Here is a 72,089-nt window from a genome sequence, read left to right as displayed (position 1 = left end):
TCCCTTTTGAGATCAGTTTTTCTCATTTGGAAATCAGTGACGAAAGCATTTAAGGAAGGAGAGGGAGACCAGTTAAAGCAGAATGGTAGGTGTCTCATGCTGGCCCTCCACGGTCCACAAGGTGAATCACAAGACACTGAAGGCCTTCTAGGACTAGTTCTAATGTGAAAAGTGAGAATTCTACTTTTATTATGATTTGTTGAGGCTCCAGCATCCTCATCTGCTTAGCACACACTTGGCTCCTGAGATGGGGAAAGAATGAAAAGGGATGAGTGGTGTAGGAGATTTCCCCTCCCAAATGGGAAGGTCTGAATAGCAGGACGTGGTGAGCACTCTCCCTACAGCCAGAAAACGCTCAGGAGCATTCTCCGGGCTCCTTCACACATGCCCAAATGCCATGAACAACTGACGTGGTCCTGTAATGAAGGGACACTGCTCAGCGGCTGTGTGTGTGTGATTCCCCGTCCAGACTGGCATACTCCCTACAGAGAGCTCCCCACCATTCCTTTGGTCTGCACTTGGATACCTGGGAGTGCAGGTCACTGGCTCTGCTGGATACCTTCTGTTTGCTCCTAAAAATCTACTTCTCACCCTTTCTCAACTGTGCCCCAAGAGGCTGACCTTCACGGGTCTTCCAGTTGAATTCAGCCCAGCAGAGGCTCCAGAAGGAAACTGAAGGTGCAAGGAGAATGAGGCTTGGGTAGCTGTGTCCATCACGCCTGCCTGCTGGGTTGCAGACACTCTGAAAAGTCCCGTCATGGTAACCATCTAACCTCTGCTTGTTCAGGCCTAAAGTGGTGATGACCCACTTCTGCTAGCCTAGGGCACTGCATCGTCTCTGTTCCTTTACCTAAGCCTTGGCTACCCCTGCGTGAATGTCCTCTCTTTGTTAAAGTCTTCTCTGTTACCCGGTCTGACTGAGTCATAGACTTTCTGCCATGAGCCTGATTTGTCCTCAAACCAGGAATGATCTACTAATCTTTTGTCTACCTACCCGAATCCTACCTATCCTCTATAGCTCAGCTCACATTTTAGTTCAAATCTCACCTCACACTTGTGGATTCTACATTGGCACCTCCTATCTGAGGTTCTTCTGACTTGACATCTACAGCTCACAGCCTGTTCTCTGTTTCAGCTTCTTTTCCAGTCCTCTGCTTCAGCCTCAGTGTCACTGTACAGTCGAGAACATACTTTGTGTGTATCCTTACAACTGAGCACTATGTAATGATGCTGAGCGTCAGGCACTCAATACAAGTCCTTCTTGGACTGTGGCAGTTGCTGCCTCCCTCGAAGGTGACATGAGTGCTTGTGCACCTGAAATCTTACCAGCATGCCACAGGACTATAGGTATAGTAAGAGGAACTAGGGAACTAATTTGACCCATTCTCTGCATTGTGGTGATGAGAAAATTGAGGTTTAGAGAGGTGACCTAGTAGCCCTACATCTCATAGTCAGAGGGCAGCAAAGCCGGGGCCCAAAGCAAGAATTTTTTTATATCATTCTTCGCCACCCGGATACTAGTTTTAGTGTCTTTGTGTCTTATCAGCAAAAAACTCACATCTTCATATCTGGATCCTCAGTATATTCCTGCCTTTTCAAAGACAGCATATATTTGTTCCCCGACTGAAATACAATTTTCCTGAGCCCCCCAGGGCTATTCCCTATTCATGCATTACCCCTGCACCTACCACTTTAAAAATTTACCATCCAGACAAAGACTGGAGTCTCCTCTTCTGTGCATATCTGGCAAGGGGAGAATAGAGCCCATTAGCTCTTTACTTCAATGTTCTCAGATAAATCCAAGCTAACACAGAGAGTATTCTGGCCATTGTCTGCAGCTTCACTCACAGCTACATGCTGAATTAGGAAAGGGCTCAATACTCTCTGACCCACCAGGAGCGCCTGGCATACACACAGACAACTGCACGGGGCCAGGAGTCCTTACTCTGCTGTGAAATTCAGCTTCTTTAGAGGTTAAAACACTGGAGTTCTGAATATTCAGACCAAATTCAGACTCACTGTACAGGTGCACAGTGGAAGAGCTGACCTCCTCTCAAGTCTCTGACTGCCACATGCTAGGGTCCCTGGATATGCACTTGTGAATTTATTCCCTTCTCTGATGGAGAATGAGAGGCATGTGCATTAGTCACCTGAAGGTTAACCAGACACAAATGTTAAGATTAGCACTTTATTACACCATTCAGTCTAGTCACACAAGTCAACCTGAGGACAGCAGAGAACATGAACGTGGGGCAGCGCTGTGGCCCATGACATGACCCAGATTGTTGCAGCGTGGGTTGCAGACAATGAGTGCGCCCCCCCCTTCCTATGTTAGCTACATCATTTAGTGCAACACTTTTATTACATTAAAGGAGGCACCACATAAAAATGTCAGCAGCGTGCAGTTGACTCATGGAATTGAGAACGGTGCATTAGCTGCCGATTTAAATTAATTTTGCTTCTTGAACCATGAAAAATAGTTCTTTGAACAAGAATTCATGATAAATACACATGTGTAAAAGGCTTCTAATCATAATTATTTTAAATACATAAAACGGTTTAAGACTCTCAGCCTCATTAATTTCTTATGGTATAAAAGACCAAAAATAAACAGTAAATGAGAGAAGTATAAGTCATAATTTAAATGTATTATGCATGGTCATTTGGCTCATTAAATGAAAATATTCTTTGTAAACTCTTGGCTATGGAATATTTCTCCATTAGCCAAAGATGAGGAGCAATGTTACAATTTTCTCATTGAGAACCAATGTAAAATGGTATTTAGATCTTAAAAAGAGTTATCACCTACAATTAGAATTAGAATTAGAATAGAATTAGTAGAATTAGAATAATGTAATCATTTTCTAATACCTGGACTTCCCTTTTCACAGCATTTAACTCTTGTTTTCTCTGCAGAGTCCCAAAGAGCAGGGGTCACATTGTCAAGACATGGCACATAGTAAGGTCTTAGTCAATGAGGAAAAGGCCTTAGGTCCCTTGGGGCAAAGCACAGATGAGCCATTGCCATGTGTACACATGTATACACTTGCCACGTACACACCTGATCCTTCCTCCTAAAGACTTGGCCTCCCCTTTCACAGGTCTGAGAACTACCTCATGTCCAGACACTGGTAAGGGATTGAGACATTTTTTGTGAGATTGCTCTTAGCCTCCTTGATTTCTTTTCACTGTATAGATTGAAAGAGTCCTTTGCTGAGATAATCTGGCTATATTCTAGTAACCATCTGGACAGTTCTACGTGAATCACATCCCCCTAACCATTACTACAACCTTGGAACCTACAATGTGGAATGGACAGCTGGAGACCCAGGGAAGAGCTGATGCTTAAGTTCAAGTCTGAAAGTGGTTTCCTGGTCAAATTCCTTCTTCTTTAAGGAAGGCCAGTTATTTTCTATGAAAACCTTCAAATGACTGGGTGAGACCCACCTACCTTACAGGGCACACTCTGATTTACTTAAAGTTTACTGATTTATTTATTTTTGTTATGAATATTTCTTTAATTTAAATTTTTGTTAGTTAATATACAATGCAATACTGGTTTCAGGAGTAGAATTCAGTGATTCATCACTTACAAGTTTACCAATTTAAATGTTAATTTCATGCTTTAAATACTTTCACAGAAATATCTAGAATAATGTTTGACAAAATATCTGGATAATGTGATCTAGCCACATAGACACAAGAAATTAAATATCATGCCTATATGATGGTGATTTCTGAGGAGAACAGTGTTCCAAAGCAGATCCAATAATTACTTAACAGAGTTTAGAAAAGGGGCTGGCTTGGGATTTCAATGGTAGTGAGGGGGTGGGGCCAAGGTGAAGGTTCCCACAATCAGGGGTTTGCATGGTTTGAACCTCCCTTCAGCACCAAGGGTGGTAGCACCTTAGCTTCCTTAACACAAATGTCTAGATGTGGGGTGCAAGGGGAAGAAATGGGTGAAGTTTAAACTATGTCAGCAGTACACATCAGAGAACAGAGTCAGACTTACAAAAGGGAATGTAGATTTTGCTCAATTCAATGGATAAGAAAGTATAACAAAAGAGGTAGCAAACTAAGAGGAAGAAATACAAACCAAAGCAGGCTTAAATCCTACTGGATTATAACTGCAAACACCTGCCCCTTAAAGAGGGCGTCCACTGGCAGCTGCCACTGCACACAGTGCAAACTAACCCAGGGTATCATGACCAGCCGATGGATCGTAGCCAGCCAGTTCCTTTCCAGGTCCAATGAGGACAGGCCCTATGTTCCTCACACATCAGTGATTCTTGTTCTTTCCATACTGAAAGCATTTTTGAAGAAGCAACAACTCAAAAGCCAGTATGTTTCTAGGTGGGGAAGAAGAAAAACTTGGTAATGTAGTAGAAAGGTACAAAAATAGAAAAAATCTCCACCCTGTGAGATTACCCAAAAAAAATTTAATCTTTAACTTTTCCAAGAACCATTTTGTACTTGACATTATTTAAGGTAAAATATCAGTGTTGAACTCCAGTGGCCTCCATTCCAAGTGTCTGAGGGCACCTGAGAGCACTTGAGGCCCCTTTAAGCCATTACAGGACTTTAATTCAGCCTTCCAGGGAGCCAGGAGGGTGGTGAGCTCAACAAGCCTATAAATTAAGTCATGAGCCTTATTTTCCCAGCAAAGCAAGTTCAGAATGTACCATATAATTCTCCAGGCTTGACATACCTCCATTAAAGGGGATGCCCACTGAGTGTGGGATTACAAAAAGAAATTACAGATTTTCTAATAAATGCTTCAATCTGCCAAGAAAATCTGGTTCTCAGGATATTTTTTTCCTTTGCGGCTGAAAATAAACATGTTCATTGCTTTATAGTTTCCTGAAATGATGACATTCTAGTGTAATTGCAAATTCTTGTGACAGGCAAACAACTCCTACTGACTGCAGTGATCTATGAAGCACATTCATAATGGCTCAGGGTAGCCTCTATCAGTAGACGCCAGTATCAAGTAATCATCCCAAGGACTTTTTTGCTAAGAAGCACTTGCTCATGTATTTTCCCATCAGATTACAACGGAAACCTCTGCTCAGTCTTAAACAGCACCTCTCCAAGTTCATGAGCACAAAGACTTGAGATACTACTACTGTCCTGACTATTTAAGAGAAAGCCTAACTGAAATATCCACTACTATAGTCAGATCATAGTTACAGGGAGAGTGACGGTTTTTTGTAGGTTGGCTACATCATCTGAGCCAAAGACTTCATCAATGTTCACTCACGTAAAACTTCAAGACTAGAACTATGAAGCTGAAGTGAAACATATTCTAGAGAAGCTATTTGGTATGCCAGAGAATCTAAGCTTCCCAGTTTACTGGACAATTATGTAAGTGTTCTTGTCAATTACCTAGGGCTAATATCACTGCTTCATGTGGAAGATCCGCCCATCACCCACATTCACACTCCCAATTCTAGTCTATAGGTCTCTCTTGGACCAAAGAGATGCTGGAGTCTTCGGGCTCTACTGCATGCCTGCAGCACCTTCATGATACAATTCCTCTCCTCTCTGAGCAGGCTCAGTCCTTCCCCAGCCAGGTTACACTGCAAATCACCAAGCTGTTGGTCTGGCAGCTTGTAGGCAGGCAGTGCATATTCTAAGTGAGGCGCATGCTGGCCTGCAAAAAAGACTGCCTCACGGTCAAGGAAGAAGGAAATGCCAGCCTCCCATAGGAAGGAGTGGACTGTTTCCGCAGGCCTCAAGAGTTCAGATGAAGCTGGGGATTCAAGGTTTTTGACTGTGTCACCCCACAGGTCTCCATTCCAGATCTCAGGGTCCCATTCTTTCCCAGCCAGGGCCCTAATCTCAACACATCAAAACTCTCAGGGCTAAGAAATAAATAGTGCCCTTACCAGTGAAATCCAGATTCTGATTCTTAGTCTTTTCTGCCCTTCTATGATAGAAGCTGACAGCATCCTTATATGCTAGCAAGTAGGCCCACTTGGTGAGTGATTACCTTTTAAACTTGTCTTGTTCCAGTGTATCAATGGCTCCCAGCAACAGCAATCTGATTCCAAAATCCTTATAATTACTACTCTTAAATTCTACTGGTGCCCTCCAGTCTATGCATACCCTTTCCCTGCTCACCACCAGGTAAAGTTTATGAACTGCCTCAGAGCCATACACCAGGGGGCTCCCGGAACTCCATCTAATACTAGCAATGGGGGTCCTCACTGTCTACCAGTGGCACACGATTCAGCTCTAAAACCTCTGCTATAGATTGTGTTCCTTGGGAAATAAGCTCTGAGACCCTGGGACTTGCATGCTAGAAGTTTACGGAGGAACAGCATCAGAAACACTACCTGTCAGGGGTAAAGGCAGTAGGACTAGGCAGAGGGAGTTTAAATAATGCAATTGCATTAGAGGCCTCAGCCCATCCACCGGGGGGCGGGCAAGGGGTCAGAGCTGGGAAGTACCCTCAGAGTTGCCCCAGTTGCAGCAAGGATGCTAAGGCTTTGTAGCACATGTCAGCCAGTAGTTGTGGAGGCTCTTTCCAAGGAGGAAACATGACTGGGGCAAGGCAATTCTCCTTGTCTGGGGACAATTCCTGGGGAGAAACTCATCCGTGAGCTGTCAGCAACCAACTGTCCGAGCATCTGGGAACTGAGAGTTTCTAGAAAGGGAGATCTGAGTGGCTCAGCATCCACTTAGCCATGGGAGAAGGGGTTGTAGCCAGAGAACAGTTAGAACACACAGAACCCTTGCCCAGTTAACTAGAATCGATGGAGAAGTTTGATATTCATTTGAACAAAAATATTAAAATTATTCAAGGCTATTCATCTGAAACTCAAAAAATTAGGATTTCCCAACTATATAACGACATGGCAAGGTTGCTCACCACTGTTTGCTCTTCCCATGTTCTCTGACTTAACTGTTCTGCTTCATTCACTGTTTGAACATATTCTCATGTGGTTTCACAGATCTCAAATGTAAATGATCTGAATTATTATGTATCATCAGATATTTTTCATTGTATAAGGGTCTCTGAATCCTTACAGATTCTTAAGTTGTAGTGCTTTTCACTCATAACCTAAATATTATTTCAAATACATTTTTATAAAGTTTTACTTATTACTGAATTATTGCCAATAATAAGTAAAACTTTATAAAAATGTAATTTGATAGGATTTAGTCACCAACAGAACAATAATGTTGCCCTAAACAATTTTTGTGTTACACCCCTGATGGCAAGGTTGTGCAATGACCACAGATGTGCATATTGTCTCAGTTCTCTGGGACAACAATAGGCTGCCTCCAGCCTTATTTATAGCATATAATTGGGGGTGGGGGGTAGCTCCAGAACTTTAAAAGAGGATGTCACTTAGCCCATGTCCCAGTTGCCACATCACTTGATTAAAGTTTAGAATTTTTTTGGCTCTTAAGTTTTTACATATATTCCCACTTAGCCCTAAAGACCTTTAAACTCCTGGAATCTCACTTCATATTTTTATTTGTAACATCATTATTACAGACACTAAAATGACATCTAGCTAGATTCTGTGTATCACAAGACCATCTGGGTCCACAGTCATAATTTCTACGATGATCCTTCCTATGATACCAATTTAATATACATTTGCCATATTTTAAGGTACATATTTTCTCACACTTTAATGTCTCTGAAATCGGGGTATGTCATCAAATTGCTGTCAGCCAGCTGTAAGTCCTGAAACATTATCATTGTTTGCACACTGTATTAGTTTTCTATTGCTGCTGTAACATACTGCCACAAACTCAGTGCTTTACAGCAATACAAATTTATTACAGTTCTGGGCTTCAGAGTCTGAAAGAGGTCTCTTTGTTAAAATTAAGGTGTTAGCAGGACTGTATTCCTTGTGAAGGACCTGGAAAAATCATTTCCTTGTCTCTGCCAGTTTCTAGAGGCTGCCTTCTTTCCTTGGCTCATGGTCCTCTTCCTCTACCTTCAAAGTAGGTCAGGTTCTTCTCACACTGCATCACTCTGGCATCCTGTTCTGCTTCCTCATCACTTGCAGATCCTCGTAATTAGATTGGGTCCATAAGGATAATTAAGGATAATCTCCATATTTTAAAGATCGACTGACTAAGAACCTTAATTCTATCTTCAATGTTAATTACCTTTGGCCATGTAACCTATTCACAGGTTCCAGGGATTAGATGCAGATACCTTTGGTGGCCATCACTCTGCCTACCACATATGCATGTATCAAAACTTACAGAACTGGAGTCAAAGGTTTGGAAGAAGATCCCAGATAGAATAGTGAAGCATTCTTTTAAAATACACTGCTTTTCTAAAGTCACAGGGGATATTTTGTGGGGGGGAAAATGTGAATATCAATGACTATGTTTTGAAGGTGACTCAGAAATGTCAGACTCTGCCTAGGAAGAACTTTGGGGAAAATTTCATCTAACTTATTTCATTTATGCATTCCATTCCATCTATGAACAAGAATAATGTATAATTAAAAATCTGTATCTAAGGAAATCAGAAGTACTTGGTGACTCTATCAGACAAAATAACATTCCTTTCATAGGAGTCCCAGAAGAAGAAGAAGAAAGAAAAGGGAGCAGAAAATTTACTTGAAGAAGTTAATAGCTGAAAACTTCCCTAATCTGCAGAAGGAAACAGACATCTAGATCCAGAAGGCACAGAGAAGTGCCATCAAAATCAACAAAAGACCCACATCAAGACATACTGTAATTAAATTTGCAAAATACAGTGATAAAAAAAAGTCTTAAAAGCAGCAAGATAAAAGAAGTCAGTAACTTACTAAGGAAAACCTGTAAGGCTAGCAGGAGATTTTTCAACAGGAATTTTGCAAACAAGAAGGAAGTAACATGATATATTCAAAGTGCCACAGCCAAGAATACTCTATCCAGCAAGGCTATCATTCAGAAATAGAAGAAGAGATAAAGAGTTTCTCAAACAAAAACCAAAAGTTCATGACCACTAAATCATCCCTGCTATATGCAGAAGAGGTTATAAACAAACCAAATGGTAACTATATATCAAAAGCCACTAATTAACATGCAAAAAATAAAGAGAAAGAAATCTAAATATATCACTAAAGAAAATCAGCAAAATATAAAAGAGAGAAAGACAAGAAAGAAGCAGAGAAAAGCTCCAGAAACAACCAAAAGTAATAAGATGGCAATAAATGCATACCTATCAATAATTACTTTAAATGTCAATGCATTGAATGTTCCAATCAAAAGACACAGGGTGTCAGAATGGATGGAAGAAAAAAAAGACTCATCTATATGCTGCCTACCAGAGACTCATTTTAGACCTAAAGACACCTGCAGATTGAAAATGAGGGGATGGAGAAACATTTATCATGCAAATGAATGTCCAATGAAAGCCAGGAGGCTCCTGGGTGGCTCAGTCAGTTGAGCATTATACTTCAGCTCAGGTCATGATCTCGCAGTTTGTGGGTTCAAGCCCCACATCAGGCTCTGTGCTGAAAACTCAGAGCCTGGATCCTGCTTTGGATTCTGTGTGTCTTTCTCTCTCTCTGCCCCTCCCCGACTCATTCTGTCTCTTTCTCTCTCTCTCTCTCTCTCTCTCTCTCTCTCTCAAAAACTGTATGAACATTAAAAAAAACACTATTAAAAAGAAAGCCAGAGTAGCAATACTTCTACCAGACAAACTAGATTTTAAAACAAAGACTGTAGCAAGAGACAAAGAAGGGCACTATATAATAATAAAGGTGACAATATAATAAGAAAATATAACAATTATAAATATTTATGCAGCCACCATAGGAGCACCTAAATACATAAAACAGTTAATAGTAAACATAAAGGAATTAATCCACAATAATACAACAATATAAGGGACTTTAACACCCCACTTACATTAATGGACAGATCACTGAAACAGAAAATCAACAAGGAAACAATGGCTTTGAATGACACACTGGACTAGATGGACATAACATATATATTGAGAACATTCCATCCTGAAACAAAAGAATACACATTCTTTACAAATGCATATGAAACATTCTCCAAAACAGATATTAGGCCATGAAATAGGTATTAACAGATTTAAGAAGATCAAAGTCATACCATGCACCTTTTCTGACTATAACACTATGAAAACAGAAGTCAATCACAAGAAAAAACCTGGGAAGACCACAAATAAATGGAGATTAAATAACATTCTGTTAAGCATAGCAATGAATGGGGGTCAACCAGGAAATCAAAAAATACATGGAGACAAGTGAAAATGAAAACACAACAGTCTAAACCCTTTGGGATGCAGCAAAAGTGGTTCTAAGAGGGAAGTATATAGCAATACAGGCCTATATCAAAAACCAATCTCAAATAAACAACCTAATCTTACACCTAAAGGAGCTAGAAAAAGAAAGATAAACAAAGCTTAAAGCCACCAGAAGGAAGGAAATTATAAACATTAGAGCAGAAATATATGATAAAGAAACTAAAAAAAAAAAAAACAATAGGCAGGTCAATAAAGTTAGGAGCTGGTTCTCTGAAAAAAATTAATAAAATTGATAAACCTCTAGCCAGACTTATCAAAAAGAAAACAGAAAGGACCCAAATAAAATCACAAATGAAAGAGGAGAAATCACAATCAATACCACAGAAATATAAACAATTATAAGAGAATATTATGAAAAGCCATATTGCCAACAAATTGGACAATCTAGAAGAAATACATAAATGCCTAGAAACATATAAATTATCAAAAGTGAAACAGGAAGATATTGAATCAGCAATCAAAAATCTCTCAACAAACAAAGGTCTAGAACCAGATGCTTCACAGGGGAATTCTACCAAACATTAAAAAATTAATAGCAAAAAATAGAAAAGGAAGTAAAACTTCCAAATCCATTCTATCAGGCCACCATAACCCTGATATGAAAACCAGACAGAGATACCACCAGTAAAGAGACCTACAGGCCAATATCCCTGATAAACATAGGTGCAAAAATTCTCAGTAAAACACTAGCAAACAAAATCCAACAAAACATTAAAAAAATCATTCACCACAATCAAGTAGGATTTATTCCTAGTTTGCAAAGGTGATTCAATATTTGCAAATTAATCAATGTGACACATCACTCTAATAAAAGAAAGAAGGACCATATAGTCATTTCAGTAGACGCAGAAAAAGCGTTTGGCAAAGTAACATCCATTCATGATAAAAAAATAAAAAATAAAAAACCTCAACAAAGTAGGTTTAGAGGTAACACAATAAAGGCCAAATACGAAAAACCCACAGCTAATACCTTACTAAATGAGGGAAAACCTGATAGCTTTCTTTCTAGAGAATGGAACAATACAAGGATGTTACCACTTTTATTCAACATAGTATTGGAAGTCCTAGCCACAGCAATCAGACAACAAAAAAAAAGACATCCAAATCAGCAAGGAAAAAGTAAAATTTTCACTATCTGCAGATGACATGATACTGTATATAGAAAACTTGAAATAATCCACAAAAAACTGCTAGAATTGATAAATGAATTCAGTAAAGTCACATGATAACAAAATCAACATACAGAAATGTATTGTATTTTTATCCACCAATAATAAAACAGCAGATAGAGAAATTAAGACCACAGTCTCATATACAAAAGCAATATTGCACCAAAAACAAGAAGATACCCAGGAATAAACCTAATCAAAGAGGTGAATGACCTGTACTCTAAAAGTGGTGAAAGAAATTGAAGATGACACTGCTGGGAGCCATTTCTGAAGTAAGGTGGATTTGTAAGGTCTCCCACCATCAGATGGCGACTGGTATCTTCACCTACTCAACCCCTACTCAATTTCTGCTTGAGCACCAACCCCCAAGGCACCTGACTGATATCAGGAGTGACTTGCCTTCTTATGCTAAAAATATGTGAACTGTACCTTATGAAAAAACTTATTATAGGAGATTCTTCTTTTGTGATTATAGGAACAAATGTTACATTTCCTGAGAAACCTGTTTTACTTCTCCTCAAGAAAACAGGCTGTTGACCCCTGCTCACAAAGAACCAACTCTTGCCTTTTCTATGCTAAAAACATTTCCTTGTATGCTAAAGATACCTTTCTGCCCCATGTGATAAACATTTAGTCACCTACGTCAATCACTATTGATAAAGATTATGAATAGGCTTTCTACCAATCTATATTCTAGGAAATTTTTACATACCAAAGAATTTGTCATCAGAAATCATTGTCTAAGGCAATTGCCACTTCTGTTTTGTACCTCATATATTTTTCAATAAATAAAGCTGACTCTCTGGTCAGTGCAGAGATTCCTGCCTGGGAAGCAGAAAGAAGCCGAGGCTTTCTTGCTCCCTTTCACCGACACCGTCCATCCCTCAGGGAGCCCTGGACCTGCTGGAGCTGGACTCCGGCATGACACAAAGAAAGTGTAAGACATTCCATGCTGATGGATTGAAAGAACAAATATTGTTAAAATGTCTATACTACCCAAAGTAATCTATACATTTATTTTTTTAATATATATTTTTTAATGTTTTGTTTTTATTTTTGAGAGAGAGAGACAGACAGCATGACAGACAGCAGGGGAGGGTCAGAGAGAGATGGAGACATAGAATCAGAAGCAGGCTCCAGGCTCTGAGCTAGCTGCCAGCACAGAGCCTGATGTGGGGTTCCAACCCACAAACTGTGAGATCATGACCTGAGCTGAAGCCAGATGCTCAACCAACTGAGCCACCCAGGTGCCCCAGTAATCTACACATTTAATGCAATCTCTATCAAAATACCAACAGCAAATAATCCTCAAATGTGTATAGAACCATGAAAGACCCTGAATAGCCAAAGCAATCTTGAAAAAGAAAAACAAAGCTGTAGGCACCACAATTCCAGACTTTAAGTTATATTACAAAGCTGTAGTAATCAAAACAGTATGGTACTGGCACAAAAATAGACACATAGATCAATGAAACAAAATAGAAAATGCAGAAATGAACCCACATTTACATGGTCAATTAACCTTTGAGAAGCAGGAAAGAATATCCAATGGGAAAAAGAACATTTCTTCAACAAATGTTGGGAAAACTGGACAGAAATACACAAAAGAATGAACTGGACCACTTTCTTTAATAAATTAAAAATGAATTGAAGACCTAAATGTGAGACCTCAAACCATAAAAATCCTAGAAGAGAACACAGGCAGCAATTTTTTTTTAGGTGGTAACTTTTTTTACATCAGCCATAGCAACTTCTTTCTAGATGGGTCTCCTGTGGCAAGGAAAACAAAATAAAAAATAAACTATTGTGATGCATCAAAATAAAAAGTTTCTGCACTGCAAAGGAAATGATCAGCAAAACTGAAAGGCAACCACAGAATGGGAGAAGCTATTTGCACATGACATATGTAATAGATGATTAGTATCCAAAATATGTAAAGAACTTAAAAAGCTCAACACCCGAAAAACAAATAATTCAATTAAAAAATAAACAGAAGACAGGAATAGACATTTTTCAAAATAAAACACAGAAGGCCATCAGATATATCAAAAGATGTTCAACCTCACTGATCATCAGGGGAATGCAAATAAAAACTATAATCAGATCACCTTACACATGTCAGCACAGCAAAAAACAACAATAGAAACAATGGGTTTTGGCAAAGATGTGAAGAAAGGGGAACCCTCTTGCACCGTTGGTGGAAATGCAACTGGTGCAGCCATTCTGGAAAACAGTGTGGAGGTTCCTCAACAAAGTTAAAAATAGAGCTACCCTATGATCTGACAATTGTACTCCTAGGTATTCAAAGGGATGTATGCACTCCATATGTTTATTGCAGCATTATCTACAGTAGCCAAATTATGGAAACAGCCCAGTATCCATCAACCAATGAATGGATAAAGATGTGGAATATTACTCGACCATAAAAAGAAGGAAATCTTGACTTATGCAAATCTTGCCATTTGCAACAACATAGATAGAGCTAGAGAGTATTATGCTAAGTGAAATAAGTGAGTCAGAGGAAGACAAATACCATATGATTTCACTCATATGTGGAATTTAAGAAACAAAACAAATGAGCAAAGGAAGAAAGAGAGACAAAGAGGCAAACCAAGAAAAGACTCTTATCCACAGAGAACAAACTGTGGTTATGAGAAGAGAGGTGGATGGGGTGATGGGTAAAAAAAGGAGATGGGGATTAAGGAGTGCACTTGCTGTGATGGGCACTGGTGATGTATGGAAGTGCTGAGTCACTATATTGTACACCTGAAACTAATATTATAGTGTATGTTAACGAATGGGAATTTAAATAAAAACTTAAAATTAAAAAAATAAAAAGTAAAGAAACCCAAAAGCAATCTTATTATATAAGTAGAAAACAAAAATTCTAAGTGTTAAGAAGTATTGAGTCATTGAGTTATATAACTGGCAATTTTTTTCTTCAATAGTACAAAAAATAATGGTATGACCTAGATTCAATGGCATCTTAGATTGAATAAAACACATCCACAGCCAATTTAAATATTTTCATAATGAAATAAAAGCATAAATCATGAATATATATGAACACATTTATATTTTCCCAAAGACATAATTTTGTGTTGTATGCCTGTGGTTATAGTGTCATTACCACTAAATGTAACATTAGAATTGTAAGCATTGCGTTTTTTATTTCTTATAAAGGAATTTGATTTCTCCATTAAAGAATAGGAGCCAAAACATTATGAAAAGGTAACATGAACACAAGTTTGCATATAAGGTGCAGAAACACAAGAGCCTTTAAGATGCTAGAAGAAGGAGAATGTAAACACGGTCTTGTAAAAGACAGAAGTTCATTTTTCTCTCACATAATAGTGTTAACGTGAGAGGTCATGGCAGGGATGCGGCGGTTGCCACGTGACTATTCAAGGACAAGCTTCGGTCCAGCTTGTAGCTCCGCCTCCCCGAGGATGGCTCCGCCCTCGGCAAGAAGAAGGGGCTGGGACAGCTGTATTCTAGCTGAAGGGAAGGAAAAGACACAAATTCAAGATTTTTTTTTTCCCTGAGAGAAAGAAAGAGAGAGAGTCTGAGCAGGGGAGATGAGGAGAGAAGAGAGGGAAAGAGAGAATCCCAAGCAGGCTCCAGGCCCAGTGCAGAGCCCCAACTTAGGGCTCAACCTCACTACCACGATCATGACCTGAGCCAAAATTAAGAGTCAGACGCTTAACCAACTGAGCCACCCAGGCATCCCAGGAGTTTTTTTTAAAGTAGGAATTTTAACAGGGCATACTCTATGATCACAATATAATAAAACCAAAAGTAAATAATAAAAAAGTGATCCAAATCATCTTAACAATTTAGAAATCTAAAAATACTCTCTCAAACAAGCCTCAAATAAGCCTTAAATAAACTTACCTCAAAAGTAAAGTAAAAAGAGAAATTTGATACCGTTTAGGTAATAAACCTACGAAAGCAAGATCTTTGCAGGGGAAAATTTAAGACTTTAAATTATTTGTTTTTACAGGAAAAAAAGCCTAAAAAATAAAGAGGTGTTCCCTCTAAAAATATTAGGAAAATAATCACAAAATAAACCCAGAGAAACTAGGAAACAAAATAGTACACACAACAGAAACACATTCTAAAAGTTCATTCTTTGAAAAGATATAAAATGTGATTTTTTAAAAAAAAACAGACTAGGGGCGCCTGGTTGGCTCAGTCAGTTGAGCGTCCGACTTCAGCTCAGGTCATGATCTCACAGTTCGTGGGTTCGAGTCCTGCATCGGGCTCTGTGCTGAGCGCTAGCTCAGAGCCTGGAGCCTGCTTCCGATTCTGTGTGTCCCTCTCTCTCTGCCCCTCCCCTGCTCATTATCTGTCTGTCTCTCAAAAATAAATAAATGTTAAAAGAAAAAAATTTTTAAACAGACTCAAAAACTTGATTAAAGATAAAAAGAATGATAACTAAAACATGCAAAAAGATACATAATAACCACAGAAATAAAAGAGCTTAACAATCATGAGAATACTATATATAACTTCATAGAAAACAAGTATGAAAATCTAAAGGAAATGGATGATTTCTTAACTGATTATAAATCATCAAATCAAACTAAGAAGTAAAAACTTGAATATGGTAATTACCACAGAAGAAGGCTATCACTTTTATGAATATAATTTATTGTCAAATTGGCTTACATACATCACCCGGTGCTCATCCCAAGTGCCCTCCTCAGTGCCCATCCCCCTCTCCCCCCACCCCCACACCCCCAGCCACCCTGTTTGTTCTCTGTACTTGAGTCTCTTGTGGTTTGCCTCCCTCCCTCTGTTTGTAACTATTAGAAAACCATCATTTTGAAAGAGTTACCAAGGCAATATGGCTTTATCCACTATTTAAACAATTATAGTTATGAACTTATTTAGTGTAGAAAATAGAAAAAAGGTGAAAAGCTGTCAAATTTATTTCATAAGAAGTACAATCTTAATATAAAAACCCAGTAATGATGGTAATACAAGGCAGGAGACAACACACATCAATTTTACTGAATATAGGAAAAATTCTAAATAAAACAATAGCAAAAATAAAATCAACTTGCCAAAGGACAAGTATAGTACAACCAAGGATGGTTTATTCAAGGACTGCAGGAAACCTATCAAGAGAATCCCTTGCATCTACACAGTAAAGAAGAAAAATCATTAAAAACATTAATTAGTATCAAAATGTTATTTGATAAAATTCAGCAGTCCTCTCCAATCATCAACACTAAGAATAACAGCAACAGAAGAAAACACCTTAACAATGCAGAGTGTTTATACAAACTCAAGAGCATACGGGCGCCTGGGTAGCTCAGTTGGCTAACCATCTGACCAGCTCAGGTCAGGATCACACAGTTCACAGGTTTGAGCCCCAGGTTGAGCTCTGTGCTGACTTGTGAGAGCCTAGAGTCTGCTTCGGATTCTGTCTCCCCCTCTTTCTGCCCCACCCCCACTTGTGCTCTCTCTCTCTCTCTCTCTCTCTCTCTCTCTCAAAAATAAATTTAAACCACATATTATTCTAAACAGTAAAACACTGGAATCACCTCAATTATAATTAGGAACTTCGCAAATATGCTCATTATTATTTGCTACTGTCTTGGTGGTTTTTAAATAAAATAAATAGGGGCACCTGGGTGGCTTAGTCGCTTAAGCGTCTGACTTTGGCTCGGGTCATGATCTCAGTTTGTGGGTTCGAGCCCCACATTGGGCTCTGTGCTGACAGTTCAGAGCCTGGAGCCTGCTTCGGATTCTGTGTCTTCCTCTCTCTCTGACCCTCCCTTGCTAATGCTGTCACTGTCTCTCTCTCTCAAAAATAAATAAAACATTTTTAAAAAATAAATAAATAAATAAATAAAATAGCTGGCCTAAAAACGGGAAAAGATGTAAAACTATTTATTTTCTGTTGGTATTATGAGTGCATAGCCAGGGAGCCTATGAGAATGCAAGTTAAAAAAAATATTCAGAATTAACAAAACTGGCAAGATAGCTGAATGTAAATATCTAAATATCAATATCTCTTCTTCAGTTAGGTATCTAGAAATGAAAATATATTATATTTACAGTAGTAACATTGAAACACATAGAGTAAATTTTCCAAGAAAAATATATGACATGTATGAAGGAAAAATAATGCCACTTAAAGATATCAAATAAGGTCTGGCTAGTGGAAGGACATACCAGGTTCTTGGGAAAGACAGCTTCATTAAAATGTCAATTACATCTGGTAATGTCATTCAATTAGAATTTCATAGGGTTTGTTTTGGGGAGTTGGGAGAGGGATTAGACAATTTTGTTTTAATATATTTTTGAAGGGCTACGAAAAATATTTTAAACTTGTGGATAGCATAAAACACCTGAAAGGCAAAGAGAGAAACAATGGATATGGAAAAAAACATATTTGCATCAGACATGATATACAAAGGGATATACATGTAATATACAAAGAGATTGCACAAATGATTTTTTTAAAGGTAAAATCTAATAAGCAGGCAAGGATATGAATAGGCAATTAGATGTATTTTTTCAACAAACATATTCTTTAAATGCATCCAAACTTTCAACCAACAAATTCATTAATAGTCAGGAAAATTCAGGGATGCGTGGGTGGCTCAGTTGGTTAAGCACCTAACTCTTGATTTCACCTCAGGTCATGATCTTACAGTTCATGAGATGGAGCCCTGTGTGGGGCTTTACACTGACAGTGCGGAGCCTGCTTACGGTTCCTTCTCTTCCTCTCTCTCTGCCCATCCCCTTGTTGGACATGTGCATTCTCTCTTGCTCTGTTTCTCAAAAATAAATTAAAAAAGCATTTAAAAGAAATAGTCAGGAAAATTCAAATTAAAGTAACAATGTAACCTTAACCTATGAGAGTAGCAAAACCTAATGAGAATTATAACACTTTTTGCTGATAAAAACAAGGAGAAAGGATACTTGCAAATACTGCTAGATATAAATGTAACGTGTAACAGTCCCTTCGTTTTTTGTTCGGTTGTTTGTTCTTTAATTAATTTATTGACTTTGATAAAGAGACAGAGAGAGAGAGAGAGAGAGAACATGTGCTAGTGGGAGGAGGCAGAAAGAGAGCGAGAATCCCAAGGAGGCTCTGCAGTGCACGTTACATTTATATCTAGCAGTATTTGCAAGTATCCTTTCTCCTTGTTTTTATCAGCAAAAAGTGTTATAATTCTCATTAGGTTTTGCTACTCTCATAGGTTAAGGTTACATTGTTACTTTAATTTGAATTTTCCTATTTCTTTTAAATGTTTTTTTAATTTATTTTTGAGAAAGAGAGCAAGAGAAAATGCACATGTCCAACAAGGGGATGGGCAGAGAGAGAGGATGCTAAGCTTGAACTCATGAACTGTGAGATCATGACCTGAGCCAAAATCAAGAGCTGGATGCTCAACTGACTGAGGCACCCAGGTGCCCCTTGTTACACTCCCTTTGGAAAGTGATATGGTAACTTCTTTGAAAGTTTAAAATAAATATATTTTTGACCCTGCAATTCCAACTTCTTAGAATCTATCCCACAGAAATAAAAACACCACCAGTGAGGACATATGTATAATTATTTTAATTGAAGCATTATTCACAGCAGAAAAATAGAAACAAAGTGGTTAAATAAATTATGGACTATCCACAACATGGAATATTAAGTACCCATTAAAAGAAATAAATAGGAACTACTGTATATCAATTAATTTGGAAGGATTTCCACAAAATCGTGTTTTGTTTTTGTACAGGCATACATAGGTCTGTATATAACAGTATGAAAGTGGAGGACAAAAAAGACTACATACTATTTGTTAACATAGATTACTGGGATGGGGAAGGAATGTAGAAATCCAGCAAAAAAGAAAAAGAGAAAAAGAAGACTTTAAGAATGTGTAATATGACCAAATTATACATTTATGTAAAGTTATAAAACTGTATGTGTATATACACACTTTTTAATAGGAAAATTTAAACATCACCTATTGGGTTGTGATTGAAAAAACATGCAACTGAATTAAGACCCAGGGGAAAGACAACATCATAAAGCACTACAATTTAGTCACTATGGTAACTTGCAAAGTATTTTTGCAGAGCTGTTCTCACAGCTCCCACACGTACAATCAAAACAAATATGCTAAACACTAAAATTTAAAGAGAATTGGTCATTTTATGTGTTGTATTAACACATTTAATAGTGTCATTGTACATAATGTGACATTTATGTTAAATCCATATAATATTATACAGTCAAGACCATCTACTTTGTTTACCTTGATGACTGTGGTTTCCAAAGGACTAATAGTATAAAGAAAAAATCTTGATGCTACAGTATAATGAAAGAGACTATAGGCAAATGTAAGGTGTGCCTTTCAAATACATACATATAAACATACATGTGTGTATACATACCTATTACACATATATGGTATAGTATATACTATGTTTGTATATTCTATCAGCTTTTAACAATCACATCACTTAAGTGTGTTAATTTCCATTACAGTGCTAAAAGAATTAACTATGCTACCCCTGTTTATGTAGATTAATGATGTGAAGTGATTTCCACCATGAACTTTGTCTTTTTTCTCCTTACAATTTTATATGTAAAAAAAATTCACTGTGAATTTTGTTGAAAAGGAAAAAAATAACCTAGAAATGATGGAATTTGGGAGAAATTATAATTTTTCTATTATACTTAATGAATTGTTACCAATTTTCACAAATACTTTAAATATGAAGTTTCAAAGTTATTATGCAACAAAGTCTCATAAAGTAGTAGGTCTTTTGATAAATATATAAATAGTTGATACTAGATTTTAAAGTACATGGAAGATTGTTTTTCACCAGAGATCTCACTTCTATCCAACTATATCTGGTATTCTCTTAGCTTGAAAGTCCCTGTCTCCTTCTTCAAATTTTATCTCCCCTCAAGAAGCCTTCCCAAACTCCCTCCACCAGAGAAGTTTTTACTTCTATCTATCCTCACTAACCACTAGTGCTATAATGAGTGGTTTGCACATTCTTCTCCCTGCTTGGCTGTCAGCATCTTGAGGGGAAAAAACCAAGGTCTGGTCCTCTCTGGACCTTCTGTGTTAATGGCACACATACCTACCAATGGCCCATTTATGTATCACTTATTTCCCATTTCTGTGCTCTTGCTCATATTTCATTCTTTAATATTCTCAGTCTCCTCAGTAATCTGTGTTTCCTGCACAACTGATTGTCTTTCCCTCCGATGCTTTCTTGTCTCTACAGTCCATTTATGCCCAGCATAGAGATTTATCTCCTTCTTGTGTCCACACACTGTTCAAATTGCTCTCTAATTACTCCATATGTGCATACTTCACATCCAAAACAAGATCCTAAACAGAAATCATGGGGACTATTTTAAATTTTTTCAAATATCCTAGTACTAAGCATAAGTAATTAATCACCAATTCTGTTTCCCCCCTCTTTAATTCTCATTGTACCATCAAATATGTTATTAATTTTATAATTTTCTGATTTGTATTTAATGGATGGATTAGGGGCATGCACACAAAGACAATGACTTCAAAATGCTTCTGGAATCATACAACGGGACAACAGGCCTTGAGAAAGTGATGAAATGAGACTTTCTTTGGCACCTTAGAAGAGAACCCAAGTTCTTTCCTCCTACTAGAGACAGCCCTGGCTTCTAACTGCCACACTTGTACATAGGGAATTCACATATCCAACTGCCTGCATGCATCTCTATGCCCAAAGATCCCTTAGAAACATGATGAAACTATAGGAAATGAAAATGATACATGAGGTTAAAAAAATAATAAATTAGGTGAAGTACGAATAAAAAGCAAACAACCCAAAGCATAATTCTTGTCTAGTCTTCCACAGAAACCCTCTGAGAGTTGGTGCAAGTGGCCTGGGAATAGGTAAGTGGGGAATATTTATTTGGGAAGCAACTGGCAGAAACAAAATATATATGAATGTTTATCCTCAATTTTTAGAATAATAAAATTACCAAAAACAAACTAGACAACAAAGAGGGGATAAAAGTATTTTTAAGTTTGGCATAGTGTGTTTATATAGATATTTTGCCCTTGTGAATCTTTACCACAAGATCTTATCCACTCTTCAAAGCCAATCATGATTTCGTTAGAAAGACAATTAAAACTCTAAGCTAGTTTTTGATATAGACATTCTCATTTTAAAAAAGCAGAGTCCAGTAGTGAAATATATGTGTAGCACACATGAATGAAGGGAGGGTCTAAATAGCTTTTACAATGATCTCTATTCCCCTAAACATATGGCATTGACATCAAGAACTTACAACTACTTGGGCCAAGACCTAAAACCAGCTGTGATGTGAATCTGCTAAAGAAGTAGAGAAAATTCCTGTGTTGCATTAAACTTCAGTTTCTTTCCAGAGCTATTATTTTAACAGATACTCATTATACATGCACTTCACTTCGTTATCATTTTTTTCTCTGCAAGGTTAGTTCAAAGTGTAGGACCAAAATGTTACAGAAAGAAGCGGCATAGCGAGTAAGATCTGTATCTCTAATTAACCTGGTAGAAGATCACTTTTCCATACATCGATGTTCAAATGAATCAATACTCCAACTGATGTGTCTTAGATAGAGAGAAAGCTTTACACTTCATCATCGAAAATACAGATGCCCTAAAAAATGTATATAATTCTGGATAAGTAGTAATGGATATTAATCTTATTATCTATTTGAATACAGATTGGTAGAAAAGTTGAGAGTTGGCAAATTTTTAATACATTTCCAAAGTTGCATTAGAGGAACTGGGTGATTTTTACTCACAAGAGAGGGCTGGCTCTATCTACATAGAAGAAAGCATTCCTAATAAAGTATATAAAAGTTTAAAAATAAAAAAGCATTGTAGCCAAAGCAAATATTTCTCATTTGAAAGGAGAAAGGAGTCATGTATTATGGGGATCAGTGGCCCTGCGAGTCCAAACTTACAGGATAATAGTCATGTTTCCAGTTGTAGAAAATCTTGCTGCCTTTTTTGATACCAACAAAAGGTTGGTAGCCATTTACTTTTCTGGATTTTTCCAGTAGAAAATTCAGTTTTTCCTCACTAGTAAAGAATATTAACATCTGTCACATTTTAAAGCTATTTAAATAATCCGTTCATGTTGTCATTTTCCCATTCATTTTACCTTCTTGGAGAGACTTTGGTGTAGGACTGACCCCAGATCATAGACTGTTCACCATTCAAAGCTCTAGGTGCCTGAGCAAGTCACTTAACTTCAGTTAAAGCATCAGTTTCCTTATTAGAGAAAGGACATCATAAAAATTTTGGACTATTGCAAAATGCCAATCCGATCCCTGCCACTCAAGGTATACTTGATAAATGGTAGATGATAACACTGTTTTCCCAGGATGGTATTTACTAGAGAATGCTCTTGTAAATTGTCTCTTACCTACTCGGTATGCTGTGTCGAGCATGATTGCTGAATACAAGGTGGCTAGAGAGGAGGCTGTCTGCCTGCTGTATCCTAGCTGCCTTACTGCTTGACTTGCTTCCCATAGAAGCATATTCTGTTCTTTCTGCCCTCTCTCTGCTCAAAAGGCGTCTTATCAATGAGGCCTTCTCCGACACCTTACAAAAAAAGCAAATGCATTCCAGGCTTGATTGTTTTTTTCTTTCCTTTCCTTTTCTTTTTTTTTTCTTTTCTTTTCTTTTCTTTTCTTTTCTTTTCTTTTTTCTTTTTTTAAGTAAGTTCTACACCCAGTATGGGCCTTGAACTCATGACCTTTAATCCTTTAAACAGGATTAAAAACAATCCCATCTCCTTACTCTGCTTTATGTCTCTCTGTGGTGTTTAGCATGTCCTGAGAATTTTTCTATTTACTTGTGAATTTGCAGACTATCACTAGGCAGCAAGCTTCCTGAGGGCAGGGGCCTTACTTCATTTGTAGCCCTATTTCTTAGAACACCACCTGACACACAGTAGGTCCTCAATAAACAGTTACTGAGTAAATACTTCTGTGAGAAGTATAAGCTGCCTCCTGCCAGGTAATGATGTGGAAACAGCAGGAGACTGGCATGTCTTCCAAATCCCCTGTTGGATCTCCTTAAAAGAGGGGGACCTTCTGTGCACCCGCAGGCTGAGGATGACAATGCAGTCTGAGGACTGCTTCCTACTCTCATCTGTCAGTGCACTCGTCTTTATCACACTGCCATTCCATAACCTGGTTGGGTAAGTGCCAGCTAGCTCTCTTAGTTTCAAGTTTTTAGGGGAAAAGTACATGTTTATAGAATTCTCTCCAACACTTACTTTGAGGTGCTTAGTAAATGCTGCGAGGTGATGATTTTTGCTTTGTGGGAAACATGCAGCCCTCTTAATTTTGGTCTTAAAGACAATCTCTACTTTCTAGAAATGGTACACAACATTTAGGGAGGCTTCTTCAATCTCTTCCAGAGACTTATGTTATGAAAAGGATATAACAGAAATGGAGAAGTGATTTTAAATTAAGTGATTTTAAAATTTTAAATAGGATTAAAAATGGCTTTTTACTTTTTTGTTACTGCTATTTTACAATCTGTGTAAGTTTGTCATGGTGATAAAGAAAAACAATCATCTCAAATAAATCAGGGGATGCAAAATTTTATCTGAATTATTTAGAATGTTGCTTGAAATTGCTACTTTCCTATGTGTCATATTAAATAATGAACTAAAATATCAATAATAATCCAAATATACTCATTCATAGACTTATCCTCAACTGAAGCATATTTCTCTAACAAATAGTACCATCTTTGGAGTTAAAATATGAGAACTGTATTTATAACACTCACAAATTGTACACTATTTAAAATTGACTTTATTGAATTACAATTAAGAGACTATTGACCTTTTGGATGTTGAGTGCACTTGGTTTTAACTTTAAACAATCAACTCTAGGTCAGTCATTTCTTCAAGTCGATGTCCAGATTTTAATGGATAATTGAAGATTTCAGATCACATACTCATAAGCTGATTAATTGTGACTGACACAGTCCCTGCTAAAGTCTGGATCAATGGCAAATTTACTTATATTACAAAATTTGTCCTTGCAGTGGTTTCCTTTTGTTAAGTACTATCCTTTAGAGGAAAAAAAAAAAAATCAGCTTACACCAAAATGCCCTTTCTGGCTCAGAAAACAAGCAGTAAATATTTAATAGTCTTTTAAATGCCGAATCCTTCACAAAGTAGACCGTATTAAATTGCAGGACGACACGCTCTAAGCGCTCATTGACCAGCTCCACGCAGTGACATCTGCATGTTAGCAGCAACACTCCCTCCTTTGACACTTCTCAAGAACTGGCATTAAATATTCTAGGAAAAAGAAGTAAAGCATAAACAAATGCTACATTTCCTTTTATTAAATATTAGGCTCACAACCATGATTACAGCAATAGAGCATTATTGATGCTCATAAGATGCAGCAATCATTTTTAATGAGAAATATAATATTGAATAGTTATAAAGATATACTGATTTCAATTTCATTTTTCAATCTATGTTCATTAGCAATAGTCAGGCTAAATCTTATTTAAGTAGAAATGAATTTCAATATGCGGGATGAATGAATCCATTTATACCACAGGTGAAATTCCACGAGATAAACATGTATTTACTCTAAGTAAGCAGAAAGCTACATATTCCACTGTCTGGTAGGAATACCTGAAATTTCATGCTTTTGAATGCTTTAATTCTTTTTTTATTTACTAAAAAGTCACACACCCAAAGTGCTATTTTAAAATCAAAGAAATCTGTTCTGAATCTCATTTTACTATTTAATAGAGCAGCTGAAAAATGACTTAAAGATGTGGCCATATGGTGTGAAAATCCAGAATCAAGGAAAGAATCAGATACTATAAACATGTAAAAAGCAATAAGAGGAGGCAACTGTGAGCTCAGTTAATGAAAAGCTGATGATGGAGACTGCCTTTTATTGATGACATTTGAGGACAGTGACTCACTGGTATTTTCCAAAACATGAATTCTGCATTTCAAGGGTTTGAAAGATTCAGCTAAGTCTTTCCCTCAGCCTGGGATTGTTTGTACAGAAAGACTCCATAGAATAAATTACCGAACCTTCCAGCACAGCTCAATTAACTGAATAAAGAAGGGAGAGAAAGCTCCAATCTGGTAGTCACAGAACAGAACCTGGCATCATTTTTGCTTAAAGAGTTTACAAGTGGATCACGGGGCATTTAAAAGACAGCCTGAATTTAAGAGTAAAGACGACAGGAAGAGGAGTGAGCACTCAAGCTAACACTTCATTCTCCACTAATGTTTCCAGTGGAAGTCAGAGTCAGGTGTTTGCATTCTGGAGTCACTTTACTGCCTGTCTTTATGAAGAATTTTGGTGTCTCCACCTCATTTCCTCAACATCACACATAAGCTGAGCCAAACTCTGTGTTCCCTAGAAGTTCCAAACAGTTCCTTCCTTTAAATGCACCTCCTCAGTGTAAGCCAACTTCATGCAACAAAACCTCAGGTCAGTTGATAAGTGATTAAACCGTCTATGCCTAGAGAGTCATCTAGTTCTGACCCAACACCAGAGCTCTAGATTCAGTTATTTGCACATTAATTCGTTCAACAAAAATTTTCTGATGCCAGACACTGGAATTACCCAGGTGAACAAAGCAGTCTCTGTTCTCAAAAAGCTCACGGTCTAGCAAGGAAAACACCCTTGCAAACAAAATTTATAATAAATGAGTTAAGTACACCAGCTAAGGTATGTAGTTTTCAGAGACTCCTGAACGGGGGAAGTGCTGCAGGTTCTGCTGGTTACAGGTTACTCATCCACAGAGCAACTTGAGGTTTAACTTCTTAGGAAGCATGTGGATGCTTTAAAGCATTCTGAGACGTTTCCCTTACTTCCTTGCAAATGTGACCCTTCCTTCCCACCCCTTCCTCTTAATTCTGGCACGTGGGTGGCAGAGAGAGATCAAAAGGGACTGCTCTGAGGCTCACTCACAGAACAAGGAACTTAAGACTCTGCCCCTTGGCTCTCCCAAACCACTTGGTGACAAGACAACAATAAAGGAAGAAAATGCTAACAGTTGTAGGGTTTGCTTACACATTAACAACTAACTCTTGCCCTCGACCGTACACGATCCCACAGTCAAATAAGTCAGTAGCTGTGGAAGTTGGGAAAACCACAACGTAAAGGCTGAAAGCCCCACATTGTATCCAATGGTGTTTTCTTACAAATAGATGACACCCCCATCAGTTGCAAGTGCTAGAAACACAAAGAATGACTGAAAGATAGGAGGGGGGCATTTGAAAAAGGAAAGAGATGTTTTGGAGAGGCAGAGAAAATCCTGACACACCCACCTGAACCCCCAGATCTCTATTTCTCCTTTCAGCCAACGCTCCCTCCTGCCTGGCGAATCTGGCCTCACTCCAGTGGCAGCGCCCTAATGTGCTACACCAAAAATAAAACAAAGGATACCATTCATCTTATATTTCAACAACTGGTTTCTTAGTTGGGAAGAAAAACTTGGCAATCATAAAGCTAAGTTTTTTATTTTTATATATTTTCTTCTTAGTGTCAAAATAAACTGAAAGAGGAAAGAAAAATTGCCCAATGGTACGGAAAGAAAAATACACAAAACCCTTCAGAGCTCAGTCGGCCACACACTGCCATTCGACTGACACCAAAGCGTGGAATGCAACACTCTCAAGCTCTCCCAGTCCAAGGACTCGCCTGCCTTCTGCTTCTGTAGGATGTGGCTACTTCGGGAAATTCAAATAGGCTCCCAGTGCTAACTGTGTTGCATATTTACTTTAATCAAAGTGACATTTCCCAGATGGTGTCATCTAGAAAACCTCATCAAAATGGTGAGCATAAGAGAACCAAGTTGCACATTCCAGGGAAAATTGAATACAGGTGTTCCCCCATTTTAAGATGACTCAGTTTACGAAAATACAAAACCATGAGGGGCGCCTGGGTGGCTCAGTCGGTTAAGCCTCCGGCTTCGGCTCAGGTCAGATCTCACGTCAGTGGGTTCGAGCCCCGCGTCAGGCTCTGTGCTGACAGCTAGCTCAGAGCCTGGAGCCTGCTTCCGGTTCTGTGTCTCCTTCTCTCTCTGCCCCTCCCCCTCTCATGCTCTGTCTCTCTCTGTATCAAAAATAAATAACACATTAAAAAAAAAACACATGAAATGGATGCACTTATCGCAGGAATGGCCACCCTCCCCACCATCTTGGAAATGGGTACCCATTCGAGGTACCAGACATCCATAGGAAGGTGTGAATGAATCAATGATAATATCTCTCCATGACCAACTGCATCCCTAACACTCTTGGGTATTCATCCTGAGCCTAGTGTTTTGTGTGCCTAGACACCACCTCTGCCTGGGAGGAGGAAAGGTGAGAAGAGCTTTGGAGCAAGAAGCTGTTCTAAGGTGCCTCTGAAAATCAGACAAGGTAAAGGAATTAATTCGCTGACTATACATGCTGAACCCCCCATGTTATAAACAAAACAGCTTCTTCCATGTAGGCTGAAGCATAGTGATGACATTCTGTTAATTAATTAAATAATTGGGGGTGTCTTGGTGGCTCAGTCAGTTAAGCATCTGGCTTCGGCTCAGGACATGATCTACGGTTCATGGGTTCGAGCCCTGCCTCAGGCTCTGTGCTGACAGCTAGCTCAGAGCCTGAAGCCTCCTTCTGATTCTGTACCTCCCTCTCTGACTCTCCCCTGATCACACTGTCTCTCTCTGTCTCTCAAAAATAAGTTAAAAACATAAAAAAATTGTTTTTAAATAATTAAATAATTATAGGGGCACCTAGGTGGCTCAGTCGAGTAGGCACCCGACTTCGGCTCAGGTCACAATCTCGCGATTCGTGAGTTCAATCCCCGCATCAGGCTCTGTGCTGACAGCTCAGGGCCTGGATCCTGCTTTAGATTCTGTGTCTCCCCCTCCCCCACTCACACTGTCTCTCTCTCTCTCTCTCTCCCCCCCAAAAATAAACATTAAAAATACTAATAATCAAATAATTGTGATATGGGCTATGGAAGAAAAGATGGAACATATAACCTAACCTGGTGATCTCAGAAGACTTTTCCCAAGGAAATGTCTCATTGTTCCAGAAACTAGAGAACAATGAATAAAAAGCATGAACTTTAGAAAGGTCAGACCTAAACCTGGTCCTACAACTTACCAGCTGTATGACTTCAAGGAAGTTACTCAGCCTCTCTGAACCTTGGTTTCTGAATCTGTAGAGCAGGAATAATATCAATCTCGGATGGATGTTGTGAGGATTAAATAAGAGAATGTATGAGTCATACACCCAAATGTGTTCAGCATACAGGTGCAGATGCAGGTTCTGTGAGACCTGAAACCTACGCAATTTGATAACATCTTTGATAAAAATAATTGTATGAACAAACTGAGGGTTGATGGGGGAGGGGGAGAGGGGAAAGTGGGTGATGGGCGTTCAGGAGGTAGGAATGAGCACTGGGTGTTGTATGTAAACCAATTCGACAATAAATTTATATTTTAAAAACATTTAACAATATTTAGATTTAAAAGAAAAAAAGAAAAAGAATTGTATGGTGACAGATGTTACTGGGCTTATTGAGGTGATCATTTTACAATACATAAAATATCAAATCAATACATTATATAAGTGAAACTAACATAATGTCATAATAATCATACCTCAAAAATAAATAAATGGAAAATAAAAAATAAGCTCATAAGTGAATTCAGAATGTGAAAATAAATTACAATAAATTATACATTTTAAAAATTATTATTATTATAAATTCCTGAAAAATAACATGGTATTTTTATTAACTATCTCTATAATGCTTTTCTACATGTTTTCCACTTTTATGGCTGCATACTCTTTGATCACCTATTCTAATGACAATAAATTGTCATTTATAGAGAAAGACTATAAAGCAAATTCATTCTTTTGTCTAGAATGGGTGATAGAAATCCGTTTATTATTATTAACATTTGGAATGCAATATCCCACACAGACATACTTGCTCTTTTTAGTTCTATCAGAAATCTGGCCTCCTCGTACACAAAAAAAGGAATTTTGAGTTCTATTTTATGTGATTATCATGAAAAAAGGAAATAACCTAGTGTATTTACAACTGTATATACTATATCAACACATACATTTCTGCAGGACAGTTTCTGTTTTAGATGGGCATTATTAAAAACCACATCCTTTCCTTACAGTTTTATGCTACTAAAAATTGTAAGGACTTTCCAGAGACTAGTTTCTGGCCGCGTACCCCGTGAACCTTGCTCTCCCTCCACAGCGCATGTATTTCTGGCACCAGCACCAGAGGATACATTCGTTTGTGACAGTCCTCTTGCCCGGCTTTGTGGTGAACCATCACAGTGGGTGAGAGGATTCCTGGAGGCCACGCCTAGCCTGGACGAGTTGGCACGGACTTAACCATGGATGGAAGTGACTATGAACCCATATGTATATCCTACTAAATCCAAATTATCCCCAGCTCAACCTCCTCTTTAACTGGGTCCCACAATGCCCATGGCAATTCCCAGAATCAGCTACATAATTTGTGGGACTGAGTGCAAGTGGAAATGGGAGGCTTCTTAAAAATTCTCCAGATTTCAGTGACAGCAGAGCACGTAAACCAAGCACAGGACCCTGTGCAGTTGCACAGCCTGCAAGCCCATGAAGCTGACCCTGGTCACCCTAATACCACCTGTCACAAGAGGAAATTTAATGGAGAAGTGTAATTGGGAAGAGACAGCAGTTTGAACACACTATGGCAAACATGTCATATGTTTGCCAGTTTTAAAAATCAGACAGCCTTTTGAGCTTATTACCAGGGCCTGTCCCAGGTCTTATAAGGGCTTCATTCAAATGAGGGCATCTGTAGCTTATGTTTCATTAGCATTGTGGTAAATCTGTACCACTAAAACATAGTAGGTGCTCAGTAAATGAAGCCTAAGAGACTGTACAGTCTAGTCAACAAGACAAATAAGAGATGAATAAATCCCTGCCACAACTCAATGTGTCCAGTCCAAAAAACATCATTGCATAAAATGCAGGGATGTGAATTCAAAGCAAAATAAACCAAGTAACTGTCTATAAATCAGGCAGCCAGGAGTGCTAGGTAGGATACTGGCTGCACAATCAAATCCACCTGGCCCTAACTGCAGTTTTGGCACCATCTGGTGGCAATTTTCCTCCTTGATTTAAACACTGATGGGGACCATTTTAGAGCCTGTGACTGACTTGACTCTTTGAGGACAGTAGCAATTTCAAGAATCTCCTAATTAATTGGAGTAAGTTTTGTGCCTCAATTTGGGAAACTCAGCTGGGAAAAATCTGAGAATGTGTGGTTTTCTCCTCTGCTTCCTCACTTGAGGAGGCAGGGCTGTGCCTAGTAGCACAGAATCAGTCCCACACAGGAGACAGTGACAGTCCAGGGGAGGAAGCTGAGACTAGAGGCTGACAGACCTTCCAGATGCAGGGAGGAATAAGTGAGAAAGAATTCAGTGTATTCTGTGTAAGAGCCAGAGCTGAATGAAATTTTAAATGAGAAAAGGGTATAGAAATATTGGAAAGAGGTCTAAGGTCTAGAAGAAATTTCAGGATTCTGAGGTGGACTATCCCAAAGAAGTACCATAGAAGGGGAGGATCAACCAGCTGGATGTACAAATCTAAGTGGATTACCAAGAAACTAAAGACAAAAGCTGACCAGGACCAGGAGGAGAAGCCTGGAGTCCATGGGGACGGTTTAGGGTTAGAGCAGTGGTATAAATCTACGGGATATGGGATATGGTGGGGAAAGGTTCCTCGTTGACCTAGGGGCTAAAAGCAACTTGGGGGATTTGATTACTTTATAGTCATTTACTCCAGAGAGTTGTTATGAACTCATATAATAGTACCTGACACTTCCTAGGAATTCAGTAGAAGGTAGTCACAATTAATGAGGCTAGCAGGGCTCACTAAAGACTTGTTTTTCCTGCATGTTGCTATCATGTTCCTTTCATCCTTGTGAAATATTGGTGTGGACATCATGAAGGAAGATGAGCTATTAAACATAATTTCAGGACAATTAGCACAAATTCATTATACTTACTAGAAACAATATAGCTTTATAAGAGCAGGTCCTCACTAGACTACATCAATAACAATGATTACTTTTTCCAAAGAAGTTGATCTTCATGAAGATAGAAGTACCTTAGAAGTTAGGAAACAGTGACTGGCTGCAGTGACTTTCTTTCTACTGAGAAAAGTTGGTAGGATGCTACCCAGAAGGTTTGGGAAAGGTTATTTCGCTAGGAGCCTACCATCAGCTAAAAACACATCATTTACCTGGCAAGGAAAGATGGCTACAAAAGGAAAGACACATAAATATCATCACTGAAAAGAATTTAATTTTAAAAATTATATTAGTCTACATTTTTACTTGAGGAATAAGCTACCACATGAAAGACATTCATTGGAAAACTCCACCTAATGGTCTACCATATTTCCCACCTTTCATGCAGGTTAAGGAATGGCAAGACTGTCAAAGGGAACATAGGCTTTAACAATAAAGAAAACATTGAAATTATGAGAATAAAATGCTAATGTCAAAAAAGGGAAGTAATCATCAATGGGCTGTTTTCAATAAAACTGTATTTACACTGAATATTTCCTGCCTTATTCTCCCTTCCTTCAATTCAGTCTGCTGATAGATTTATTTCTAATTGAATCCAGTCAGGAAAACAGAAACTGCATTAAGTATTTCAAAAGAGATAACATAAAAAATTGGTCAACCAAAATCGTTGGAGAACAAAAAGAGCAAAGATAGAACATGGTACCACCACGATACAACAACTAGAAGCGGCACACCCTGAGGCTGAAGGAACGGAGGAGGCTGGAGCTCGCAGAGTCTAGAAGCTAGAGCAGAGGGCTTGCTGGGGCTTCTGCAGAACAGAAGAGGGCCCGTTCTGAAAGTGTCCTGGAGAGGGGAGCCACTGCCGCGGCGGGGAAGCAAAGGGGGAAGAGCAAGTCCCTCTCCTCCTTCCGCTCCACAGCCTCCCCATCCAGCATCCCATATTTGCAGAACCTAACAGGAAACCAGCTGGCAAAGAAGAAATCCGGTTTGCGGAGTCCCAGCGGTATAAAGTCGTGATGGAAGAGGGGCATATGGCTGAGAGACCATAGCTGGATGGCGCACACACTATACCTTTAGAGAGAGAGATTTCTTCTGTGCTGAGGTCTCTGACTCACATCTTACGTTACAACAAACTACCCTGAAAATGCTGCAAACAGGGACAAAAGAAGTGGCAGGGTTATCCAATGTCGGACTGAGTCCAACAGAACCGCGCTCTGCAGGGCCACTCCTTACGCCTTAGAGAAGTATTCTAATTCTGCCCTAATTGTTCCTCCTTATGAAAAATGGGCCCCTATGAAGCCATATGCAGGGCTGCTTAAAACAATAAGCTTTTCTAACCCCCGGAGCACGACATACTCCGGGAGCATGGTCTGGATGCTTATCAAACAAGTTCCTGGGCTGTTCTCTGAAGTTTCTGGGCAAGTACAAACAACAGAGTCAAATAAATGCCTTTAAAAAGCAAGGCAGTGGAGCACGTACCCTGTCAGCGAGGTCCTCATATCCCCACAGAGTAAACAGTAACATGAGAATATTTATACTAAACAAAATGGTATATCAAGCCTGCTTTGGCTCAGCCAGAGGGAATGATAAATTCCTTGCAGATCTCCCAGAGCGGTCCTTTGTGGGCCGTGGACACCACTTCCAAGACAGCACAAACCAATTACAGAGCAAGGCTTTTCATTATGTTGAGGAATGAAAATATCACCCGCCCCCATTTTGTTTTATTTTGCAGTTACATTTTATCGTGCCCACCCTCTGCCCATTATGTTGAAGTAGTTTTTATTTACTGGTGAGTGGAGCCCAAAGTCAGGTTGGAATCAAATGACAACCCACAGCGCAGTAACAATAGCAAAAGTCCTTATCACCCTCGTAACCTAGCTTTCTGCTTTCCTTGTCTCTCTTCTAAAGAAACTGAACGTTGAAGTTTAAAGTAGGAAAGAGCAAAAACACTAATGAGTTTATAGACTGTAAAATCTATTCATCTACATGGATTTTGTTCTATGTGCAACAGGCACAAGTCACGCACAAAGCCATCTGGCAGGAGACGGAGGTCAGACGAGCCATGAAGCCACTCTCCATACAATGTCCACTTTGTGGTCCGATGAAAAGAAAAACTGCTGTGGAAACATTTGCTCGAACCGTCAGTTGTTTTCAGGAGGCCAGTAAGAGAAAAGGTTAGTATGAGTCAGGGTACTTCTTAGCTCATTTTGTCAGATTTTCTCAACCCAATCTGATAACCCAAGTTGTTATAGATCCATCCCCGCTCCTCCCACCAGCTCCTGGACAGGAAGAGCTGCTGACACATACTGTATCCACCCATAAGTGATAAGCCTTCAGGAACTTACAGCTGTTTCCGGTGTTCTAAAGAACCATGGTGGAGCAAGGGAGAAGGGGGGAAAAGAGAGGAAGGAGAAAGAAAAGGGGAATTAAAATATGAACAGGAGGTAAGAAGTGTGGTGGTGCTGGTTTTGAAAATTATTTAAGTAAATTACCATTTTTGAAATAGCTGAATCAAAGGTCAAATTTAATTAGCTCTATTATAAACCATTAACTAAACTTCATATATAGTGCCAGAGTCCATCATAATAGATTAAAAGGGAAAAACAGGTTTGTATACTGCAATGAATATTAGAAAATTGCCAACATTTGATTTAGAAAGTGTAGGCTTAGTGAAATTATCTTATTCACATGCTTGTTTTTTAACTTTTGTGACATTAATATATACTTTTTGTAATTAATTGTGGTAAAATATACACAACATAAAATTTACTATTTTTACCACTTTTAAGTATCCAGCTCAGGGGCGCTTAGTATTTATGTTGCTGTGCAACCATCACCACCATCCATCTCCAGAATCTTTTCAACTCCCAAAACTGGAACTCTGTACCCATTAAATGGATGCTTGGTTTTCAATAGGCCTTGCTCGAAGCCAGTGGTCTGGAATGCAGTGATAGGAACCTGAAGAAGCTAATTCATATAACTGGCAAATCTATCAACTCCTGCAACTCCAAATGACTCAGTGGCATCATGTGCTTTTACTCTCTTTCATCTTTTTAATATTGATGTAAAAACCAAACCAAAGCTCTACAACATATTTAGAAAGAGTATGAATAATACATTTCATTTGTACATTACAGGTCTACCAAGCACTTGCATTTTATACCCTCAGAATACAGCTCTCCATCAAGGCAGGAACCATTTCCCCTGCTTAATAGGTAATGGTACTAGGACTACAGGGAAGGTGAGAGCAAGGAGCAGAACCCAAGTCCTCTAACCCATTGACCAGAGCTCTTCCCCTACTAGGCCTCATGGCCTTTGCCAAAATAAGAGAAGAATGAAGTTTTTCCTGCTTCTCAGCTCTCACAGATGGAGAAATTGGCCCAGTGGGTCTAAATGGACAGCATTTACTCTCTTCCCTATAGCAATTAAACTTATTTATGCCTTAAGACCATACCTATTCCATCATTTCTCTATCTTTGTTGTTTTTATATTGACAGTGAAAACACCCACAGAATCACAATTCTGGAATAAGATTAATGTAATCATATTCAAGAGTCAAATTTAAGTAAAAAATATATAAGAATAGGTGACTAAATCTTATAAAGAGATTGAGTTCAACCTCCTTTTTATTTTTTTATTCATTAAAATATATTCACATTCTATGTTCTTCCTAGATGAGACAATAATCTTGCTAAAAAAAAAAAAGGTCTATGGAAAATTTGTTTCTTTGTGCCTTATGGAGAGAAAGCACCTTGTACTAGAGCAATATAAATACTAAGGATCTACATAAAATTTCCAGAGTCAACAAGTGACTTCTTTAAGTTCACAAAGAGGCTACATATTTTTATTTCTTTCAAATAAAATTATTCCACTGCTACCCTTCTCTTCACTCAAAAGCAATACATTCCCTAAATTTTCAGACTTTCCATTTAAATTCCAAAAAAGATAAACACAATTCCTTGAAGTCATGCCCAAAACCACCGTTCCATCTCCCTATATAAACATTAAAAAAACGAGAAAAATCTGACTTTTGGAGTTACCTCTAGATAAACAATAGGTCAACCTAAAAGTGGGAAGGCAAAAAAGGACAAACCATGCTTTGAAATTTTATTTTCTAATTCTCCTCATGATTTAGTCACTTGGTGTGATCTTTTGGTTTTTGTTTTGTTTTCTTTTGTTTTTGTTTGTTTTGACAGAGGCACATGTGCATACAAATAGGAAGGGCAGAGAGAGAGGGAGAGAGAGAACCTTAGGCAGACTCAATGCCCAGCACATTGCCTGATACGGGGCTTGATCTCACAATTGTCAGATCATGACCTGAACCAAAATCAAGACTCGAAGCATAACTGACTGAGCCCCCCCAGGCATCCCAGTACTCAATCTTTTAATGCGTACAGTTAAGAAAAAAAAGTGACTGCTTGAAAAATGAGAGTTGAATACAGAACTCAGGAATAAAGAGTTCAGGAAATTAATTGAATTGATTCAACTAAACTGAATCCATTTTTAGTTTGTTCACAATAATTAAAAGTAGTTCAGCATCCACAGCTGTTTTATCCAGCTGATTCAGGAAGGCTTCTAAAGTACACAGGGCATAAATTTGTAAAGTTAGTCTCTCATGAAGTTGTGATGAAAACTAGAAATACCATATAGAGTGATTATTGACAATCAATAAACACCTGTTTTTGCTGAACAGAGAATGCTTCCAATTTTCCAATACACTGTTACAACCAAGCTGTTTGTATCTTCCTTTTATCTTCATTGGCCAAAAGAGAACTTTGTAGTGATTGTTATTTTCCTTAACATTTTAGTGAAGGCTTAGACTGGATCACATGAAAATAACTCCCCATATCTTCCAGAATTCCTCAATATTTTCCTTTATAGCATATTCTTAGGGTATAAATCCAATTAACACACTCCCCATAGTACAAATTCCCCCAATTAATTACCAACATTTTAACTTGAGCTTCTATATAATTAGGAAATACATTAAAAAAATTGATCCCAAGGACACTGTAAGCTGTGTATTGAGAGGCTTCTGAGGTTTCTGTACTTTCTTGGTCTTCAAGATGCTCTATATTGCAAGCTATCTCAATTTTCCCCCCATGAGGAAAAGTCATTGTTTGGAAGCCCTTAAATCCATCGGCATTTGAGCCCCGAATGCCACTAGTGGTCTCTTTTCCCAAAGCCAAGTCTTGAGAATCTACAGTAGCACTGCAGCTCATCACACGGGCCGGCCCCGCCGCCTAAGTCATTAGAGGAGTGTGCTAATCAAGAAAAGCAAAAGCCTCATTTTTGAAGATTCTATCCTTTAGTCAATTTCAAAACAAAGAATTTCTTTTATTTTATTTAAAAATAGTACAAATATTCCTTGTTATAAACTCTGGAATTTTCTCTAAAAAAAAATTTTTTTATGTTTATTTATTTTTGAGACAGAGAGAGAGACAGAGCCTGAGCAGGAGAGGGGCAGAGAAAAAAGGGAGACACAGAATCCAAAGCAGGCTCCAGGCTCTGAGCTGTCAGCACAGAGCCCAATGCGGGGCTTGAACCCATGAACCACAAGATCATGACCTGAGCTGAAGTTGGACACTTAGACTGAGCCACCCAGGCGCCCCAACTCCAGAATTTTCTAAAAGTTATTTATTTATTTGTTTGTCTATTTATATACAACAACGCTCTCTGAGGTACAAGCAAATACTTTTATCTACTCTAAAAGTATCTGAAAGACACTTTTTCTAAACTATTTGAGAAGAACCCAGATCTTCCAACATCTCATGAGAAAAAGGAAAGCACGCTTGATAACTCAGTACCAACAGCAGTAAAAGGCCTTGGGATTTCATTCACCTCCAAGGCCATTTCCACAGGGGTTGCAATTCAATGCCAAACCTCAGGGTCAGGAAGACAGGAGTAAATCATACTATGTGCCCATTCCTTCCTCCTCAAATACACACCTGTCATCATTGAGTTACTTTAACATTGATTCAAATTAATCTCAACAACAGTCTTGATAAGGAAAAGTCACTAAAAAGTGACAAACAGCCTTGGAATTAGGAAGGGCAAAGACACTTGTGTTTCATGACAAGGTGGATTTGACAGGCTTTGGAGCATTATGTATACCTTTTTTGGTATAACCTGTTGACTGCACCTCTTTCTTCCATTTCCAGCTTCCCAAGAGACTGGGACTGTTGTTGCCACTCTAGTGCCCTGTTACTCTAGAGCCCAGGGGCAAATGTCCTGCCTTTCCCTGCCTCAGGGATGGTGTAGCTCATGTTACATAAATAGCCCTGCTCTAATTATAGTTTATGTTATAAGACGGACAACTTGGTTAAATTAGCTTTGGTATAAAAAGCTTAGGTTTGCAATTTCTTCATTTGGGGGGAACCTTACATTTTTAAAAGCAAAGTTGACTAGAGATTGATGGGGGATAAAAGGCTGACCTCATCTTCAGCATATGACAATTCCATAGCTACTACTGCAACATTATTTTACTGTCATTGCTTTTTCTTGCTACTTTCAAACTTATTACTCATGATGTCAGTATCCATCAGAGATCTCCTGCTGAGTTCACCTTCTCCCAGACAGCCGTGGCTTGGGGGTTTTGCTGCCTAGCCTGTGTACTTTCATACTAATAGACGTTTTACGGAAAATCAGCACACGGAAACCACATTTCATCTTTTTCCCACACATGTACATAATGAAACATTTCAACTCCCGAAGCTGGGCCTCCTCCTACTGGGAATTCTGCAGGAATGAATCAGATTACATTTCTCCATAATGCTGATTTCATAAAAATTAAATTTCCTAACAGTCAATACATCTCTCTCTCATAATTTCATATACCAATCACTTACTCTAAATATCTTTGAGAATTATATCGGTTTTAACATTTCACAGAGTACAGTTGGAAATTTTTTTTGTCAATGCTAATGTCATTCATTAACAAAATATCTAAGCATGGTTTCTCTCTCCTCTACCCCCCAACAGGTAATGTTACAAATATTCCTATTTCCTCAAAGCCGATCTACATACCTTACTCTGACTTGAGAAGTGGCCTCTTCTCTACCATCTTTCCAACAAATAGTTGGATCACATTCAGATTTTGCTGAGGAGTATCCATGTCCTAGGCTATATAGTAACTATAACTATTCAAAATACATATTGGACCCATTGTGCTTTGCTATTCCAGAACTTCTATCTGCCATCAACATTCAAATATTCACATGCAGTGTATCCGACTGGGGAAGTAAGTCACTTTCAACAGAAATTTCTTCATACAGGCCCCAGGCTCCTCTTCCCCATATGACGGGGGCATGGCCCATTCCATCCCTATGGCCACAGGATTTTCCTTAACTTCCTACCCAGCAAATTCTGAAGGACCTTTTACCACCATGAGCCTCATAACTCTCCCTTTTGTCGACAACTTTGCAAAGCTGATCATTCTTGCTAGTAAATGAATTCATTTCCTAAGATAAATTGTTAAAGGTTTTTAAGTTTAGATATTAAGCCTACAGTGCAAGAGTTCCATAAAGAATACACTTGTCCCAACAATGATTTACTTAGTTAAAATAAAAATTCCCTCAAAAGCCTACTTTAAAGTTGTTTCTGAGAAAAATAAAATTAAACATCAGAAGTAACTTTTATATTCTTTTAGCTAAAATAAAAGGTAGCCAATGAACACAGAATGATCATTTTCTGCATATGCCCTTGTTATGTGTATTTTAAATTCTCTTAAACTTTAGTTACACAATAAGTTATTTTGTTTTAATGTTTCACCTTATTCAAGCAGTGAATACACAGAGACAGTCAATGAATCCGAGCAGTTTCTGACCTAATCAGGTAGGAGTTTCCTCCCTATGGGGTTATGAGGCCACGACCCATTTCTCCCTTGGGAAAAAAAAAAAAAGAGAGAGACAAAAAAACCCCATGCTTTCTGCTTAAATGCATGTTTTTCCAATTTCCTCCATTTAGTCCTTCCCAAGTCCAACACCAATACGGTGATCCAATTCTGAAGAATCTAATTCTGCATTTAAATCTAGCAGCCCCATTGACCTTATTCAAATGCTGAATTTGATTTTTTATGCTAATTTAAATTTAGTGAGAATTTTTAAATAAGGGAGATAATTAATACCAGCAAATCGTATTTCTAGTTAAATGTCACAATTAAAGTAATTCCATTTTTTGCTCTAAAATTAGAAACCTGATGTGAAAGTTTGTTTCTCAGTTTGCGGTTTTGCTAGGCTCCCGCCTCCCGCAGATTGGCACTGGGCTGCTCTGGCGGCAGCATGAATCTCCTCGCTGCAAAGCTGAAATTCCAATTTTATTCCAACGCAACTGTCAAAACGCCCTGAAGCAAGCTAAAAACAAGGAAAAAAATCTTTGGTATGGTTTCACTTTCCATGTGTTCTTTAATGAAAAATTTATCATTCTAAATATTGGTGTTTACTCCTAGTTAAATACTTTTTTTATCAAAAAGAAAAAGAAACTGAGATTCAGTTGCTATTATTTCACAGGGAAATTTAACAGGCCTGATGTTTTCCTGACAATTCTGTTATTTTCTTGTGTGGAAACACTGTATTTATCATATACTGTATGGCTGGTGATTCAGATATTGTAGAGACCTTATGGTGAACTGATATAGATGTAAACTCTTTATGCCAGATTGTTTAAGCAGGAAAAAACCAAATGCACTTAATTAACATCTGATGTGTAGCTTTGCAAACACAAATGCAATATTTGTGTTTGAGCACTGGCAGTAATGACTGTGAACTATGCTATTAATGTCTGGTTTAAAGATGCTGTGGTAGGACCACGTCTGGAATAACACAAATAAAAAACTGCATTCAGACAAAACAATAGTGAAGAGCCCATTAGGAAAATGAGAAAGCAGCACTCAAAAGAAACACATGTATGTTTTCCCTTCAGATCAAGATTATTTTCAAAAACAATTCCGGGCACCATCATCTTCAATCAATTAAAGGTGAAAATTCTACATATTTTCCTCTACAGAAAGACTCTCATTTTAAGGGGTCATTAGGTGCTTAGGGATGTGTTTTAGACATTCTATTTATTATATTAAGCTGCTCTTTGGTGGGTAATATCAAAACATGCCTGAGGAAAGAGTTGAGATGGTGTTTCTGGATATTTTGCATTTTTGTATTTGAAGAGACAACTTCAATGGTTGCATTGCCGTTTGAATAAGTACAGAGACTCTAACGGATGGAGGTGCAACTCCCTCATTAAATGTTTCTACTGAAATCCCACTTAGTGCCAGGAACCATACAGGTTGCTGGGTGTGAAAACACAAAGAAAGTTAAAATAAGATAAATCCTAGCCTAAATGTGGTCTTTGTTTCAGAGTAACAAACAGACTTGGAACACAGGCTCAAAAACTTGAACAGTTAATACACCAAAAGCAATTAGTCATCATTCCCTATTGGTTCTTATGTTTTTAAGAACGGGAACTAAAGGGAAATTGCAGCCGGAACAGGACATTTGATGACTAAAGCCGTAAAACGCAAACATAATTGCTAAGTCTGGTGCTCCCGTGGCAGGGAGAATGCAGGATTCTTATGCATGTGGCTGGATCCACAGAAAATAAAGCTAAGTGAGAACCGTCTGGCACAGGGCGGGGAGTGGCTCCCCAGGAGTCTGAATTCAAGTTCTGCCTCCTGAGGATGCTGCTCAGCTGTCTTTGGGGCAAGGGGAGGATGGCTATGATGCTTTCCCACTCCACGGGGAATTGTGGGCCTCGATTTCTCAACTTTGAATCTCTCAGAGTAACAATAATTCAGAAAGGAAATTACAGAGGTAGGTGCACATTTGCATTGTCCTAGAATGAAGCCCCAGCTCAGGTGAGGGGAATCTCGTGTGACTTGCCTGCTCCCAGGTCTTCCAGAGCAGAAGAGTGCCCATCACCAGCTCATGCGGCCACAATGCCTAAGTCCTTCACATTTCAATTATAGGTTACATACTTAATTACACATTGAGACTTTCATCTTCCCTCATCCCAACTAGATTTGCAAGCCAACAGAGAAAATTGTGAAAACAGGTTCCTTAAATCAAGATTCATTCTCAACTTAGAAATTGTTTCTCAAAGGCTAGATAAAATTTTTTGGTGTGGAGTAAATTTGGTTATTCAATATCAAGAAAAGTGCTTGATGCTGCACTTCTTATTTACAGAGAGAAAAGAAAGCAGGGGCAGCGCTCAGTAACCCATTTCAGTAACTAAATAAATGAACGTTCCAGACTGCAAGACATACTAATCCCTCCATCTACAATTCCTTTATAACCTCACCTCAGAGAACTGTCCTATTATTTTTAAACAATAATGCATATATGCAGGCCATTCATACAACACATTAGCCAGGAGTGTTTAAGTCATCTTATAAATGTTTACAGTTTTTAAATATATATGTATAAAGTATTTATTTCTAGACCTAAAAGTATCAACTATTACTGCTTTGCCCTTATTGACGTTCCCTACGAGTTAGCCAACTACAAACTTTTAAAAGGAATCTGGCTTAAAAGATTTTGCATGTTTGGCACTGACTAAGGGTGTTTGTTAATCATTTCTGAACTCACTTTTTTTCCTCTTCTGTTTATAATATTCTTAGGGAATTTCAAAACAGAAACCTGTTCCCTTATAGGTTCTGCTTCCTTTCGAGTACTGTGTAGCAAGCTATAAGTGTTCAGCTGATAGCACCAACCACTTCTACTTAATTTTTTTAAGAAAAGAAATAAACACAGCAATAATGTGTTGAGACTTTTCTGTTTTGATTGGAGGAGTGAAAAAATACACTGAGAAATACTGATGTCAATAAAAAATGTTAAAAGTCATTATATTTACAAAAAGAAATGAAATTATCATTGTTGGGAACTAAATTCACTGAAAAACTAGATGAATAACATTTATCCTAATGACAGAAGTGTTATAAATTCTACTTCAATAGATATTATGTTTAAAAATGAAAGCATTTATTCCTTCCTACATAAATGTTTTTTAAGGGAAAATTCATACAAGTCTAGTAACCTATGATTTCACTTAATCATATCTCTTAAACTTGAGTTACAATCTGGTTTGTGAAATGTTAGAAACTAATTATTTCTTCAAATCTCTTATTTACAGTTCCCTCTTGAAGCGTTTTATTTTTCTACTCTTAGCATCTGCTTTGAGCCTCCTTAAATGAGGGGGGGGTCTCTTGATGAACAATGGCCTGTTTCATGTTGCCAACTCTTGTAATTTTCATGTATTTTGCATGAACTAAGGTTGCTACATCTTGCCAGGAGATATTAGTAATAAAGACATGTGGGAAAAAAGTGCTAGTTTTTCCTTTTTATCGTAAATCTCCCATTGAACCCAAACTGAATGATACACTGAAACACAGGTTTTATAAAACTCACCACTGCAAAACCCTAATAATTGCCCTTCAAGACTGATTTAGAGAAAATTTGAAAGTCAGAAACATTAAGAATTTAAAAATGTTTTTCTTATAAGTGTATTAGATAAATAAAATACATGCACGTGTATTGCACAGTACTGAAATCATACTGTCTATACCGCCGTAATCCTTTGGCCCTGACACTGGCCATCCCCTCTGCCTGAGAATCTTCTCCAATCTCCGTGTGGCTAACAGTCTCACGCCTTCAAGACTTTGCTCCCGTTCTGCCTTCGCAATGAGGCCTACCCTGCCTCCCACCTAACATCACAATTCGTCCTCATCCCAGAACTCATGATGATGCCCCTTTCCTGTTCAATTTTTTTTTTCTTTTGGCCACATCACCTATCATTTGCTATCACACTATATAATTATTTATTTATTGTCTGTCCTTTCACCCCCTTCCCACTGGAATATAAATTCTTTGAGGGCATATAAATTCTATTTTGCACACTGACAACAGTTCCTGGCACATACTAGGTACTTAATAAGTATTTGTCACATTAGCCCATTAATTACAAATTCTTTCTACATAGTATCACATTTTCCATGTTGCTAAAAATTCTTCCAACACTTCACACCTATTTGCTTGCATAGTAGTCTTTCATTTGGGGATACTATGGTTTATTTCATTATTCCCAAACACTGAGTATTTATAATGATTCCAGCGGTCATTATTATAAATAATGCTTTGATAACCATACTTGTACATAAGTACATGTACCTTTTATTATTTCAGTAGGATTTTTCACTAGAACCGGAATCCCTGTCAGGCAGTTACATGCATTTTTAGAGCTGTTGATACATATCACTGACTCACTTCCAGGAGGCTTTTTTTATACTACCATTAGCAGTGTGAGTGCCTCTAACTACATCTTTCCCAGCACTAAACATTACCTTTCAAATACCATCTTTAAACATTTTTGTGCCAATTTGGGCATCTTAAAGTTTTAACTTAGGATTTGCAGATGTTGATGAAATTACTCATGTAAGTCATAGATCTCCGTGTAAGAAGACATTAGAAATCCCAAAGGTTGTCTATTTCAAATCCAAAAAAATGTAAAATAGGTGATGACGGACTAGAGACACAGATAATCCCAACCACAAGCAATTCTCTAATGAGACTGGGAAGCAATGTTCCCTTTGGTTTAAACAATTACAAACCAAGTGTGTTCCTAGGAGACTTAATATGAACATTTAACCGAGGTTTCTATGAGGTTAAAGTTCTTCCCAAATACTGACCCATTCATTCTCACTGCACTGCAAAAACAAGAATTAAGGTTTTCAAGGTTTTGCTTAACCAACTGCTGAAGCCAGTTCTTCTCTCTCCCAAGCCTAGTAACCCTGAGTCTAACTCCTCTCCACCTCACCAGTCCCAGTCACCTGGCACCGTGCTGACTGGGGCTGTGGTGCCATCCCTTCCAGCTTTAGTGAGCTCAAATTAGAAACCAGGAAACAGATTTCTGAAAGTTAGTTATAAAACTTACACTTCTACATTTGTGAGACAAATTGTAGGGAAATATGTGAGGTTCAAATTGGCAGGGAACAATCAGTTTCTTCCTTTTTTCCATAGCTAAATACTGAAAAACATTTAAAAATCACGTTTTAATAAATCTCTCTATATTGGACTGTTAAAATGCCCCTTTAGTACTGCATCTGGCACTTATCAGACAGGATTTCAGCTTCACAGTCTTGTGATGGAGATATAATTATTATGTCCATTTTATAGATATGGGAACTGAGGTTTAATGAGGTGACTGGCCAATACACAGCCAGGCCCGGATTTGAGCACAGCCTCACAGCCTTTGTTTTGTTCATTGCATTTTCTACTTGACTGTCCACATCATTTGTTTGAGAGTGGAATTCTGAACAAAGCCTGAAGGCAACCACAGCAGAGCTGTGCCTCAAGGAAATGTGCCTGCCCACCTCTTGCCCCTTGGGTGTCTGGTATTTTAATAACTGCTAGATCAGTATTAACTGACTACCAAATGCTACCTGACCTGATTTAATCTGTCACCCCTGCGGAAGGCATTTGAGAAGGAAAGAATTAAGACTCAAACAAATGGCACTAGCATGGAAAAAAGCAGTAAACAGGGGCTGGACAGAGCACTGTCTGTTCCCAAGGCAAGCCCTAAGCATGGGGAAGGAGTGGAGCAGCAGAGCCGGGAGTTGATGAGCTCCAAGGGAAGAGAGAGTACCATTCCCAGTGTTTGCTCTCTCTGTTCCAGGAGCCCATTGCCTCGAGAAGCTTTCCCTCAGGATGGCTCTAGAACTGATTTCCAGCTGTTAGCATCAACGCGGCTGCACTGGGTGTTCAAGAACCGAGGGACTTTCCTGTCAGCCCAAAGCAGCCTCTACTCAAGTCTCTACACCCCAAGCGTCCACATCACATCCCAGGATACAACCCCACACTTGGAGGCACAGCAGTGGACCTGCAGGTACCTTCCCTGGTGTCGGGAGCAGCAACCATTGTGGTCACCGGCGATCCTGCAGGGCTCATTAAAGTTCTTGAATATCAGCCTTGGGAGTTCTCGTTAAACATGTGAACACTGCAGCTTCTCTGGTCAGCTTACAAAGGCACGGAGGAGAGTAAAAGCCTAGACAAGACCCTTTTCTGATTCATGAAGGAGCTCCCAACCATACATAAACCCTTCTGCTTATGTGAGAGAGACCAAAAGAAGGGGACCTCAGGATTCTAACAAATTTAAAAACAAAAGCAGAACAAAAACATACTGAGAACCTGTTAAATCACACCTTCGGGCAGGTGCAGCTCCCGGCTCGGGTACAAGGGTGCTGACATCTCTCCTCGGAAGCCAGGCCAGCTGCTTCCTTCTCTGGACAAAGTCGGCCTCACCAAAGAGACACGCCACAGCCAGGAACATGCAGAACCAAATGCTCAACAAGGCCTATGAGCTCTGGGAAATTGTGGGGAGCGGCAAAGATTCAGCTGCTTGGCCATTTGCTAGCCAGATATGTTACTCCCTGAGGGGAGTTGCAAAAATAGGCAGGGGAGCACCACTCCCTGTCAGGAGAAGCCAGAAGGTCAAAGATCAACCGCCTGCAGGCAGGGTAGCATCAGCCCCTCAGGCGCTGTGCTAGAACACTTTAGTCTGGTTCCTCTTTTACTCCAGCCTTAATCCCTTAACCGTTTCCTAGCAACCGACCTAGGTCAGCTGCCTTGTTTTCCCGCCTTGAAACCTTTATAAGATAGGGTGTTTTCTCAATAAAGAAGAGGCTTGATCGGAAACCGTGTGCTGTCTTCACTCTCTGCGTCTCCCTCCTGCCCTGTTTTCTCTCCCTCCCTCAGGAAAAGAACCCGTGACGATTCTCCGCACTGCCAGTCAGGCGGACGAGACAGGTACTGCCAAACGCTGGGGACGAGCGCGCCGGGACCTGGCTTCGGCCAAGACAGGAAATTTTAACAAAATTAAATTGAAATCAAACCCAATAAAAAAAGTAAAGCATATGATTTTTTTGTGATAAGATACATGGAATATAAAATCTACCATTTTAACCAATTCTAAGGGTACTTTAGCAGAAGACATGGGCAGAAGACATGAATAGACATTTTTCCAAAGAAGACTTACAGATGGCTAACAGGCACATGAAAAGGTGCTCACATCCTCAGTCATCAGGAAAATGTAAAGCAAAACCACAGTGAGAGATTGCCTCATACTTGTCAGAATGGCTATTATCAAAAAGACAAGAAAGAACAAGTGTTAGGATGTGGAGAAAAGGGAACACTTGTGCACTGGTGTGACATCATACTATATGGGAATATACTTTAGTGCAGCTACTATGGAAAGCAGCATGGAGATTCCTCAAAAATTTAAAAATAGAACTACCATTATGATCCAGCAATTCCACTTCTGGGTGTTTATTTGAAGAAAAGGAAAACACTAACTTGAAAAGATACCTGCACCACGGTGCACACTGTAGCATAATTTATAATAGCCAGAGATGGAAGCAACCGAAGTGTCTGTCGATGGATGAATGATAAATTGTGTTTTACACACACACACACACACACACACACACACACACACACACTGTTCAGCCATAAAAAAAAGAAGGAAATCTTGCCATTTGTAACAAAGGGAATTATACTAAGTGAAATACATCAGACAGAAAAACAACAAATACCATATGATCTCTCTTATATGTGGAATCTTAAAAAAAAAAACACCAAACAGGAAACAAGCTCATAGATACAGAGAATACATTGGTGGTTGTCAGAGGCGGAGTGTGGAGGGATTGGGAGAAATGATTCAAGGGGTAAGAATAAAAAATGAAATTTAAATAAATAAAAATATATAATTAAAAACTAAGTTAAATGTGGCACTTGCCACATTCCAAGGGTTTAAGTAATCACACACAGCTAGGAGCCTCCCTACCAGGCAGTGCAGATATAGAGCATTTCCATTGTCACAGAAAGCTCTATTGCATAAGCACTAGGCCAAATACTCTGTAAGGAAGTCTAATATTTAAACACAATTAGAGGCTACCCTGAATGACAGCTTGTTTTCATCCTCATCCTCCATTCCTCATTTCTGGATTTTCTGTCTCTAACCTTATCTTCCAGGGCAGATTACAGAATTACTTTCCTATTTATTCTGGAGAACTGCTTCAGAGGACTTCTGTTTACAGAAGATGGCATACATGTGTGTCTGATATATAAAACGGAGGTATTTAAAGAATTGTGGTATTACCTCAGGATGGCAGGAGCATGGGCCTTCTCTATCTATAGGTACGTTATGGAACATCAGAGGATAAGATATAAGATGTAAGCCACAACAAGCATAGAAAATCTGTCCAACTGCAATTTTAGAATTGGTTATTTCTTTTTTCATCTCTAATGAAGACTGCAATGTGGGTGGGAGGGGTATATGTGGGGGACACTTAAAAACATTTAGTACATCTGGGGCGCCTGAGTGACTCAGTCCGTTAAGCATCTGACTTTGGGTCAGGTCATGATCTCGCAGTTTGCAGGTTCAAACCTCCCATCAGGCTGTGTGCTGACAGCTCAGAGCCTGGAGCCTGCTTTGGATTCTGCGTCTCCCTCTCTCTGTCACTCCCCTGCTCGCACTCTGTCTCTCTGTGTGTCTCAAAAATGAATAAACATTAAAAAAAAATTTAAATACATTTTGTACCTCTCACTTGTATTAGATCTAGGGACATGTTCTTTCTTTGAGTCAGGTTGAGACTCTACCATTGGAAGCCCATGATGTTGTACACACCACAAAGAAAATCTCCCAAATGTTACTAAGTCACTTCTGCTTCTTTAACACTACATTAAGATACTAAAGGACCACAGCTGGTGGGTGCTGCCAGATGCTCGGGACACATACAGCCAACTGAGATTCAGGAATTATAAAATACTGTTTAGGCAGTTGGCTAAAATCTCCCCTCAAATCTGGAATGGGGGGGCATGGCGAGAACATTTAGGAGACTTAGGATATTAAGACATCGTACTATCTGACAACTCTCCAAATTGTTCTGATCACCCGTATCTGCTCCACGGTGACTTGGAGGGAGTGACTCATGCTTTGGCTGCTGCAGGCGTGCAGAGCCCAAACTCTGACGCCCACAGTCTCTCTTCCTAAACAGTGTGACGGGCTTTCTGGCCTTGTCCAGCTCTCTGCCTCTCCAGGCCAACACCTCCATCTGGGACTGTCGTTCTGGAGCACCACATACACTTAGAAAGCTCAGAATGTACGCAAAGAAGGATTCTTGGAGCCCGGTTCCTAAAGACCAAAGCAGTGGGAAAGATGTACAGGAGCAGCCCCCAGCTGTTAGGCAGCAATGAGGGCTCAAGCACAGGGGTGTGTTTTGGTTTAGTGCAAAATAACCTGCCTTTTTGAAGCCAGAAGATATCAATTTGAATATGGTTTCTGCTCCTTCATAGCTATTTGGGATCTTGAACAATTTACTTGAAATCTCTGAGCCTCAATTTCTCTGTAAAATTAAAAAAAAATTTAAGCTTCCTCTAAAGTATCAACCCTTATCTAGAAATTTGGCAATTAAAAGGAATAGGAAAAAGCATCTGTTCTGCCTTTTCTGTATAAATTGCATTTCAGGGTAGGTAGATGGCCCGAACTGATGACAGATTTTTTAACAGAAAAAAAATCCAACTAATATATGTGCAAGTACTGATATAATTAGAAAATTGTCATTTTGCAACACCTAAGAAAATAATTGTTTCAGACAAAGAACATCAATAGATAACGTCCTTTGAAAATCCCAGTGGAACAAAGGTGACCCATCTTTGCACCACCAGATCTGAGGTAAGCAGCCACTATCACATCTTGTCACGGTGTAGGAGGAAGCTCTAGGTACACCTTTGAAGAATTTTTGCCAAAAAAATTGAACTTCAAACCAATCAAGTCTCTAAATCTCACTTAAAGTTTATAAAAAAATGCGAAAGATGGAGATAAAATTAAATGATAACCACAAGAGAGTAAACAGATTCAGAACAACTGACCCAGTTTCTATAACCAGAAATGGCAGGGGAAAAAAGGTGATGCAGGGTGATGGGTCTAGATTAAAACTGAGAAAGATACAATAAATCAGTGCTGTGTGTGAATGAGCTGTACATCTAGATTCAAATAAGCCCGTCACACAAAGACATTTGCCCGGATTATACACTGGATATTAGATGGTATGAAAGAATTATCATTTTGCCAGGTGTGAGGACACTGTTATGTAAGAGAATGTCCATATTGCTTAGGGATATATATTAAATATGTAGAAGTGAAATAACATGATCTTTGGAACTTACTTTAAAATACTTTAATAAAATCAAAGGAAAAGAAAGAGAAAGGGTAAGGAAAGGATAACAAAATAAAGGAAGAAAAAAAATAAACGACTCCATAGAATAAATGAAGAAATTTAGAGTAAATAAGCTAAGGAAAGCACCTAGCATGATCCCTGATCAACAGTACGCTAACCGCTAGCTTCCTTTCCTCTTTACAAGCCCACACTACTGTTCTGAGTTCCAAAAATTCTGAACACCTTCCTGGACTGGTGTGTCCCTACTTACTAGAAATCCCTGAATATTCTAACAACACCACTCTTCCACGATCTCTTCCACACAAAATCATGGTGGAAGGAATCCAACTTAATTTTTGTTCTTTAATGAAGGCAGAAACAGAAATATTTCATTATTCAACTACAATGAAAAGACAACCAAAGCCAGAATGATAGATAGTAATAAAGATAGTATATTACACTCTTCATATTCAAGGAAATAACGTTTCCTTCTAATAATTGCAACTTAAGAGCCCATGGCAGTGGGTATTTGTAATGCTGCTGAAAAGTAAATTTAGATTACCTGCATCAGAAAAGCATCAAATTTAGTAAGAAGCTTACTAGCAAGTTATTTTATTTGTGACATAAATTACATATTCAAAAGAGCTAGTTTTAATTTTATCATTTTATATTCACAATTAGTCTATGTTAAAATCATCTCATGTTAACTTCAAATGATCACACCATGCAAATCAAACATGCATTCTACAGAAGATAAAGATTCTGAATACATTGGGCTCAACCCCTGGGAAACTATGACTCATCAATTTTTGGGTAAGTGACATTATTATTGAAAACAATAGTTTTGTGCTCATTTCCTGTAATGCTACCACTTCCTCTACAGTGGAATCAAATGTTTCCAGAGCAGGGAGTTTTAGCACTTTCAATGAATCCCAAAAAACCAGGACTTCTGAACTAATCATCTTTGCTTCATAGATGTGCTCTCCCTCCACTGAAACTCATTTCTCCCTCCTGTGTGTTCACACAGTATTTACAGCTTTTACAGAATATAACATCAAATCTAACCTACTTGTATTATATAGCTAATTGTGACTTCTGTTTCTCCATCCAGGTTTCATACTCCCTGAGGCAATGTCTCGTAGTTAATCAACACTTTTCAGGTTGAATGAATTGAGTTTGGTTCCTAAGCACTTTGCAGGTATTGGATACTGCAAACCAGGGAGAGTGGTGTCCATTCCAAAGATACGAATGAGAGTAAGGGGTTGCTCTGCTAACAAAGTGACTATTGGGTTTAACAGCAATGGGAGTACAACATATTCTTCGTGAGAAATCACGGCTCTATTTTCCACCATTATCTTTATGTTTTATAAGCTGTCCTCAGAACAACAGTCCCATCAGCAGCCATCGAAAGCCACCTGTACCTATGGGCTGCCTCAACCAGTCAGAACCATCAGAGAAGGCAAATATCTGGATCACCTTGTACAGAAAGGGTGTGATGCCATCATGCTGGTCCTGAAAAAGCAAAGCAAAACTCCGCAGCTTCCTAAATTGTGCTCTATTTAAAGAGTAATTTTTTTTCCTTTTTCTTCCATTTTTGACAATTTTTTCCCACCATCATTAACAGTTCTATCAATTTTCACTAGTTTTCTTTTGAAAAGGCTGATAGGGACAATATTTTTTTTCAAAATATTTTAACCCTCCTGACTGGTTGACCTTATTTACATTTCTATACATGTACATTTATCACTTTTAGACTTTAGAGATGTCTAGGAGTTTGGTTAAACCTCTTTGCAAAAGGAGGAATCAATGTAATAAGATGCATTCATGCAATGAGAAGTTTAAGCTTCATATTCTTAACAAAACGCTTTTCTCTGAGCCTATAACAGACATAAGTGTGGCTGAAATGTAGTATTTAATGAGAAGCTACAATAAAGTTGTACGTAAAGACAGTAGTTAAGGACCTGCTTAATTAAAGCATTAATATGCTTGCCTTACACTAACACATACTTCATGTCTCCAGTGGCATTTAATATCATCCTTTTCCCTTCTGCTTTTGTTTCATTCAGGACCAACTTAGGACTCTGATATAAATGGAGTTAAAATTTAAACTGTTAAACAGAATTGCATTTCAACACGAGGAACATAAGTGATGAACTCAGTTTTGCTTTATTTTCAATAGCAGCCAAAAGGCACAACTAGGAAAAAACTCGGGCCTGTCATTCCCTTTCTTCTAGGAATGGATATTTTTTTTCCTCTGACCCCACGATATCATGTGTGGCTTATCATAATTACTTTTAAACCAGAACTCTAATGATACTCAAACAAGAATCAAAATTTTTTCCTAAGTACATAGCAATCAGAAAGAGTATTTTTCAACCCTATCACCTCATACACAGTAACAAGTAAAGGGAAAGAAGCACAGAATCTAAAAATTAAACTGGGTGCTAGACTTGAAATCTTACAAGCGTCCTATGGTTTTAGTCTAGCTCTCTTCACATAGCCAAGTTTTTTGTTTAGCTGATTTTTTATTTATGTATTTTTTAATGAGAAGGGAGGAAAAAGAGATTCTCTACCAGAAGCCATAAAAATCTCTCAGATGGTAAAACAGATAGCCCTAAAAGTTTTTGCCTAAATTCATACATGTACTAAAATAAAACTGGCCAATTCATCTCACTACAGTCCCTTCAAAGAGAAGTCATTTGAAAAAACAGCATCATAGTGTCATGCTGCACTGCCTCTAATTAAGTGCAGACTAGGAAAAAATTATTCTTCCCTCACCATGGAAGGGGGTAGAAATTTGTCTCTTTTCAATTCAAGATTATTTTAAAGATAGACCATTCCTTTTCCAGTATCTTCATCAAACAGAACTGTTAAGAATTGTCTCTCAACCATCCATCCCCAAAGAGCACGAAGCTACCCAGTCCTCGCCCCATATGCTCGGCTTTGAAGTGTGAAGCTGGGACCTTCCCACTAGACTCTTCCGCCACCATCAAAGCCGGCTCATTACGCCCTGTGCTGAGTTAAAGCGCGGGGCCCTAACCGCTCCAACACAAACACTGCATTAACAAAGCAACCACAGTATTCCTCCCCCACATGGCTAGAACTTGAAGAAATTTTTACCATATGTACATACGCAGGAGATACGAAAATTTATTATGCTAGAACATCATTGAGAAGTACATTAAACATGCTGACTAGAACTGGATGTTATTCTAAGGGACTGGAAAAAAAATAAAATGCAGCTGATCTTTATGATGAAAGAAAAGAAACATCAGTCTTCAAAACGAGACCAAGTGCAATCCCTAAATTGCATTTCTACTGACACATTCTGTTGCCTGTTCTTTCTTGAAGTAGCATAAAACAATTGGGGGGGAGGAACAAAACTCCTCAGGACATCACTGGATGCTACTGTTTACTCCGTCACGTTTCATTTCTAAAGGGCAAATAAGTGTACAAATAGTGATACACTGATAAAAGCATCTACAATTCAAAATGAACATGACTTGCTAAGAAAAACTAATTCCACTTGTGTCTCTGACTTGTCAGTTTTTCATTGGCATGGCAGTAAAAAATAAAGTGCAAAGAAAAAAACTTGTTACATACTATGGAAATGAGCTCATGGAGAAATGAGGGTAAACATTTGATAGATTTTCGTGTAAAAAGTAATCTGTAAAAATACTTTAAAATATTTGTACCTAATAATCCCATGCCTTTCTTTTTGCACTAGAGAAATTCATGCATTTGTGCAGAAAAAAGAAATTTAACAAAGTTCCCTACTGCATTCTTTGTAGGAGGGAAAGATGAGAAATAATCTGAGTGTCCACAAATAGGGGAACAGGGAAAATGTGATTTATTTATACTTTGATACTCTACAGCAATTAAAAATAAACTAGAACTATATGTAATGTCAGGCATGGATAGACTTCTAAGTTATCTTGCTGAATGAAAAAGTTCTATTTTGATAGCATTTATATTACAAACACACATAAGCAATTCTATATTGGGTTTATGAGTATACACATAGATATAAACAAAAGCATGCAGAAATTCTGAATTGAGGGTGAGAATAATATACTCAGACCATGACTTGGTAGGGAGTGTTCAGGGGACCAGCAATGGGGATGATGGTCAGAGGTCAATTTTAATCTCACATGGAAAACTTGAAATTTTGAAAAAGAGAATTAATAAAATGCCCTAGGCAAGGTCTAATAAAGAATTGTGAGGATCCTTCATAATGCTGCTGTCCTGATGGAAAAACATGAGTTTCTTAATATTTCTAGGTCTGTTTTTCAACTACACAATAAAAAAATTCACCTATCCTCTATCTTTATTACAAAAATAGGAATCGCATGCCTCCAAACTCTTTATGTATCATATATTTTCATGGAGAAATAGGTATCCAGGAAAAAACATAGTATATAAATAGTTTGGGGATACATTTTATATATATCTTCATATCCTTGTATAAGACATATTTTCATAGAGATATATACAAAAGCTTGTTATTCCTGTGTAGGGCATATGCTGATATTATTTCCACTTTGTGCAGGCATGATATTATTCATTTAAAGAACTACACTTTCGGGGGAGCCTGGGTGGCTCAGTCAGTTAAGCCTCTGACTCCAGCTCAGGTCATGATCTCACATTTGTGGGTTCGAGCCCCACGTCGGGCTCTGTGCTCACAGCTCAGGGCCTGGAGCCTGCTTCCGATTCTGTGTCTCCCTCTCTCTGCCCCTTCCCACTCATGCTCTGTCTCTCTCTGTCTCAAAAATAAATAAAACATTAAAAAAAATAATAAGATGGAAGTTTTTTTTAAAAAAAAAAAAAAGAACTACACTTTCCTGAGTGACCCAGCATATGTAATTTATGCTGTACTCAGTAATATGATGTTTTAATCTGTCCTATGGCGTTCCCTAATTGCTTCGGGTACAGACCCTATTGTCCCACCTTTCTTAGGGAAAGGTACTCCATTACACTTCTCTGATAGTCATAATACCATTAACTATAGTAAATGGAAAGATAACAGGCACTCCAATACTGTCTGGGTGTTCATAAATACCTCTTCATGTATCTTCATAGTACTTCTCTGAAATAGGCACTGAATATTATTTTTGCAAAGCAAAACCAACAAGGAAAAGCTGTCCGCTATAGAACTTAGAATTTCAGAGCTGAAAGCACTTTAGCGATCTCCTGCTCAAGAGGTTTTCAAACATCTTGTCTTGCAATCCTTTTACTCAAAAGGCACCTTATTTGGAACCTTGATAACACAAAAGGGAGAAGAAGGATCCACTCCCGTTATGGTGGAGGGGAATCGCCTGGGCCCCAACTGCTGGCACCCTCCTCTGCAAGGCCACAGAGAAGCACTACAAACAGTGACTGCTACTTACTGGTGGGAGGCAGAGTACCAGGACCTTTACACACAGCATTATTTCTCATAATCATCCTCACAGGAGGATATTATTCCCCACTGTATAGATGTAAAAAAAAAAAAAAAGATTATAAGAGAGACTAAAAAGTTTTCCTGACATCAGCTGGCAAAGAAGTAGCAGATCTGAAATTTGAATTCAGGTTTATTCAGCTCCAAAACCCTATTTTGACCACTTACCAGTTAGCTTTCCTCTCTAGCCACCCAACGTGATGCAATCTTTTAGTTCATGCTGATGGAAAATGCACAGGCACATAAACATGTGTATGTAATGGGTAGGCAGGATTGAATTGGTCATGTCACTTCCTTATGACTCTCCCTCCTAGTAAGGACCTCTCCCTTTCTTTCAGGGGCTACTGAGAAGCAGGATATGCCCCAAAGAAGATGGGACATAGCAGAGCCTTGGAAATGGCTCTGCCAGAAGGAATGTTTCTGCTGGCCAATATATCATCATTGGATAAATAGCTTTCAAAAGCAAGCTCACTCCCCACAGTAGTGAAGAGTTAATTTGGCTCTTCCACCCAACCAGTGCTCCCCAAATCATAAACAAATAGTCAACATGAGTTAGTTTGGTTTCCTTGTGCATGTCTGGCTGCCACACATCTTCCTGGCCACTGGCCACCAACCACACTCAACAAGCTCTCAGTAATTAGAAGCCTAGCCCTTACTTCCCACCATTTTCCCCTTAAACAGGACAAGTTCTCCCAGTGCCTTTTCCCTGCTCTTCACCATCTCTCATTGGATGCCCATTTCCACAGATGCCATACCCACTTCTTATACCTCCTTTTGGGGAAAAATGTTTCTTGCTCACTATGGGGACATTTCTTCTACAAGGAGAAAGTTCTATTGGTCTTGCTGTTATTAGTTAAATTGCACCCCACCTCAAACTCCAAATTCATTTAAGTCATAGTCACCAGGACCTCAGAATATAATTTTATTTGGGAATAGGAACATTGTAGATAAAATTAATTCAGAGGAGGTCATATACTGGAGTAGGGTGGGGTCCAAATCCAATATGACAGGTGTCCTCATGAAAGAGATCTGGACATAGACAATACACAAGGAAAATGATATGTGAATTTGAAGAGGGCCATCTACAAGCCAAAATAGAATAGATCCTTCCCTCAGAAGGAACCAACCAAACTAATGCCCGGATCTCAGACTTCTAGCGTCCAGAACTATGAGATAATAAATTTCTGTTTCTTAGACCACCTAGTGTGTGGCACTTTATTACTGTAGCCCTAGGAAATTAACATTGGCCTTACTCCCTCCTAAATTTCATTCCCTGATAGGGAGTTGGGAGAGAAGCTGGGTTTGCACAGGCATACCCTTACTCCTTCTTCCTTCTGGAAGCTAATTGTCAGCAGGAAACACACATTCTGGTCCACTCTTCCTTGCCAAAAGGTTTCCAGGAACAGGCCTCTGCTGTCCAGTGCTGCCTGTGACTGGCTGCATGAGTCTGTCTAATTCTCTGCTCGAGTTAGCTCATCTGTCAATGTTAGTTTCATCAGTAGTAAAGGTATTATTTCCCTTTCTCATCTGCCTTTCTTTACTGTTAAACTGGTTCAAAATTTGGGAAAGGAAAAACTAACAAATGCTGTTCTCTCAAAGCCTGACCGCCCTCAGTCCTCACTTTCTTCTAGGCAGGGGATGAGGTAGCCTCCTCCCTTGTCTTTTCTACTGCAATGGTATAAACTTTGTGTACTGCTTTTCCCAGCCTTCTCCTTTTGGTTGTCAAAAACTCAAACATGAACACTGATTGCTACTTCCTCATTCTCACTATAAAAATTCTATACCCACCAAGGTAGCAGATAACTCAGACTGCCCAGGAAACACTCACGCATAGGCTATGAGGAAAAGAAGCACACAACAAATTAATATCTTAAGATATTACCTAATATGTTTTCAGTTAATTAAAATTGGAGAATGCATTTTTATATATGTAATTGTAATAGTCAAATGATAATTGATCTAATTAATACTGATGTTATAACCATATGTTATTGTCATTACCATTACCACATGTTCTGGGTCTCTTGAAGAAGCATACCCTTACTTGATCAATGGATAGCAGGCAGATGGGCTGTCCACATGAGGGTGTGGACAGACTTGGGTTGATGTATTTCATTTCACAGGTATTTCAATGTCACTGGCATCACTAAGTCACTTCTTCAGAATTTTCTAATTCTGGTGACCTTGATATTGGAAGTCACTGCAAATGCTAGGAAGCAGGGATTAAAAGGAAAATGAACCCAGAAAAAGAATTGCAAAGGGCAGGGGACCTGGGTTCAAAAAGTTAGCACTGGTGTCAGTCTCCTGCTATAAATCCCTTATTAGGTCCACATTCCCTAGAACACCATCGGCAATCACATAAAATCAATCACTGGGTACTATAAATAACTAATCAAAATCAGAAAACCTAGAGCCCCTAAACTTTTTGATGCCCCACCACAGGGAAGTCTTTACTAATAAGGTGTGAGTATTAATGTCTGCCCCAACGACCCCAGGTTTCATCATGAGTATGCCTACCCTTTACTCGGTGAACTGGTGGGAATAGGGAGGCCTGCCAATTTTTAACTATAAATCCTACAAGCGACTTGTAGACTAGGAAAGAATTATAAGAAGTTTGCAGTCAGGCAGCAAAGATTTCATGTACTCCACCCATTCATCCCAACGAGAAGATTCTTATAGTCATTTTTGTCAATACACATCAAGAGTGAAATGGAGAAGGAGGGAGAGCCAATACAAGGGTGTGTTATCAAGCTGGTCAACACTGTGACCGACTGCCGCTTGGCCTTGCTGGAATGGGCCTCAGGATTGTCCATCTGAGGGACGAAGCTCAGGTCCCCCATGCTGGTCATGGTTTGCCTCGTGGGAGTTAACTTGCTTGAACTTCAGGCTACCACAGAGTCAAAGTGAAAGAAAAGAGTACAGCTTTTGCAAGTATGGTTGTGTTCATCCATAATTGCCAGTCATGGAAGAAGACATTAGTTTGTCTCAGTTTGCCTTACGGTTCCTCATCATACCTTTGGTTTTACATTAGTAGATATAACCATGTTGCATTTATTAAACCTTTTGCGATATGCATTTATGAACAGTCTTGTAACTCTTCTTTGTAGTTAAAATGTGCTAAAGTCACTGGCAATCAATCTTAATATTTTAAGTACTTTTCCAATGCATAACCCCTTGTTTTTTTCAGTTTTCTTAGAATATGGTGCCAGTCTCCTAAAATTTTCAAACTAAATGCTATGTCCTAAAACTATATTAACACATGCTCGTCACGTCAGCCACCGTTTTTATGCTACGGCAATGAGGGCATTGCTGATGGTGGAGAGAATTATATCAGAACCCAGGATCTAAACTGACTAATCTCAACCAAATCCAGGGCTGTTTTTTAAGATGATCTCCATAGCAACTAGAGAATCAGGGTAGAAAATTCTTGAAGAGGAAAGTTGTGCCTGATTTGCCAGATCAGCCCATGTTTTGACAATCTGTAATAAGGTAATCAAAGGGTCTCAAGACTATCACACAAGTGTTGACATGGTGTGAATCTGTCATGGCACATGTCCCCCAAGTCATAAAAATACTCGAAAAAATATCTAACAAGGCTGATAATGCTAATCAAATTCATTAGTGTTTTATATATATTTATAGATAAATCAAAAATATAAAATCAATCATGTAAGATCTATTTCTTTATTCATATAACCTACTTAGCTAGCACTTTATCTTTCCAGTCTTCTAAATAATGTTGATTTACACAGCATTGTACAAACATAATTTAATGTGATTAATGACATAAAACAAAAAGCAAGTTTCTATCTCATTTGTAAAATTCGTAGCTATGGTCCAGACTTTTAAAGTTGAATATTATGAGCCTACAGGTTAGGTCAGCCCGTTGTCACTGACAAATCATTAGAACTTGCCTGAGTACCTTCTGTCCTGACCCCTCCCCCACATTTTCACTCAATCCTCCTCATGAAGGTTGATGCGTGAATGGAAAACAAGGTCATGTTTCAGAAACCCTGGTTCCCACAGGTAAAAACACGGAGTAAGGAAGAAATGGAAAACAAACAGGAAGCACTATGACCCACAGCAATCCTTCGGAGAAAATGCTTATAAAAAATATACAAAAGCCCAGAAATTGAGACTAAATATCTTTACTTTTGAGTTGAACATCAGACAAAAAATATATATTCTTGTAAACTTAGCATTGATTCCAAATTCGGTGAATTAAGTGTTCTTGAATGATCCAAACTAATTAAAAATCATTGAAAAGAATTACAGAAGAAGGGACTTCCAAGTAAAGAGGGGAGCGTAGGCCCTTATTTTATGTTTTCTTTGACTTCTTCCAAAAACCCCAGGAAAAAGATGGGAAAGGGATACTCTTTAAAAGCAATGACTTAGGGCGTCTGGGTGGCTCAGTCAGTTGAGCATCTGACTTTGGCTCAGGTAATGATCTCATGGTTCATTGGTTTGAGCCCCGTGTTGGGCTCTGTGCTGACTGCTAGCTCAGAGCCCAGAGTCTGCTTTGGATTCTGTGTCTCCCTCTCTCTCTGTCCCTCCCCTGTTCACACTCTGTCTCTCAAAAGTAAATAAATGTAAAAAAAAATAAAAGCAATGACTCTGGGGTGCCTGGGTGGCTCAGTCGCTTAAGCATCTGACTTCAGATCAGGTCATGATTGTGCAGTTCTTGGATTCGAGCCCCACATTGGGCTCTGTGCTGACAGCTAGCTCAGAGCCTGGAGACCATCTTCAGAATGTGTCTCCCTCTCTCTCTGACCCTCCCCTGCTCGCTCTATCTCTGTCTTTCAAAAATAAATAAAAAACAAAAAATTTAAAAGTAATGCCTCACTCAAACAAATGGAAGAGGAGGCAATAGCACTAGAACCTGGAAAACAAATGTAAGAATGATGAGTAATTTAGGAGACCCAAGGCAACAAGAAGGACAGCAGAAAAGCAATCTGACTAAAGACACAGGCACCCAATCATGCTCAGAAACAGCCTCACTTTGGAAAGGAAGCTAAAGGCAAAGCTCAAAACAGGAAGACTGCTGGGAAGTCTGTCTAAGCAGCGGTTAGAGCCCACCCCCCTCCAGAGAGGCATTTGCCTCTGCCTCCACCCTGGCAGAAGACATAAGGGGTAAAACCCAAGGCATCTGGGCTGGGGAATACTGGGCACAGGTGAGAGCAAGGATGACTAAGGCAGAGAAGGGAGCTAAGAGAGTATTTACAAACTAAATACTGAGACTCTACCAGCCCTCTCCTACGACTCATTTCTTAAAACATGGACAGCTGTGTCTTTCCTGAGGGCTGAAGATTGAAAGATCCTTCTCTGGGAAACTTCAACAGCCCAAGAGGAAGGACCAAAAATAAAAAAATACTAAGGGAGGAGTTCCCCAAAGAAACAACCCAGCCAGATGAGTCTATAGCTGACAAAATCTGACATACTGAGAATATCCAGGGTAGGCATAGGGAGTGGAAAGCAGACACAATGCACCAAGAATAATATATCAAAAAGTATCCACTGATACTGTATTCCTGAGATATGACCAGGATGTTGCTTAAAATAATAAAATAAAAGAAACATTCAAAGAGTAAGTAAAAGCATCTGGAAACTAATACAGAGGAAATGAAAAACTTAGTGAAGGCTTGGCATATAAGGTAGAGGAAATTTGCCAGAAAATATTATAAAAATATAAAGTAATGGGCAAAAGAAAGAAAATAAATTTAGAGAACCAACACAGGAGTTCCAATATACAAACACTGTGTCTGCCAGAAAAATCTCAGAGAATAGAAGAAATCATCAATGGAATAATTCAAGAATTGTCTGGCACTGAGGAATAAGAATTTCAAAGATTCGGGGTGTCTGTGTGGCTCAGTCGGTTAAGTGTCTGATTTGAGGTCAGGTCATGATCTCACAGCTTGGGAGTTCGAGTTCCCCATAAGGGCTCTGTGTTGACATCTCAGAGCCTGGAGCCTGCTTCAGATTCTGTGTCTCCCTCTCTCTCTGCCCCTCCCCCACTCATGTTCTGTCTTTCTCTCTCTCTTTTTCTCTCTCTCTCAAAAATAAATAAACATTAAACAAAAAATTTTTTAAGTTTCAGGGGTACCTGGGTGGCTCAGTTGGTTAAGTGTCTGATTTAAGCTTAGGTCATGATCTCACAGCTCCTGAGTTCGAGCCCCACATCAGGCTCTGTGCTGATCGCTCAGAGCCTGGAGCCTATTTCAGATTCTGTGTCTCCCTCTCTTTCTCCCCTCCTCCCCCACTCATGCTCTGTCTCTCTCTCTCTCCCTCAAAAATAAACATAAAAATTTTTTAATAAAAAAATAAATAGTTTCAAGGATTCAAAGGGCCTAGCATATACCTAGCATAATAAATGAAAAGAGACTCATACAAAGGTGCATCACAGAAATTTCAGAACACTAGGAACTAAGTGAAGATCTTACAAACTTCCAAACAGAAATGACAGATCACATCCAAAGAACAGGAATCATAATGGCTTTACAAGTCTCAAGAGCAATACAAAAATAAGAACTCAATAATGCAATGTCTTCAAAATAAAGGAATTATTATTATTTCTAAGTTAGAATTCTATACCTAGCCAAACTAACAACTGTGAAGGTAGAATGAATGGAATTTTCAGACATGCAAGGTCTCAAAAATATATTTCCCCCACCTTCTTAAAGAAAGCCAGCAGAAGATATGTTCCACTAAAACAAGGACAAACTAAGGAGGACAACAAAGAGAAGATATGAGATTTAGGAACCAGTGTATCCAACACAGAGATGAAGGGAACACCCAGGATGATAATAAAGGGAGGTGCCATAATGACAAGTTATCCTCAACAAACTGAGGGCAACCAGTCCTAATTGGAATAGGTCAGAGAGGTCTAGATGATGGTCCTTCAAGATGATGAAACTGATAGAACATATAATACATGGAATGTTCTATCTAAATGCAAGGAGAGATTCCATTATTCACAGAGAGTTTGGGGTTAAGCCAGTGACCTATATATAAAAAAAACTAAGTAAACAATCAAAAAGATAATGATCAGTTCCAGAAAAAAGAAAAAGTTGTGTAGAAAGGGTAAAATGGTAACATTCTAAGTACTTCATTATGAATGATATTTACATAGTTATAATAATGTAACTACTAAACATTTATCCAAATGTTGATATAACTGTATCTAAAAGAGGGAGGATTGGAAAGAGTGTGTGAGTGTGTGTGTTGGGGGTCAGGGTGGGGATGAAAGGAAGTTAAATTCTCAGCCTCTGCAGGGAGAAGTCAATAGACAAGGCCTAAAACTAAAAAACCAAAAGTACCAATATGAGTTGATATTTGGGTATCTGGGGTTGAATCCTAAATGATAAAACAAAAGAGCTGAAAGTACTTGGCTATGGAGAGCAGGAAATTAAAGCGATATGGGAAGGGGAGTTATGTGGGTACTTAAGATTTTGGGGAACAAACCCTGTGAAATATTCAACTTTCAGCAATGTGTGTATCATTTTAACAATAACAAAGAGGAAAAGGAGAAAAGAAAGGAGAAAAGAAGAGAAACAGGGAAGGACACAATGAGGAGGGGGAAAGGGAAGAAAGAAAAAAAATTAGAGATATAATACAGACAAAAAATGAAATATAGCCCAATATATAAATGTGATTTTCATTGAAAATGAAAACCAAAGTCCAAAACATTTTTGAAAAAGTGTAAGCTTTAAATAAACATAGACTAGATCTCTGTGTCCCCTAGATCTCAATTTTGTATCTAACTGCCAAATGGCAGCATGTAAAAAATGTATTCATGCTCTTTCCCCCAAATCCTCTTTCCCCACCCTTTGTAAGACATGCTACTTTCACACCACCGCTCTGTTCCCGCCCCTCAACGTCCCTCATTCTCTCTGTTCTCTCCACTCTCTCCACTCTGTCGTCTAGGGCACCACCACCTTTCCAGACCGGTCTGCCTGCCGCCTGGCCATCCTCCATCATGCAGGCAGAGTAATCTCCCCAAAATTCAAAGCCAGTCTTACCCCTTTGTTGCTTAAAACTCTTCTGTGGTTCCCACTGCCTTTAGGATAAGTCTGAACTCCCTGACCTGGCATATAGGACTTCGTCCTCTGACCTCTAATTACCTCTGAAGCTTCATTTTTCTAACGTGCCCAGGAATGCTTCTCCCGTCCCACTTCTTCTCTAAGTTCCAGCATGTCATGCTGAAGTCCTTTGCAGGTCCTCAAACCCAGGATGCTCTCACCTCTGAGCCTCTGCACTGCTGTGCCCTCTAGTTTAAAGTTCTTAAACTAAAATTATATGCAAAATTATGTGTGTCTGACCCTATGTACATGTACACAAATGCACACACATAAAACTTGCAAATGATTTCAACATTATTTATAAGGCCCTCGAACACCAATTTTGGACCTCAATTTAAGAACTCATTCCTTTGAGGCGTCTGGATGGCTCAGTCAGTTAAATGTCTGATTTTGGCTCTCAGGTCATGATCTCACAGTTCGTGAGTTCAAGCCCCACATTAGGCTCTGTGCTGACAGCTCAGAGCCTGGAGTGGGCTTCATATTCTGTCTCTCTCTCTCTCTCTCTCTCTCTCTGCCCCTCCCCTGCTCGTGTTTTGTCTCTCTCTCTCTCTCAAAAATAAATAGACATAAAAAAATTTTTAAAAAGTAAGAACTCATTCCATAAGTTACAAGAAAGCTTACACGTGTTATAAAAAAAAGTTCTGAAATACATCATTCAGAATATTTGCATATAAAGCATACATGAATCACACATATCAATATTAACTATTTTTCATGTCACTGTAATGTTCTCCATTGCCCTTCCTCCCAAAGAAAGTTAAATTATTATCTTAAAGGTGTTTTCCATGAGAAGGGGTTACCCTAGTGAAGAACATCCCTTCACTGTTCTAGGAACAGCAAGACCCTAGAACTTGAGTACTTCTACCTCTTAAGAATGCCTGAGCATGCGGTTACAACCACCACCAAAAAAACAACAACAAAAAAAGCTTAACAAAAACTGGATGATACTAAATGAACAGCTGTGTCGAAAGGGGAATGTAAAAATAAAAGCTGCATGTTGCAGCATCAAAATAGTAACCATGTACAGTATATGACTGTTTTTAATCAGACGAAGATTGAAGCTATTACATTTCAAATCAAATGTTATAAATTAGTTCAAGAATGCAGCTGAGCTCTCATTTAATTAGAAATGTCCATGTTTAAATCATGAGGTACAGTAGCTGCCAATGAAGCAAAAGGGCAAGGGAAGGGAGAAATACTGTGTCCAGACCCTCCGATTGTCAACTGTCTCCTGCACGGGAGGGACATCTGGAAGGACGAGTCCCGGTGTAATGAAGAACTTCATGTACCAGCTAATTTGAGATTTCATGTAATTGAACATAATTGTTTTGAAGACAATTAAAATCATTATTCTGGTCTGGACAATTCTGAACTCTTCATTGTCGTGTGAAACGTGTTATCCCCCATGCTGAATTTTAACTCTTTCTTGAATAAAAAGTACTGCAAATTTGGGGCCAAGACTTCCCTGGGAAATGATCCTGAGATGAGGTCACATTAAAAGGCAGCACAAGCGGTGAGGTGCTCCTCTGGAAACAAGTCTCTTCTCCTAGTACTAGTATTTGATGCAGCTCAGCCAGAGTCCAAATCTACATCCCAAATGTTAGACAATTCAGTATAAAACACAAATGAGGCAACATCATACAGGGTTTCTGAGGTCATGCGGAGAAGAATGCAATTATCCTAAGGCGGACTTTCCCCCAAAGGTTATGAGCCTCTGCATCTCGTAATTAGCCACGGTGCAGCTAGACAGTCCAGGCAAAAGGTCTTTCTTTTCTCCCAATTTGCCTAATTCAAAAACACCTCAAGTGACATAACTCAAATTTTCCAAATTAAACTTACCCGTGGGGCTGAAATCAAGCATGTGACAGATTGGTTCCAAGGCAAATCTTAAAGAGAGTTGTGTATAGGGAAAAAAAGAAAAAAAACAGAGGAAAAAGGAGTAGGAGTTAACATTTAAGTGGTTTTTCAACCTCATCATTACCCCTGCTCAAGAAAATAGGACACAGATGGGCTAAGCACACCATTGTTCTGCCCTGAAGAGTCCACGGAACACATGAGAAATGACTGTTGTTTCTCCTCATGATCTATGGTGAATCTATAAGGGACAAAATGGTTGATTTGCCCCCATCCCCTGGCATTTAGTGTTCCATAGCGTCACGGGGTAGAAAGTGGAGAGATAAGTCACAAAGACAGGGCATGCACTGTGACCCATGAAAGCCTATTACTGATAAAATTCCTCAAGGTTGACTCTTCCCAGGCAGTTGAGGAACGAGTATATTCTCACAAACTGTTCTGATTTGTAAGAAGAGAAAAGAAAAAGAAAAAGAAAAAAAAGGAAAAAGTGGTTCCCAATCAGGAACCCAATCACACACTACCCTAAACTTTCTCTTACTTAGGCCAGGGCTCCACACTTGTCCACCTGGACACCAGATAGTGGGCAAATGAGAATGAGGCCCACCGCTCCCAGGCAAGGGGGATCCCCTCTTGAACCTCCATATGCACAGACTTCAAAGCCTCCAAGCTGGCAGCCAGAACAGGATTGCCTTAAACGTGAAACTGGAAATAACAATCACTAAACTTTCAATCGCATCTAAAGCAGCAGCTATCATTTTACTGTCCTGCTAGTTGTTCTGGTTTTTTTTCAACCTGTATAGAAGATTGTTTTTATCCAAAATAAAGAAAAACAAAAGATCCAACAGTTCCCTTTGCCTTGCCTCTCAATGTGTCATAAAGTTTCACATTTCTGCCTGCTCTTTATTCCCCCAAGTAGAAGAATTATGCAACGTGCATCAGTCTTAAATAACTTTGTGGGATTTTTTTATCAGTTACTTTAAATTTTTTCAACTTTACCAAATTAATCTGATAAAATTCCATGTTTTCAGAATGTTTTATGAATAATTATGTTAAAATATACACACATACATTTTTTGAAGCATAAGTATTTAATTTTGCTCTTATTCGGTGATTAGATTTTTTCATTTGAATTGTTATATCGAAGTACATACTGTAGGCACGTATACTACTGCTTCTCTGCTTTTTCATGAGTGTGGCCATGTGAGCCATAGAGATAAACTACAAAGAAGCAAACTGTATCTCCTTTGATTAACATTCAAGATAATCTGTTCTTTGTTTGCTGGAAGTTATCAGTCAGCTTTTTGCTCTTCAAACAAATATACCTTTTGAAAGAAGACACTCTGCTAAGCAGAAGTCAGGTTTATTTGAAAATATTTGGAACTCTTTACTAAGCAGTATTAATATAGGTTTTTCTTTAAACTATTATGATTCAACTTGTTCTATTGAATCTGACAACATCCCTATGAGACATGGAGCTCATTTCATTACAACCCATGAACCAACTCAAGATTTCAGGCTCCCTGAGGTGCCTGGGTGGCTCCGTCAGTTAAGTGTCCAACTCTTGATCTTGATCATGATCTCACGTTTTGTGAGTTTGGGCCCCACATCAGGCTCCATGCTGATGGCCCTGAGCCTGCTGGGGAGTCTTTCTCTCCCTCTCTGCCTGCCACCCCTGCCTGCCACTTATGTATGTGCCCTCTGTCTCTCATAAAATAAGTAAACTTAAAAAAAAAAAAGATTTCAGGCTTCCAACCCAAAACACAACTTTTTAGTGTATTTCATTTTTTCGTTCCATGCCAAGTTATTGGTGAAATTAAGGCTGATTTCGACACTATTACTTCACAGGTTAAAACCAGAAAAGGTTTCCTTAACTACATTTGATACAGGATCATCTTTGGTGAGAGAATATTATTATATCTTGGACCCCACAGTTCATTTTAATAAAGAGAAAATCGGAAACATTTGAGATATTCATGTTCAGAAGAATAATGAAATGTAGTTTTGAGATAGATTCAAGGGAGTACTCAGATTTACACAGGAAATCAGTGATTATAAAACATTCGGGTCTACTTGAAGCTTATGCTTCATCAAAAGACATATACATAAAGACACTGAAATCTTACCTGATTCATTAACAGAAGCTGCTATTTAATGACTGATCTGTTGTAGTATTAATCATAAAATGAAAATATATTGAGCACTGATACTTCAGAATACCTTTGTTCTGTAAAGAAAACAACACATACATGTAAGAATTTTCTTTTCTGTGATGATTCCTTAATAATTTAGATCTTCTGGTGCAATTAAATTTACTTTAACAGAAAAATTCTGGGGGACACCTGGGGGGGCTCATTCAGTTAAACCTCCAGCTTCAACCCAGTTCATGGTCTCACTGTTTGTGGGTTCAAGTCCCTCATCAGGCTCTGTGCTGACAGCTCAGAGCTTACAGCCTGCTTTGGATTCTGTGTCTCCCCCTCTCTCTGCCCCTCCCTTCCTCACACTCTGTCTCTCTCTAAATAAACAAACATTAGATTTTTTAAAAAATAGAAAAATTCTGGTATTTGACCTTTGAAGTGACATTGGCTAATCATGAAATTCCCAGGTAGTAATGGCTACTTCTTATAGTGTTACTATATAACCAGATTATAATTATAACTATATCTGGTTACTATCTACCCAGATGGCTCAGCTCAAATACTAGCCTTTGGTGTCTATGACAGATCACCTCTTGGACTTGCTACTGAGTTTGTCAAGGTTCTTTTAACTCAGTCTAAGATGGTAACCTCTTCTTCCAATTGCCAAATCACATCACTCTAAATTCTGCTCCTTCTTAATCTCATCTTCTAGGCTTTGACAATTTTTCCTTCCAAAATCTGCAAATCAAACTATCTGGATCAAAATCTGACATTTGAAAAAACTAGGATAGGCCAATTAGTGCCCGAAACACAGGTTTCGGAGACGTATGCACCTGTCCATTAGAAACTGTTCTGCCTCCACCATTTCCTTTCAGAGGCCACCAACATCCTTCAAATGTTAACGACTTCCAGCTTTTGGTGGCTTATGACTCACTTGAATGTGTAACCTGGAGGAGAAAGCTGCTATACACTTGTGTGGCAGCCGCACATTACCCCAAAGTTATTTTTAAAGTTTACAGGCCTGGTTCAGCCTCCTTAAAAGTCCCCCTTAAGCCTACAAAAGCAAATTCAAAGTAGAGGACAAAAGTTTTCAGGCAGTAATTAAACCGTTAGCTATGCTATTATACCTTTGTCGCCCTGTCCCCTGGCAGTCTAACAATTAATCTTTTCAGAAGAGAGGGAAAATAAGTTACACACAGGAACTACAGAGCTCACAGCAGCCCTACACCATTAACTTTAATAACATGAAAAGATAAACATATGTCACTCACTCATAGCCAAACGAGCATCCATAGCGCCCTACCCCAGTGTACTTCCACAATTTACAACTCAGGTTCCTTTACCTAAGACCTTTTAGGCTATGTAAATGTTTTCACATTGCTTAATCAGAAAAAATATAGACAATATAGTTTTAGTCCACTCACTTAAAAATAAATGCCTTTAAAGTATTTGTAAAACAACAGGTCATTTTAACCAGTGCCACCTTGCCTCATTTTTAAAACTATGAAAGATGAAGCCAAGAACAAGATTATACAACCTCTTACTTTATGTATTTTTTCAACATCCTCTAGCTCCCAGAAGAAAAGAGATGATTTTATTTTTTCATCCTAAATCTTCTTCTGAAAAGCTTTTATTCTGTTTCATAAGATACAATTCAAATGCTAGAAGAATGAAACACTCTTTCCTGCAATTTCTTAAACATGCATATAGGGGGAAAAAACCGCTGGCAGTAGGCACTGGCAGTGTGAATCTCCGCAGAAATGAATTGTTTGGTGTTTGTAATGGAGTATAATAGCTATAATTCCAATTGAGCTGCTGCCACTAATAAGCTGATAAAAATGGGGAGCTGAGACCCAGGCGTCCACCAGGATATGGCTTCCACAGATGTCTCTGCACGTCCACTTAATCACAGAGACAGGTAACCCAACCCCATTAGAGGTACGGCGTCTGACAATGAGGGACCCAGGCTGGCTCTTCCCACAAAGAGAATGGAAAAGCATGGGTGCAGACTGACTGCAGAGGGGTTTTCTTATCAGCAATCATCAGAAATTTGCTTAGACAGTCCCAGCTCTTGCAAAGTTGTGAGGCAGTCACTGAAATGTGCCCATCATCAGAAATGGGCTGGCGGAAAACACTTCCTTCTCATGAAAAATAGCCACCGAATCAAAAATGACTATGAGAAATTAAAATATACGGTCTCAGATGCTTCAGGGTTGTGACCCTAATGCTCACCTGTTGCCAAAAATTTAAATTTAATCTATTTAAATCATTAGAAGTCTGAAAATACACCGTGTTCTGTGTGTGCGTGAAAGCAAAAACCAGCAGTATCCAGAACTGCGTGTCATCACATGAACATTTTAACACGAGTAAAATAAAGAGTAGTGTCTCTCACAGGAAACACTGGCCCAGGGAGTAAGGAGGCTTGAGTCCAGTCTTCTGAATTGCTGAGTGATCTTACACACATCACTTAAAGGCAATTGCCTAAGAGTTTTTATATGGAGAAAATGGAGTAGAAATAATAATGTTGTAATGAAAGTATGGGCTTTGCTGGCAGGAGAGCTTTGAAAAGTAGCTGGCATTTGGCAAGTTTGTTTTTTATGTAACCTGTCGAATAAAAAGCATAATGTACAACTATGCTCATTCTATTAATGATCACATAAATGGCCCATGGGGGAACATTAAGCCTTTATGGAAATACCACCTCCTCAGGAGCCTGAAATCTTGAACAGTGCTCATCTCCGACACTCACTCTCCAATGTGAATAAGTGCACTGCTGAGTGTGTGCGGGCTTTTGGAAAAGAGCACATGTGCACATCTGAGTAACCGATCTATCTCAGTATCCTGGGGTCCTGCAAAAGCTGGGACAGCCCAAGAACAAGGGGGGGAGCCTAAGAAGAAAGGAGAGTGTTCTGTAGCATTGTCTGCAGAATACAAAAATTGCTGTATTTATCAAAACACCACATATTCGCTTCAATTGTCTGTTGTTCCTACCATTTTTTCAAGAAGAGCTGCTTTTGCCATGTTCTCAACAACGTACTTCCTCTGGCTTCTGAAATATTTAGTAAACAGGCAGCCAAACAGAGCCCCAGTCTGGAAGGAGACATGGTGATTTTTCTAGGAGAAAAAGTATTGTTCATTTTGGTCTCTGTGGCGTGTTCACATTTTCATGTTCATTAACCTCATAAAAATTAGTTTTCTGGAAACCAAGCAGTCATATAATATAAACATCTCACTATTCCATCCCTGCAGAACACCTAATGGATAAAATCCTCAGACTGAGGAAACCATGTGTATAAGCTCACACACATATGAACGTAGAAACACAGTACAAGTACTAGAAAACACAGGGCAAGTGAAATGAAACTTTTTTGCTAAAGTATGTTATTCCCTTTTAAACATCATCTTCCTTAGCTTATCCTTTTTTAGGTCTATACTATTTATCAAATAAGTATGATCCTCTTGTTAAATGAGATTTATTGGGGAACTGTAGAAAAGAGAAATGAAGACATTCTTATAAAAACTATTTTTCTGTCAAAAAGAAACGTTATCTCTATGGGCCATGGTCTAGGCAATATATGAACAAATAAAAGGGACTCATTTGGGTGCCTTAAATGACAACTATTTGACTAAATTCCTCTTATACTTCAATCTCCAAAATTCCTGTCTCCGTTTAAAATCTTTTCACAGGACTCTCTTCCTTGAACTGAAATCTGATATATACTCTAGGTGAATCACCAATGCCAAAAATGTGATCGATCCTTTTGTTGAAACTGGATTAATTACACAAGTTTTGGAGGTTGCTTTGATTCTTCTTAGTACCTAGAATGGCATTTTTCAACTCTCAAATATTATTAACTAAAGAAATGTAAATATTCAAAATAATAAGAAAAGAATTGCCCTTTTCATGACCAGGCCATATTTTGGTCTCTTTTAAATACAACTAAAAATAAATGTGGCCATCATGAATCCATTCAACAAATTATTTGACAAGGGTTATTTTGTATCGGTAATGTTCTCGGTGTGGTGAATACGGCAGTGAATGGCGCCCAAGTTTGAGACAAACTTTAAGCTTGTGAGTTTAAGCTAAACTATGTGCTCTGGTGCAAATGATAGTACTCTCGATAGTACTCTGGCTTCTGTTCATTTGGGTTGATCGATGGTTAGCCTCATCATCCTAACCTAGGGGGGACGCAGGGCTCCATAGTTAGTTCAGGTCTGTAATCAAGTTTTCATCTTGTGACCATAATCTCATGATTGAAAATTCATGAAAATATGGTCATTAGGTTTTTGTAGACATTAATAACGTTGTTGTAATAAAGCAGCTCAGACCTCTCTCTTTCCTATGTAAACAAAAAATTGCTTTACACAAGGGGTGTGGGCGTCTTCTGGCTTTCATTTGTTTTCAGTGTGTTTATGTAGCTTAATTGTCTCATCAGGCACTTTCCCAACATAATTATGCTTTTTAACAAATGGTGTTTATGGCAACCCCTAACAGTGCAAAAGAAAGGATTAGTTTCATCCTCTCATTCCACATTTTGATTCCCTGTGGACAGTTAAATCACACAAAGATGGTGTTAGAAAAATCTACCTTCACAGCAAAAGCTGAAATTAGCGGCCACCAGGATTTCGGAGAGCAGTCAAACTTGTTAGCAAAAAGGGTAAGTGTGTCTCTGCCTCTTCCACTTACAAGGTAACCCAGAGCAACCCCGCAAACACTCTGTGGTTTGGGAGACTGCACTTCTAGTCCTCCCATCCCTCCAATCGCAGTTCGAATTCTTCCGGCCAGAAACCGAAAACCAG

The 72,089-nt window shown here is 38.7% G+C and overlaps 1 protein-coding gene across 1 annotated transcript; it reads right to left on the bottom strand.

The window, feature by feature from the left end:
• Positions 1–45,707: 45,707 nt before the first annotated feature.
• On the bottom strand, positions 45,708–70,393 carry FTCDNL1 (formiminotransferase cyclodeaminase N-terminal like). The gene is given in 11 exon segments (XM_029933287.1): positions 45,708–45,882; positions 45,884–45,935; positions 48,525–48,764; positions 51,210–51,300; positions 65,720–65,775; positions 65,778–65,843; positions 67,278–67,304; positions 67,307–67,371; positions 67,880–67,887; positions 70,281–70,333; positions 70,336–70,393. Coding segments are annotated over 11 exon segments (891 nt in total).
• Between the last annotated feature and the right edge of the window lie 1,696 nt (positions 70,394–72,089).

Source organism: Suricata suricatta, chromosome 3, assembly GCF_006229205.1.
Source record: "Suricata suricatta isolate VVHF042 chromosome 3, meerkat_22Aug2017_6uvM2_HiC, whole genome shotgun sequence".
Taxonomy (NCBI): Eukaryota; Metazoa; Chordata; class Mammalia; order Carnivora; family Herpestidae; genus Suricata; species Suricata suricatta.
Note: the sequence above shows the minus strand (reverse complement) of the source record. Positions and strands in the feature narration are given on the sequence as shown.